At 38.9% G+C, this 72,089-nt stretch overlaps 2 protein-coding genes across 6 annotated transcripts; one reads left to right on the forward strand and one right to left on the reverse strand.

Annotated features, from left to right (window-relative positions):
* The first annotated feature begins 17,795 nt into the window (after positions 1-17,795).
* Positions 17,796-43,137, forward strand: LOC106834623 (HLA class II histocompatibility antigen, DQ beta 1 chain). Of its 3 annotated transcripts, XM_070515143.1 has the most exons (6): positions 17,796-17,971; positions 19,387-19,656; positions 22,008-22,289; positions 22,806-22,916; positions 23,408-23,493; positions 42,346-43,137. In XM_070515143.1, the coding sequence occupies exons 1-6, from the start codon at positions 17,863-17,865 to the stop codon at positions 42,556-42,558; spliced, it is 1,071 nt and encodes a 356-aa protein (XP_070371244.1). In that variant the 5' UTR covers positions 17,796-17,862; the 3' UTR covers positions 42,559-43,137. The 3 variants fall into 3 exon arrangements, with proteins under 3 accessions (XP_070371244.1, XP_070371245.1, XP_070371246.1); XM_070515144.1 differs by lacking the exons at positions 23,408-23,493; positions 42,346-43,137 and adding an exon at positions 38,873-38,996; XM_070515145.1 differs by lacking the exons at positions 22,806-22,916; positions 23,408-23,493; positions 42,346-43,137 and adding an exon at positions 38,873-39,006.
* On the reverse strand, positions 28,094-43,836 carry LOC106826590 (HLA class II histocompatibility antigen, DQ alpha 2 chain-like). Of its 3 annotated transcripts, none has more exons than XM_070515147.1 (5): positions 43,664-43,836; positions 40,023-40,271; positions 39,287-39,568; positions 38,913-39,035; positions 28,094-38,301 (listed from the first exon to the last, which is right to left on the reverse strand). In XM_070515147.1, the coding sequence occupies exons 1-5, from the start codon at positions 43,743-43,745 to the stop codon at positions 38,258-38,260; spliced, it is 780 nt and encodes a 259-aa protein (XP_070371248.1). In that variant the 5' UTR covers positions 43,746-43,836; the 3' UTR covers positions 28,094-38,257. The 3 variants fall into 3 exon arrangements, with proteins under 3 accessions (XP_070371248.1, XP_070371247.1, XP_070371250.1); XM_070515146.1 differs by having other exon boundaries at positions 38,241-38,700; XM_070515149.1 differs by lacking the exon at positions 28,094-38,301 and having other exon boundaries at positions 38,881-39,035; positions 43,664-43,835.
* Between the last annotated feature and the right edge of the window lie 28,253 nt (positions 43,837-72,089).

The following is a 72,089-nucleotide window of genomic DNA, read 5'->3' on the forward strand; positions in this document are numbered from 1 at the left end:
AAAATAGATTTTAAAGTTGATCTTGTAACCTGCAATCTTGCTAAATTCACTGATTCTCAAGGGTTTTTTTTTAGGATTCCTTGGGAATTTCCTCATAGACAATTATGTCATCTGTAGTGACAGTTTCATTTCTTCCTTTCCGATCTTTAGGTCTATTATTTCCTTTTCTTGCCTTATTGAGCTGGCTAGACCTTCCAGTACTATGTTGAGTAGTAGTGGTGAGAGAAGACATCCTTGCTTTGTTCCATATCTTAGGGAAAGAACATTTACTTTTTCATCAAGTTTGATATTAGCTATAGATTTTTGTTTTTGATTTTGCAGGGGAAGATTCGCCCTAAGCTAACATCTGTTGCCAATCTTCCTCCTTTTTTCTTCCTCCCCGCCAGCAAAGCTCCAGTACAGTTGTGTATAGTTGCAAGTTCTTCTGGTTCTTCTATGTGAGCCACCACCACAGCATGGCTACCAACAGTTACTGGTGTGGTTCCCAGCACAGGAACCAAATCCAGGCTGCTGAAGCTGAGCGTGCCGAACTTTAAGTGCTAGGCCATCAGGGCTGGCTCTATAGGATTTTTTGTAGATGTTCTTTACCAGGTTAAGGAGTTCCCTGTATTCTTGTTTTCTGAGAGTATTTATTATGAATGTGTGTTTGATTTTGTGAAATGCTTTTTCTGTGTCAACTGATATAATCATTTGATTTTTTTGTTTTCTAGCCTGTCGTATGGTAGATTACAATTATTGTTAGGTGAATATTGAAACATCCTGGAATAAATCTCACTTAGTCATGGAGTATAATTCTTTTTACTCTATACTGCTAAATTCTATTTACTAATATTTTGTTAAGGATTTTTATGTTTATATTTCCGAGAGATACTGGTCTATAGTTTTCTTTTTTTTGTGCTTTCTTTCTTTGGTTTTGGTAATACAGGCCTCATAACATGAATTAGGAAGTGTTTCTTCCTCTTTTATTTTGTGGAGAGATTATGTAAAATTGGTGTTAATTCTTCTTTAAATGTTGGGTAGAATTCTTTAGTTGAACCATCTGGACTTGGAGATTTCTTCTTAAATTATTATTTTAATTTTGTTAATGATTACAGGATTACTCAAATTATCTATTTTATATTGGGTGAGTTGTGGTGGTTTATACTTTTTGAGGAATTGTTCCATTTTGTCTAAGGTGTCAAATTTATGTTTTGAATTAATCACAGTATTCCCTCATTATCCTTTTGATGTCAGCAGGGTCTATAGTGATATAACTTCTTTCATTCCCAATAAATATAATTTCTGTCTTTACTTTTTTTCTTTGCCAGTTTTGTTAAAGGTTTGTCAATCTTATGAATATTTCCAAGGAAGCAGTTTTTGTTTTGTTGATTTTCTTTACTTTTTATTTCCAATTTCATTGATTTCTGCTATTAGCTTTATTATTTCCTTTACTGTGCTTGCTTTGGATTTATTTTGCTCTTTTATCTAGACATGATTGTCTATTTCCTGAGAAAGGCATTTAGATTAAAGATTTGATACTTTTTTTTTTGGTCTAACAAGTATTTAGTGCTACAAACTTCCCTGCTGTGGCTGCATTCCACAAACTGTGATATATTGTGTTTTCCTTTGCAGTCAGATCAATCTGTTTTTTGATTTCTCTTGAGATTTCCTTTTTGATTCAGGGATTATGTAGAGATGTGTTGTTTAGTTTCTAAGTGTTTAGAGAGTTTACTGTTATTTTTCTGTTATTGATTTCTGGTTTGATTTCATTTTGGTCAAAGAACACACTCTGTATGATTTCAATTATCTGAAATGTTTTCAGGTCTGCTTCATAGCCCAGGATGGGGTCTGTCTTGGCTTTGTTCCTTGATCACTTGAAGACTGTGTCTGCTGCTGTTCTTGGGTGAAGTGTTCTGTGTTGATTAGATCCTGTTAGTTGGGGGGTAAAGTTCTTTCATATTTTCTGATTTTCCATCTCATGGTTATATGTCAGCTATTTAGAGACAGTCTTGAAGTCTCCAGCTAGAGCTGTGGATTTATCCATTTCTCCTGTCACTTCAATCAGTTTTATTTCACATATTTTGCAGCTCTATTGTCTGGGGGATGTGTATGTTTAGATGCGCCATGTCGTCTTGGTGGATTTACCCTTTTATCATTATGAAATATCTATCTCCGTTTTTGGTAATTTTCTTTACTTTGATGTCTAGTTTATATAGCCACTCCTGCTTTCTTTTGATTAAATTTTGCATGGTATATTTTGTTCCATCATTTTACTTTCAACCTACCTTTATCATTATATTTGAAGTGAGTTTCTTTTAGATATCGTATAAGTGGGTCATCCCTTTGTTATTCTGCTAATTTCTCTGTTTTTTAATTGGTGTATTTAGACCATTTGCAGTTAATGTAATTGTTGATATGTTAGAGCTTATATCTGCAGTTTATATTTTATTTTATATTGTTTCTTTCTCTCTCTGTCTCTCTTATTATTTTGGTTCCTCTGTTTTATTTTTCCCAACAGCTTGTGGATTACTTGAACATTCTTTAGAATTCCATTTTGATTCATCTATAGTGTTTTGGCTAGATGTCTGTGTATACATTTTTTAAGTGGTTGCTCTAGGCATTGCATTCATGTACTTAACATTGCAATTTACTGATGTCCACATTTTGCTGGTTTGAGTGACATGCAAAACCTTACTTCCCTTTACATCTCTCTACTTTTTCCTATTTACAATAGAATTGTCTTAAATATTTCCTCCACATACACTAAGAACTATATCGGACAGTTTTGCTTGAACTATTAAACATAATTTAGAAAACTCAACAGGAGAAAGAAAGCTTATTATACTTATCTATTTTTTTTACTCTTTGCATTTTTCTTTCTTCCTTTGAATATCCCATGATTCCTTTTTAATCATGTTATATAGGTTTAGATAACTTCCTTTTGTCATTCTTTGTGTTCAATCTGGTGGGGACACATTCTCTTCGTTTTCCTTCAACTGAGAATGTCTTGATTTTCTCCTCATTCCTGAAGGATATTTTCACTCAATATATATTTCTGCATTGACAATTCTTTCCTTTAATTACTTGAAAAATGTTGTGCCACTACATTCTGGCTTTGATGGTTTCTAATTAGAAACTGACTGTTGTTTGAATTGTTTTTCCCAGATATGTAAAGTGATTTTTTTGGTCTTGTTGCTTTCAATATGTTTTCTTCATCTTTAGCTTTCAGAACTTTGACTATGATATGACTTGACATGAATTTCTTTGTAGTTAACCTGTTTGGGGTTTGCTCAGCTTAGGGGACCTGTAAGTTTATGTCTTTTGCTAAATTGGGGCATTTTCAGTAATCATTTCTTTGCATACTTTTTAAGCCACATCGTCTTTTTCCTCTCTTTCCAGAACTTCAATGACATGAATATTACATTTTTTGTTATAATCCCACAGGTCCCTGAGATTTATTTAATTTTTTTTCCAGTACTCTTTTTCTCTGCTGTCCAGGTTGGGTATTTTCTACTGTTCTCTTTCTAGTTCATTGATTTTTTATCCAGTCTACTAATAAGCCCATCAAAGGCAATCTTCATTTCTGTTACAATGTTTTTGATCTCTAGTGTTTCTTTTTGGTTATTTATTAGAATTTCCATCTCTCTGGTTACATGGTCCATCTGTTCTTGCATACTGTCTACTTTATCCATTAGATCCTTTAATATCTTAATCATAGTTGTTTTAAATTCCTGGTCTTATAATTCCAACCTCCCTGTCACATTTGAGTCTGGTTGTTATACTTGTTCTGCCTCTTAAAACTCTGTCTTTTTGCTTTTAGCATATTATAATTTTTTCTTGGTAGCTGGACATACTGTTCTGGGTAAGAGGAATTGCTGTACATAGATCTTTAGTAATGTGGTGGTAAGGTGTGTGTGTGTGTGTGTGTGTGTGTGTGTGTAGGGGGGAAGCATTCTACACTCCTATGGTTAGGTCTTAGTCCTTTAACAACCTTCACATATGCTTCTCTGTTTTTTCCTTCCTTAGTTGGAACAGGACGGCTAGAGTGAGCTGGAGTTGGGTATGTCCTTTCCCCTGTTTAATTAGCTTCTGATAAAACCCCAGAAGATTAGGCTCTAGTTAAATGCCTTCTCCAGTGGGCAGGCCTTGTTAAGAAGAAAAGAATGCTCTTGTGTGTTTCAAAATGGTTCTTTTTCCCCTCCTCGTTTTGGAAGCATGAGGGGATTTTTCTCCATTATCCACTGTGAGAATCAGGTCAGGCTCCTGGAGGTGAAGCTCACAAAAGTATGGGGACCCAAATGATTGAGTCCCCCTTGAGTTTTAAACTCTCATACTTATCCAGGAGGAGTTGAAGCCATTTGTCAATTATAGTTCAGGTTTCCTTACCTCAGCACTGGCTCCCATGGGGGTTTGTGCTCTGTGCTCATGAGTCTCTGCTCTGGTAAGTTGTAATTCCCTGTATTTGCCTATTGGTCTCTCTTATTTATTTATTTATTTATTTATTTTTGTGTGTGTGTGTGTGTGTGTGTGTGTGTGAGGAAGATTGGCCCTGAGCTAACATCTGTGCCAATATTCCTATATTTTGCATGGGATGCCTGTCACACCATGGCTTGATGAATGGTGTTAGGTTCATGCCTGGGATCCAAACCTGTGAACCCCAGGCTACTGAAGTGGAGTATGAAAACTTAACTGCTATGCCACTTGGCTGACCCCGGTCTCTCCAATTTTGGGGGCTGTGGATTGCCCTCAGTATTTTTTCTGTGGCATTGGCTGAAGTAGAACAGCTATTCTCTAGGAGTTTTTTGTTTATCTAGGCTGCCCTTTTTCTGGTTCTTTAGCTAGAGAGATCAGGCCATTCCTAGAACTTTAAAAATCTGATCTCATTGGCATTTCTTGTTTGCCAGACTTTCCTGAACCTAATCTGGGAGATAGAAGGCAAAAATACCTATACTTAAAATATATTATTTGATATATATTAAAAACATGAAATATATATGTATTAAACATCTACTAAATATATTGAGATATATATTAAAAACTCTAGAATATATATCCTAGAGTTGTAAATTGTATTTAGTAGGAGAAATATGGAAAAATACATCCACTCCATTTTTTTGGAGTCAGAACTCTCATTACCATCATTTTCAAAAGATATTTTTCCTGAATATAGAATTCTAGGTTGACTAGTTTTTGTATTCAATACATAAAGATATTGCTCCATTGTCTTTTGGCTTGCATAGATTCTGATTTCTGAAGTCATCCTTTGCTTCATTCCTCTGGTAAAATGTGATAGATTTTTTCTTTACTATGGTTGCTTTTAATATTTTCTCTTTATCACTGTTTTTTTTCCTCCACCAATTTGCTTATGATGTGCTTTAGTTTTCTATATGTTTCTTATGCTTAAGTTTCATTGGACTTCTTTCTCTCTCCGCTGGATTATAAGCTACATGAAGGCAATGACCGAGTATTATCTCAAAAGTATTAATTGAGAAAAGTAAATGAATAAGTCTCAAAATATATACAAACCTGTTCATAAGTAAATAGACACAAATACACCTATGTATCTGGTATTTAGCAACATCCTTCCTATTATCTACCTATAAATCTTACCCAGATATCAGCTGGAGACTCAAACCTCTCAAACTTTAAAAAAAGATTTTTTAAACACCATAGCATCCCTTATGGAATCTCATAATCTTACTCAAGAATATTCTAAAAACTAAGATATTTTTACTTTCATGGCCAAGTTGGGACCAAAATTTTTAATTCTAACAAATTCATATGTGTTCTGTGTCTTGATAATTGTAGGAGGAAATGCTGTAAAATCTCTAATATCCTTTCTGTGTCATATGATTAGTCAAAGTTAATCATGGTGACCTCATCTGTGTCGTGAACTGGTTAAGGATTAGACAAGCCTTAAACAATTCTGGCCAATGATATGTGTTGAGAGTTTTGCTCAAGACTTCTCATAAAGTAAAACCAGTCTCTCTCTACACAGTTATACAAATAAGGGAGTATGTTACCACAGAAATTGATGGAAGCCTACTTACACAAATATGGATCATAGTAGGAAACAGATTTTCACTTAGATAATTTAAAATAAAGATACTTTAATTATGGGAGCATTTATAGAAGTATAAACAGCATTAAGGTATGAGCAGATTAAGAGATTTTGAGGTTCCTGGAGACTAGAAACAGTGGGAAGCCTTGAAGAGGCAAAGGGAGCTGGCAGAAGCTATAGTTGTGGTGGGACCAGCCATGGCCAGAACACTTGTACCAAAGCAAGGAGGGAGTGGAGAAGGAACACCATGGCCTTGCTCTTTTTCAGTCTTGCAATATCCTAATGGTATCATTCACTGGCTGAACCCAACTAGAAACCAGCTGGAAAGTCTGACTAAGTAATGCAATCCGTAGCTCAGCCTTTGGAGCACAGAGCATGGCCAATAAGGACGGAGAATGGACCTGGTCAGGTAAACTAAAAGTAATCAGTACTCTCCTTATGACCACCAGAGGAACCAACTACAGTATGAAGCCAATTCTGTAGACAGAACAGAAAGTTAGGAATAATTGGATCCATGTTGACATGGATAAAGACTAAATCAACTGACCCTGTAGAGTGCCTTATTTCTGCACTTTCTATTATGAAATACAGCAAATGTCCTTACTGTATGAGCCAGTCTTGATGTTTTTATTACATGAATGCAAAGCATACTATCTAATATTAGAATAATTTACCTATTGCTTTGTGTATGTGATTGCAGAACACATTCCTTTTATTTTGAATTTCTTCCCTCCTCCACCCTGATCAACTAGAAATACAAGTCTGTTGCATGAAGCATCTTTTGCTGAAGTTTTCAGGCTTATATGGAAGGTTCACATGTCACAATGAAATGTAAAAAATAAAAATTGAAGGGGCCAGCCCAGTGGCACAGTGGTTAAGTTCAGTGTGCTCTGTTTCAGCGGCCTAGGATTCACAGGTTCGGATTCCAGCCATGGACCTAGACTACTTATGAAGCCAAGCTGTGACAGCATCCCACATACAAAATAGAGGAAGATGGGCACAGATATTATCTCAAGGGCCACTTTTCCTAAAGCAAAAATAGGAAGCTTGGCAACAGGTGTTAGCTCAGGGCCAATCTTCTTTATCAAAAAAAGAAAATTGAAATTTCACATTAGATGTTTTCGTCTAAAATAATTTTAGGTTTTTCACTGAATACTCCACTTGTTAGAGTATCTTGCTTTTTTCCAATTCACTGCTTTCTCTATCTCTCCCCTGCTCCCTCCTACTGTCTCCCTTTCACTGTCTGCCCCTTCCATTTCATCTTTCATTACTAGTTTGAAAAACAAGTCCTATACTATTATCCATGGAATGCATATCATGCTCCTCATGGGACATAGATGAACATAGGGGCATTTATGAGCAGCATTCTCTTTTCTTAGAAGGTAATTGTGATAGTAACTAATATCTTCACTACAACAAATACATATTATATGCAAGATAGTCTTACATAGTGAGAATTATTTGTAAATATTACAATAACTAGGAAACAAATTTTGTTTTACTGCATTGTAATGAGGAGATTGAAGCTTGAGGCGTTTATTTGCCCTAAAATACTAGTTGATGAAGCTTATATTTAACCATCATGTGACACCAAAGATTTTTTTTGTCTACACCATAAAGCATATGTTTTCTTTAAATATTTCCTTTGCTTATTTTCTCTGAACATACCCTAATTCACTGAAAGAATATGCAGTGGACATGGATTGTGTCAGTTTTTTCCAATATTCAATGGTTCAGAGCACCATTCTGGGTTCAATGTAAATGCTGAATATTGGATGAGAAGCGATATCTGAGAGAATCCAGATAAACTTTAGTCAGCTATCTCCAAGCCAGATAATAATGGATGGGGCTTGGTCATATATCCAGGATTATAAAATCTCATCCTGGCTTCATGTCCCTCTTCAAGTAAGATTATCAGAGGAGCTGAGAGTAATGATGGATGTAATACAACACCCAAATCAGTCTCTGGTCCTTCGGAATAGCTTAAGTTTTCCTATTTGAGGATATAGTATTATTCTCCTCAAAATAGTATTGCTGATGTTGTTGTTGTGTGTAAACCATGACGTTGGGTATGAGTTTAAGTAGTTTGAAAGATCTTTTATACAGCCATGCATTGCTTAATGATGGGGATGCATTCTGAGAAATGGGTCATTAGGAGATTTCATCATTGTGCAAACATCATAGAGTGTACTTGCCCAAACCTAGATGGTATACCCTAATACAGAACTGGTCTATATGGTACTAAACTTATGGGAGCATGGTGGAATATGCAGTTCGTCATTGACCAAAATGTCGCTATGCAGCTCATGACAATTTGGCTGAATATCAGGGCTCTCTTTACCGGTAAAAACTTACAGAAGAGGGAGATATTATAAAGATCTCATAGAGATACTTAAGGTTTTTCTGTAGATGAAGCAACATGGTGACTACAGATCTAGAAGCTGGGGTAATAGTATCTCTGGAAATGTCTCAGTTATCACTAGGAAAACAGAAGCAGAGATGAAAGGAAAACAAAGCCTGAGGTGAGCAGGGAAGAGTGACATGTGTATATGAGCTCTTTGTGGTTAAATCACCAGTGAGTGGTCCCTCTGAGGAGGGGCTTGAATGAGGAGACTGACAGGAATAAGGAATCTGAAGAAATGGATCAGGAGACAAAGCTCAGTGATACAACAAGACCACAGCAGGCAGCCTGGGTTTTAGTCTCATTCCTTTTCTCTTTTCACGGGCCATTTCCCTGAAGCTGGAGGAACCATGAAACTGGTGAGTTCTGGGCCTCTGTGCCAGGATCACCCACTTTCCCCATTTACCTCTAAATTTTCCAAAAATATCTTCTTTAACCTGATTTCCTGCTAAACTTTCTCTCATAATCCTGGTCCTTTCATCCTCCAACATTCCCCAAGTCCTTACCTGACATCTGCTATGGAGTTTACCTCATGACTCCTTGCTTGGAGGAGGAACTGTCTAAGAATAATCCCTGGCTAGTGAGGAAGGAGTCTCCACAGTGCCTATTTCAACCTCTCCACAGACCAGTGTCTCTCTTTTCTGTGAAAATGGCTTAGCCTCAGTGATTCTGGGAAAAGAGACGTTGGGATTAGAAAGGCACAGGGTCCAGTGAGGAATTGCAATGAAGAAAGTATCCATTGATCAGAGGGGTAGGGGTGAGGGTGTGGACAGAGTCGAAACATGCAGCCATGATCTCCAAACTAGTCTTTGAGTGAGCAGGGTTCCTCAGCACTCCAAAGAGGTCGAATTCTACATACCTGTCAATCTCAGGTTGTTCCTTTCTTTTCCAGTAGAACTGCTCATCTGAATCAATATTGTGGGGCAACTGGCAGAAAGAGTGTGCCATAGTGCCTGTGTGGTTAGTTACTGATCAAAGATGGCAGAGCATGGAAAGAGGAGAGGATGGGTAGGAATAAATGAGAGTGGATCTGACAATGTGCATGCACACTAATCAGAATGGAACTCATGCTTGAAAGAGCCTAAATACAAAATGCCAATTTCGTTTCTCTTTCTCTTAGGTTCCCCAGGTGTCTGGGGTTTTCTTTGGAGGATCTTATATTTGAGAAGTCTGGTCCAGAAACAAGAACTGGAGAAAAACAGCTTGTAGGTGGAGGTTCCTGTTCACTCTCAAGCGTGTGTCTTATGGGTCAGTCAGCTAATTTGGATCAATCAGCAATTCATGAATGAATGGCCGATTCACAGCAACTGGCCCACACATCAATTTGCTGAATGATATAGTGACCAGATTTAGTAAATTTAGTAATTTACCAGAACTTTGATTGAGAAATAGTTTTATTGAATTTATTGATTATGTCAAGTGAACATTACAAAAATGTCAACATTTCAGATAGAAATTTTTCAGTTTATGTTAGGATCAAGTCCTTTTAAAAGTTACATTTTGTTTTATAAACGTTAGCATTTCAAAGGCTCTTTTGCTAATATCTCTGAAGGATCAATTTGTAAAATTTAACAAATTCAACCCAAACATATTTGTTATAATTATTTAAAATGTTTATTGCAATTCATATTAAAAGCATTTTAAACAACTTCTGAAATTGTCTGTGAAGTGTAATTGACCAGTTTTCATTTTGTGTTTGCAAATGCATTTGTTATGAAGCTTCACAGAAACTAGGGGCTGTTTGTTGGCAGAGAGATGGAGTGGACTCTGTACATGGCACATTATATGTGGCAGGGGCTCCAGAGAGCAAGAGAATGGGGGTCTTGGGAGAGTAAGGGGGCCCCAGAAACACAGAGGTCTATGATTCACAGCCCTCTAATACTCTTCCATACCATCAAATATGAATCGAGACAAATTTTTAGAAATAGAAAAGAGAAATGAGTTTGGGGCATATTAATAACTTTGGAAAATTGGTTCTTCTGTAAACTGGTTTTTGGTGGATTAGTTTATCAAATTAATCAAGATTCCTTTGGATCACATAGAGTAATCTACAGACCCTCTGAAAAGTCCCCTCCATTCTCCTTCCAAGGTGGTTTTATGAATGAAAAAGCATGTCATGGCACTCCTCTGCTTGAATACCCTCTATTTTTTCTTGTCACATTGTGAAGAAAACCCAGGCGATTTTAATGATGCTGTCATCAAACCTCACAAAGACTAGGACACCTAAATTCCACTCTAATCACACCAAGCCACACGCTGTGTGTGACCCCTCCCCACCCCAACCCCATTCTTGTTAATCCTCCCTGTGTGCACTCAGGAATCCAGACAGACTTTATTCAACTGTCTCCAAGCCAGATAATATCCTTCTTGTGGGAGGGGCTTGGCCACATATCCGGAATTGTAAAATCTTATCCTGGCTTCATATCCCTCTTCAAGTCTTCAAGTAAGATACTCAGAGGAGCTAAGAGTAATGGTGGATGTAGTATAACACCCCCCGCCCCCCCCCCCCCCCCCCAGTGCCTGGTCCCTCAGAATAGCTTAAGTTTTCCTATTTGAGGATATAAGATCATTCTCCCCAAAATATCATTGCTGTTGTTGCTGTTGTGTATAAACCATGACTTTGGGTATGATTTTAAATAGGCTGAAATATCTTTTATATAGCTGAATATCAGGGCCTCTCTTAGCTGGTAAGAACTTATAGAAGAAAGAGATATTATAAAGATCCCACAGAGAGACACTTAAGGCTTTTCTGAAGATGAAGCAACATGGTGACCACAGATCTAGATGATGGGGGAAGAATGGTCTCTGGAAATATCCCAGGAGTCACCAGGGAAACAGAAATAGAAATGAGAGGGAAAAAAAAAAAAGCCAGACGTGAGCAGGAAAAAGTGCATGTATAGATGAGCTCTTAGTGGTTAAATCACCAGTGAGTGGCCCCGCTGAGGGGATTGGATGAGGAGAAGGAGAGGAAGAAGGAAAAAGAAAAAAATGCATTAGGAGACAAAGCTCAATCATATAGCAAGTCCATAGCAGGCAGTCTGGGTTTTTGTCTTATTCCTCTTCTGTTTTTAAGGGCCATTCCCTGCAGCCGGAGGAACCAGAAAACTGGTGAGCTCTGGGCTCCTATGCCAGGATCACATACTCTTCCCATTTACCTCCAAATTTTCCAAATAGCTTGTGTCACCTGATTTTCTATCTTCCTGCCAAAGTTTTCCCTGGTCTGTTATCCTCAAACATCCTCCAAGTACTTACCTGACCTCCACTATAGAGTTTCCCTCATGACCCCTTGCTTGGAGGAGGCACTGTCCACAATGCCCATGTCAACCGCCATAGACCAGTGTCTCTCTTCTCTAAAAATGGGTTGGCAACAGAAGCTATAGGAAAAAAGAGGGTGTTCAGGATTAGAAAAGCACATGATCCTGTGGGGAGTTGCAATGAAGAAAGGGTCCATTGATGGGAGAGGGAGGGATGAAGTGGTGGGCAGAGATGGAACATGTAGTCATCATGTGCAAACTGGTCTTTGAGTGAGCAGTGTTCCTCAGCGCTCCAAAGAGGTTGAATTCTTCAAACCTGTAAATCTCAGGTTGCTCCTACCTGGTCTTCTTTTCCAGGTTCCATATAGAACTGCTCATCTGAATCAAAATTGTAAGGAAACTGGCAGAGACAGTGTGTCATACAGCCTATGAGGTTAGTTACTGATCAAAGATGGCAGAGCATGGAAAGAGGAGAGGATGGGTAGGAATAAAGGAGAGTGGATCTGACAATGTGCATGCACATTAATCAGAATGGAACCCATGCTTGAAAGAGCCTAAATACAAAATTCCAACTTCCTTTCTCTTTCACTGAGGTTCCCCAGGTATCTGGGGTTTTCTTTGGAGGATCTTATATTTGAGAAGTCTGGTCCAGAAACAATCACTAGCTTGTGGGTAGAAGTTCCTGTTCCCTCTCAAGTGTGTGTCCTATGGGTCAGTCAGCTAATTTGGATCAATCAGCAGTTCATGAATGAATGACTAATTCTCAGCAACTAGCCCATGCAGTTTGCTGAATGATATAGTGACTGGATTTAGTAAATCTGGTAATTTGCCAATACTTTGCTTGTGGAATAGCTTTATTGAATTTTTTCATTACTTGCCTAGTGAACATTACAAAAATGTCAACATTTCAGATAGAAATTTTTCAGTTTATGTTAGTATCAAATCCTTTTAAAAGTTACATTTTATTTTCTAAATTTTAGCATTTTAAAAGCTCTTCTGCTAATCTCTCTGAAGGATCAATTTGTAAAATTTAACAAATTCAACCAAAACATGTATATATGTATTTTTTAGTTTTGTCTTTTTTTTGCTGAGGAAGATTCACCATGAGCTAACATCGATTGCCAATCTTCCTGGATTTTTGCTTGTGGAAGATTAGCCCTGAACTAACACCTGTGCTAATCTTCCTCTATTTTGTATGTGGATCACTGCCACAGCATGGCTGACAAGTGGTGTAAGTCCACTCCTGGGATCCGAACCTGCTAACACCAGCCACTGAGGCAGAGCACACTGAACTTAATCACTACGCCACAGGGCCAGCTCCTAAAACATATTTTTTAACTATTTAAAACGTTTGTTCCAATTTATATTAAAAGCATTTTAAACAACTTCTGAAACTGTCTGTGAAGCATAACTGACCAGTTTTCATTTTGCCTGTATAAATGCATTTGTTATAAAGCTTCATGGAAACTAAGGCCTATTGGCCTAGTGGCATGGTGGTTAAGTTCACGTGCTCTCCTTCAGCAGCCTGGGGTTCGCAGGTTCATATCCCAGGAAAGGACCTACACACTGCTCATCAAAGCATGCTGTGGAGGCCTCCCACAGAAAAGAGAGGAACATTGGCATAGATGTTAGCTCAGGGCTGGTCTTCCTCACCAAAAAAAAAAGAAAGAAAGAAAAAAAGAAAAAGAAACGGAGTACTACTTGTTGGCAGAAAGATGGAGTGGAGTTACAGAGAGCAAGATGGTCCCAGAAACTCAGAAGTCTATGTTTCGTAGCCCTCTAATACACTTCCAAACCATCAAATGTGAATTGATACAAACTTTAGAAACAGAAAAAAAGAAATGAATTTGGGGTGCATTAATAATTTTGGCAAATTGGTTCCTCCATAAACTGGCTTTTGGTGGATTGGGTTCATCGAATAAATTGGGATTCTTTTTGGATCACAAAGTAATCTACAGACCCTCTGAAAAGTCCCCTCCACTCTGCTTCTAAGCTGAGTTTACGAAAAAAAAAAAGCATGTCATGGCACTCCTCTGCTTAAATTCCCTCTATTTTTACTTGTTATACTGTGAAGAAAATCCAGGCGACTTTTAATGATGCTGTCATCAAACCTCACAAGGACTGGGACACCTAAATCCCACCCTCTAATCACACCAAGCCACATGCTGTGAGTGACGTCCTCCCACCCCAGCCCTAGTCCTGCTAATCCTCCCTGTCTGCACTCAGGTAAATGCTTTTGCCTGGAATGAACATAGCCCTTTAACTGTCGAGCCCTCACCTCCTCTGAGAAGTGCACCTGGAAGGCCTGTCTTTCAACTCTGCCATGATCTCTACACCATCAACTCCCCAACCTCCTCATTTTGAAAAATTATTATTCATGAATTAATGCACAAATAGTAATCATCTTCTAGTCCTATGTCACCAACTCATTCCAGGAGAAGAGAAAATAACTGACCAATGGACACCACTATCAATTTATAGTCTTAGGAATGCCCTGAACCCTCAACACTGTTGAGTCTTGTCTTTAGTTAGCAGTATTTGACATTCCCTGTATTTGACTAGCTGGTACAGACTTTTGTTTCTTTTATTTTTCCTCCATGTATGTCTCCCCTCCAATGTGTGAACTCCTAAAAGACAGGATCCAAGCATTTTCATCTTTGAAACCCAGGACCCTATTTCTGTAGGTGTGTAAAAAATACTGTTATGTGGCAGTATCCAACGTCTGAGGTCTGTTGGGCTTTTGGGAAGGGAGACCAAGCTACAGTAAACAAACCACATGGAGGGGCCAGAGCTCAGACACAGGGGGACCCCTGATCATGAGGGTGAGGAAGGCAGGGCACTTGGACATGTGGCACAGGACAGGCTTTTAGACATTTGTCAGAAGCTACAATGAGGAGTGGTGAGTCCCTCTTCCTGTAAATTGAATCAAGATATGTGAAATATGATCCTGGACTCTCTACCAGAAAAGTCCATGTAGCTCACAAAGCTGCATTCACTTTCTTCTTCTTTCGTAAGTTTCTATTAAGACTCCGTATTTTGCACTCAAGTTTCCACACTTGTGAGCCCACTGAGAGGAGGACCAGGTTCTCAGATCTGAAATGATAGGTAAAATGGCAGTTCTGTGCAGGGGTAGTCGTGTTACTTCAGAGAGGGAAAATGCAGTGGATTCACAATCAAATACATCTAATATGCTCTCCCTGCTCTTTCTCTCCATAAAGATGAGGTAAGAGGTAGGAATTCAAAATCATAATGATTCCATCATCTGCATAGAGATGAGAAATAACAAGAAGACTTTTCTGTCTTTGCTAATGACATTAAAAATTGAACTCGCTACTATTGTATTAAAACCTAATGCATATGTTACCCACCACAGATTGCAGAGGACCTTTACAAATTATATCTGCATTCACGACAGTGGTCCTGTGAAGTATGTATTGTTTCTACAGATGAAGCAGAACTAAGTCTTTCAGAGCTTAAATGGCTTATCCATTGTAACTCTGCTACTAATTGGACTCCTTCTTAAGATTCTCTAAAACAAGATTTAAAGAGAGAACTTTGTGCAAGGAGAAAGAACCTACTCTATGTGTGTCATAGAAAATTCATATAACTGGTTACGTAAGGATTGATACAGGGGACATATGGAAGTAGCTTCACAAAGACTGAGAGAAATTTTGGGATAAATGCTTGATAAATTTTTATTAAATGGAAATAATATTTTGGGGGCAGCATTTCTATCTATATTACTGCTGGCATTAAGGAGGACCCAGAATCCTTCAGGATATACAATGTTTCCTGCTTCCTGAAGTGAACACAGAATAGGTCCTGGATGGCCCTTCTGGTGACAAGATGATTATTATGTTCACAGTTAACACCACTGATCAAGTATAGATCCTAAAGCATGCTGGCCAGGGCAGATGTTTTCTCCCTGAGTTTCAACAAGGAAGAAGTCCACAACTTTTATCCTCCACCCTGAGGGAACAGAGGATGTCCCCTGGGGAGAGTCTCCCTCCTGTAACCCTGACCCACATCAATGACGGTTTTCTATCCCTTTGTCTACCCACATGGGCACCCTGCCCTCATCCTAGGTGCCCTGTCTCCACAGAGGCCGGACAGGGTGACTCAGGTGAGGCACCTGGAATCAGGACGTTTGTCCGAGTTGCCTTCCTCTCAGACCAGGCCTGCAGTGGCTGCCCTGAGTAATGCAGCAGGGATGTGGGCAGTGCAGAGAGCTCTAGAAAATGTAGGGAGGCTGACTGGGTCAGAGGAAACAGCTGGCAGAACTCCAAACCAGAGCCTTTCAGATGAATTTTTAGCCAACTAGAAAAAGATTCTAGGTGATACCGTTGTTGCTAGTAGAAAAGATTGTGTGAAGAAGCTGTGAGGCTGGGAGATCCCCAGGTATGACGCAGTCTCCACTCCACAGCCGCAAAACAGAACTGAGGGACATTTCCCCCTTAGAACAGAAGGGAGGGCATGGGCCACAGGCCTCTCTGCTGCTCTGAGGGACCCTGGGGTAGCGCTGAGGGAACTGAGGCACCTTCAAGGTCCCTCTCTGACCATTCTTCCTGGCCCCCAACCCTATTCCAGGTCTGAGTTTGATGTTCCTCCTTTATGCTTCCACCCCACGGTGGAAACTCTCTTTATTCTGGAGTTATCCTGATCTTGATGCACCACTGCTGGTGGAAGCCCAGTGGCAAATATCCCAGTCTCAGGGGCTGTGGAACTAGGCACCTCATACAGAATATTGGAGTAACAAACTGCCTCCATGCGCCACTAATGGAAACTTGCTTTTGTTGCCTCTTCCCTATTTCTTTTTACCTGGCAAACTCCTTATATTCTGCTTTTACATCCTGTTGTCTGTTTTAAAAGGAAAACATAAAATACAGGGAAGAGAGAGAGGGAGGGAGAGAAGGAGAGAGGGCGATACTTATTGTCTTGTTTATTAATGTTTGCCAGGCACTGTTCTAACTGCTTTAAAGCCATTTAGTACTGCCCCCAGTCATGAACGAGAGGAGCCTGATAAACAATATATTTACTAAGAAAAATATATTGATACTTCTGCCATTTGGGGTTTGACGCTTAGGGCTCACACAGTAATCTGTAACTCTAAACATCTGCTCCCTTATTAACACTACTAGGGTCCAGGCAATGCTTCTGCACATCGTTTGCTCTCTGTCCTTGAAACTAAAGGTGACTGTGTCTCAATCCTGTGAAGGTTTGTAGATTGTGCCTTGCTGACATTAGATGACCCCGTTTCATGGTCAGGGAGGATTTAAGCAGCTGAAGAGCCTATAAGAAAAAAGCCAACAACTTCTCAAATACTTTCATTCAAAGAGCAGGAATGCAGTAGATTCTTGCATAATGTGGAATTACTTGCCAGCAGGGCTGGGTGTATATTTTTTTGCTTGTTTTCTTGCTTCATTTATTAACCTGATATTTCTAACAGTTGCACATGGCAGCTGAGAACATTTTGCAATATTAAAGAAGTCATAATACTCTTAAGTTTGTATATTTGAAGATCTAGATGTAAAAATGCTTGAAACATGATCCACATTTTACAAAGAGAAGCCTCAGGCAAAAAGAGGTTCAGTCATTTGTAGACTCTCATACAGCACATTAATGGCGGAACTGCAGCTGAAAATCATTTCCTTCTAAGAGCTCCGTTCCTCCCACCATAACTTAAGGCTCCTCCGAGTGTCTAAGATAATAGAAGTGAACATCCCTGTGACAATAATTTTCCCTTCCCTGAGATATGATCCCCACTTATTTTCCCCTACTAAAACTTCCAAGTATAAGAACTATAGGTTTCAACAAAATATCACAAAGATGTCAACTCTTGAATCATTTTTCTTTCGGTTCTTTAAACCCTCAAGGCATTCAATCTTCAGATCTATAACTGAGAGAAAATCTTCGCCTTAAATGTTCATCCAGTGCAATGTGATGAAGACACAGTGCCAGGCAGTGGACTGAGAACGTTCATAAAAAATGTCTGCCCAGAGACAGCTGAGGTCCTTCAGCTCCAGTGCTCATTGGTTCCTTTCCTAGGGCCTCTCCAATTCTATCCTTCATGGAAGCCTCACAGGTTTTTTATTCTCTGAAGTAGGTACATTAGAGCCACCAGGTGCGAGCTGTGTTGCCTACCATTACTTCTTCCTTTGTTCCCAATTATGTCTGGGAAGATGGCTCCGCAGATCCCCAGGGGCCTTTGGACAGCAGCTATGATGGCGATGCTGGTGGTGCTGAGCACCCCGGTGGCTGAGGGCAGAGACTCTCCACGTGAGTGCAGGGCAGCTGCTCTCCAGAGCCACCACCCTGGGGAACAGGCTCTGAATGAGCCTTGGGCTGGGGTGTGGGGGATTCTGTGATCTCAGAATACAGTCTTTCTATGGGGAAGAGAGGTATGTTACATTCTCATTTCCTCCTCCTAATGTCGAGGTGAGGACAATCCCCATCTCACAAGCTGAAGCTGGGAAGGAGACAAAGCCTGCATCTGCCACCAGCGCTAGGACAAAGTGAGCATGGGGTTATTTTTGAAGATATGAATTTCTCCAAAGAAGATGCAGCAGGATTTGTCATTTCAGAGTCTGGGACTCTGGGTTGGGAAAATGTAGGGCAGCAATGGTCTCCGTAGTCTCATATTTGAGGAAAGAACTCTACACTCCTGACTCTGAGTGGAGGGCTCGTGGAGGCAAACTCTGGGTATTTGAGTGAAGCTGACAGGGTGATCACAGTCAGGGAGTCTTCAAGTTTCACAGATTTATGGTCAAATAGTAACTTGAGTGGGATTCAGAGACTTGAGTTAAAGGTGGACTAAATTTAGCAGACAGTAGAATGTAAAGAAGGAAAGTAATACATATTGAGAAACCATTCATTTCAGACACAGATTAGAATCTTCATGTGAATTCTCAATCTTCCTAACACCCATGTGTAGGTATTATGACTCCCTTTTGTACAATTATACTTACCGTATAGATACTCTGTTAAGTAACCTGCCAGAGCTGGTAATTGGCACGGTTTAACTGGAGTCTAATTTATCTAATTTGAAAGCCTGCGCTCTTTCCATGAATCAAATGTTCTTTTCTAGGACACAGGAGGTATCCTCTCTTCTAACCACACAGGAGTCAGAGAGCCTCACACTGCGGTGGGATGGGGGTGGCAGAAACTCAGAGTAAACCCGGCATGGGTAAGGGAGGCCCTTTATCCAAGAACAAGAGAATCTACCTGTCAGGACTAGGACAAGCTTCATTCTTGACCTTTCCTGTCATTCTCTTGAACTCTTGTGATTACGCGGACACTTGTTTGTCTCTGAGGCCCCCAGGAGTTCTACGGAAAATAGGATTTCACGAGAGAACGTCCTGATTCCTCTAAGTACAGGGACTGGTGTAAAATAACCCTATTGCCCTCTTTACTCAGTTCACAGGTCCCGGGGCTTTCCTTTCCTTCTCTCATATGAAGGCAATTCTGGAAGCCCTCAGAGCGGGGCGGGAAGGCCTGCGGAAGAGCTGCCTGAGCATCCTGGGTTCAAAGCCGGAGGCGCGAGGCCGGGTGGGGTGGGAACCCAAGGTGACAGCCTGGTTTTAGGTTTATCCGATCCAACCGGCCGCGACCCAGAACGCCGGCCAGCAGAGCGGCTGCTGCGTTGGGCTGTGGGGCTGAGGCCGGACTGACGGCAGGGCTGTGATCCCCCGCAGAGGATTTCGTGTTCCAGCTTAAGGGCCAGTGCTACTTCACCAACGGGACGGAGCGGGTGCGGCTCGTGACCAGACTCATCTACAACCGGGAGGAGTTCGTGCGCTTCGACAGCGACGTGGGGGAGTTCCAGGCAGTGACCGAGCTGGGGCGGCACATTGCCAAGGACTGGAACGGACAGAAGGACGTCCTGGAGCAGAAGCGGGCCGAGCTGGACACGGTGTGCAGACACAACTACCAGGTGGAGGCCCTCACGACCTTACAGCGCCGAGGTGAGCGCCGGCTGCCCGCCCTCCGCGGGGCCACTCTCGGCGGCGGGCGAGTCTCGGAGCTGGGAGGGCGGTAGGGGGCCCACGGAGGGGACAGGGAGGGGGCGGGTCCCGCGGCGGAGGGGCGGGGACAGAGGGCAACTCGGGGACCGACGTCTGCAGCCCCCCTCCCCCCAGCATCACCATTCACTTCAGACATAGACATTTTGAAAGTTAATCATACTCATTTAATGAGCATCTATTTCTAGACAATTAGCTGACCAAACATGGTCTATATTTTGCCGTTTAATTTCACAACTACTTGTGTGTTAGGGATTAGCGTCACCACTTTAATAATATGCTAATAGTGGTACATAATAAACACTTTAAGTGATCAGTCCACAGTTACCCACCAGGTCCTGAAGTCTCCCCAAAATACGCAATAGTCATTATGTTCTTTATTACCTGTATATAGAGTCTAATGGGAGGAAAGCCTCGTTAAAGCCTATTATGACCAGAAGCAGCAATAGGAGACTCTTCTGGCGTATTTTCAATGTTGGTGGGGCGAAGTGATATTGTCAGGGGATTGAAAATTCACGGATTAATCCCTAGCCCGACTCTGGTGTTACCTATGCACGTTCATGTAACTTTTAGCTGATTTTACACTCTCTTGCCTTCTGACCCAGATTGGTAGTGCCACCAAGTACTTATATTTTTGCTATTTCAGTTGTTTTTCATAAAAATTATTCTAACATTCTTTTCTTGAATTTGTGCCCTCTATTTTTATTCCCAATCTGTTTAAGATGAACAGATTTTATAAATCCATATGGCTGACCATGATTTCAGTCTGACTCCAGAAATGAGAACCTGAACAAGAGTTAAAGTTTGGGCTGAAGACATGATTCCTTCCTGGTGATGGCTCACGAGTGCCATTTAACTGGGGTGCCAAGACTGCCCGCTGACCTCGGCAAGTCCCATGTTTACATTACATTCTCATTAACCCAGGCCCACCTCTGCAAGAATCTCAGAATATTTTCTACAGAGAACATACATGATGATAATGTCTGATTTCAGAACAAGAAAGTAATTCTTAATAACAAGGGGATGGAGTAGGGAAGCCAGCTAGTAATTAAACTCTAATGTTAAAAGAAAAGTATAAAAAAAAAAGAAAATGAGAGAACATAATATATTATCAAATAAATAAAACATAAATAAATAAATAAAACATAGTTTCTCACTAAGGGGATAAGGGAGATGCAGTGAAATGGCTGGACAGGTAAAGGAGAAGATGTGTGAAATAAGTAGGGAGAGGTGTGTGGTATTTAACCATGAGTAGCAATCTGAGAATATACAGGAATCGAGGCAGGAGCTATTTGTTTTCAAATTTCCCTTTCTTTTCCTTCAAAAATCACACACTTTTGAAATAATATTCATTTTTTTTTGTCTCTGTTACTAAATTACAAGTTCTGTAAGGGCAGGGACTATGATCTGTTGTTTATATTTGGATTCCCAGTGCTTGTCAAGTTTATGTTTGTTGAATGAATGAATAAGTGAATCAATGAATGAATAAAATATAAGTGGCAAATATGATGCAGAGATGGAAGTTCATGTATTTAATAATATACATTTTTTTTTGTGGGAATTCATCACAGAATGGCATTTGAGCAAAGGTTAGCCTAAAAGCTGAGAGGGATGCTTTGTTGATCTGCAACTGGTAAGAAGTGCTCTTGCTCTCAAAGTTTGTTAGTATTACAGGCTGAGAATTATGGGATATAGCCTTTTTGAGAAGCACTGCTTTGTAGGAAGGATGTGATGGTCACTGCTGTCCTACTTCATTGGACGTAGAAATGTCTATACATTCTTAATGCTCAGTCCATGTTACCTTTTGTGAGGCCATGACTAGTGTTGATGGACTCCCGGCCAGGAGAGAGTCAAAGCTGCTGTATTTTCTCTACTGTGAGGAGCACAGGGACTAACAGAAAACAGTGTCACTGCCCTAGCATGAGTCACTAGAGCTAATCCTGGTGATCAACTTCAATAGAAGTGAGGGAAAGGATGTCCTGGTTTATTATTTTTACTTTTATAAATTTTTTGAATAGTAGCCTCTGTAACAAAACAATTTATGATTTTAAAGTGGTTTATTTTTATCAATTAGTATCAACAGAATAACTACCATAGGATGATTACTGTTATCTCTTGAGACCCTGAAAGTAGACTAACTAATGCGTTTATTGAAGTTAATAAAGTGGCCATGCTCAAATCATAACCCAAGACTTGGAGTCCAGGGATCTCTACTCTGGTACCAAGGATGACTCTCCCCATGCGGAGACTTGCCGTGTGGTCTCACATCTCACTATGTCTTTTCCTCCCTTCAGTGGAACCCAGAGTGACCATCTCCCCATCCAGGACAGGGGTTCTAAACCACCACAACCTGCTGGTCTGCTCGGTGACAGATTTCTATCCGGGCCAGATCAAAGTTCGGTGGTTCCGGAATGACCAGGAGGAGAGAGCCGGTATTGTGTCAACCCCCCTTATTAGGAACGGAGACTGGACCTTCCAGATCCTTGTGATGCTGGAAATGACCCCCCAGCGAGGAGATGTCTACACCTGCCACGTGGAGCACCCCAGCCCCCAGAGCCCCATCACAGTGGAGTGGCGTAAGTAACAAAAATTTGTTTCCTTTCAATGTGGGCTCCACAAGACAGAAGGCAGAGCTTCCATTGGCCCCTCCCATCTCATCCCTTATCCTCGATGTCACTACAGAGCTGGAAATCACAATAGACTAGAGTGCCTCTTGTCCCATGGCAGGAGCATCAGAGGAATTCTGATCTTATTGTCTTTCTTGATAATAGAGAGATCACCCTACACATCATGGCCCCAGAAACCAGCCCTGATAGCTCTGAAGGATTGACTTTTATTATAGTTGGTGCCTGGGATCTTAGGGTCTAAGGTTATGAAGGTGTCCTGAGGAGCAGAGATCCTCCCACTCTCTCATCCACCCACTATGTCCAAGGATTTATTGGCAGGTCCCTTCCTCCCCTAGGAGTGGTCAGAATTGAGAACTGGGTTGCCCTGGCATCTCTACCTCCTGTATCTCAGACTGGACTTCAGGCTTCCCAAAGGGACCCTGTGAAGGGTGGGGCAGGCCCTGACACTCAGGCTCTGCTCCCCAGGGACACACTCTGAATCTGCCCAGAGCAAGATACTCTGTGGAATCGGGAGCTTCGTGCTGGGGCTGATCTTCCTTGGGCTGAGTCTCATCATCCATCACAGGAGCCAGAAGGGTAAGGCACTGTGGGGAAACAGAGAAGATGAGCTGAGACTGAGACCCTCTGCTCAGGGGTCCTCTGCCTCTAGCTGTTCAGGGAGACCTCCTCCTCTTGACCTGGAAAGGAAGGAGGCTGGTCTGGCAGTGGGAGGAGATGGAACAACCTGCGGGGAAACATTGGAACCTCATTTTACTGGTTGAAAGGTAGCCCGACCACAGAGGTGACTGGTAGAGTGTGTTCTAGGACTTCCTTCCAATTCATCGTCACACTGGCTCTTTTCTGAAAGCTTCCTCCATTAAGAGGGTCAGAGCATGGGCTTCCCTTCCTTCTAGTGACAGTTTCATTGATTTTGGGGGATTTTGGCTGAGGGCAGTTAAGGCCTTGTGCCCGATGGGTAGGAGGAAATAAATTTCCAATGAAGTTGTATATTTCATTTCCCTTTGGGGTATTTGAGGGACTGGATGTTTGTGTAATGAAACCTTTCTCTGTATAACTTCATTTCATAGGACCTCGTGGGTCTCCACCAGCAGGTACTATTTCTGCTCGGATTCACTGTGGGGTGTCGGGACAGGTGAAAGAGGGAAGAGCTGGGGTGAGTGTACTGGGCACAATGGTCTCAGTTCATGGCCTGTTCCCTGCCACAGGGATCAAGGTTAGGGGAGAAGTTTGTCTAGTTTCTGTAGGAAGCTCCCTAGGTTGCTCCCCAGCACTGGGCCATACCTTTAGTGATGTCTTTCTGTGAAACTTGGAGTCTGCTCTTCTGTAATGCCTGCCTGTCCTTTCTAAAATTCCCAGCTGCCTGTGCCAGCCTGTGCCCTTTTCAGATCAGAGTCCTATAGTGACTCTGACACAGTCTTCGGGTCACCTCCTGTAACCCCAGCCTTGAGGATCTGACTGTGACACTGCTTCCTGCACTGACCCCAGAGCCTCTGCCTGTGCAGTTGCTGCCAGCAGTGTCTACTCAGGTCCCAAGGGGTTTTTCTGTTTCCATTCTCCCCCCACAGACTGTATAAGAGAAGCACATTGAAACAAATGGACAAAGAGAGACACAGAGAAATTGGGAAAGATGCACAGATAGAAATATAACAGAGAAAGAGAGAAAGGTGCACAGATAGAGATATAACAGAAAGAGAAGAGAGAGATAAAGACCTCATTGAATATCTGGATCTAATCACTTCTGAAATCAACTTGTCTCACAGCTTACGGGAAACAACTTACCTGACTATAGAGCTTTTATCATAATTAAACGTGATTATGAGTTATCTGTACCCTGAGCTTTTTTTTTTTCGGTGAGGAAGGCTTGCCCTGAACTAATATATGTTGCTAATCTTCCTCTTCTTGCTTGAGGAAGCTTGTCCCTGAGCTAACATCTGTGCCAATATTCCTCTATTTTTTGTACATGGGATACCAACACAGAATGGCTTGATGAGCAGTGTGTAGGTCCACGCCCGGAATCTGAACCTGTGAACTCCAGGCTGCTGAAGTGGAGCACATGAACTTAACCACTACAGCACCAGGCTGGCCCCTGCCTGGGCTTTCTTAACTGGGTGGGGGCAGAAAACCACTGCAGAATAAAAGGAACATATTTTGTTCCTTGAAAGGAGACTAGAGGTGGGTGACAGGTAAGAGTGAGCAGAGGAGACAGAAAATCGATTCAATGTCACATCCTCCATGGCTCTTTAGTACTGATGTTCAATGCAATGGCCTTAGCATGTGCTGACCTCTCTTCCAGTTTGGTGAGTACGGTGAATGGAAGCATAGTGAAACTATCTGAGCACAGATATAATGGCCCCTGGTGTTGCAGAGAACTGAACTGATATTTCAGATATATCTTGGCCAGTCACATTGATCAATGTCAATTTTTACTTTTGAAAACGTATAACCAGCAATAAAAGTACTATTTTTGGTTCCAAATGATAGAAACCCAAGGCAAATTTACTTTGTTCATATTACAAGGAAGCCTGGGGTCAAGTTGATTTCAGAAGTGATTAGATCCAGATATTCAATGAGGTCTTTATCTCTCTCTTCTCTTTCTGTTATATCTCTATCTGTGCACCTTTCTCTCTTTCTCTGTTATATTTCTGTCTGTGCGTCTTTCCCTCTTTCTCTGTGTCTCTCTTTGTCCCTGTATATTTCTTTCAGGTGTGTCTCTCTGTTTTTGTGTCTGCATCTCTATCTCTGTCTCTCTTGTGTCTCTTGCTCTTTCATTGCATTTCTGCCTCTGTCTCTCTCTCATTTTTCTCTATCTGCACACTTGTCACTATTTATCTGCATCTCTTTCTCGCTCTGTTTCTTTTCACATCTCTCTATTTTCTGCATCTCTCTTTCTCATCCCCTCACATCTTACCTCATCCTCACATCTTACCTCATCTTTGTTTCTGTGTATGTGTGTGTGTGTGTGTGTGTCTGTCTGTTGTGTGTTTCTAGAGTGTCTACCAAAATTTTAACAATTTTAGGAAAGATTCTGATTGGTCAAGCCTGAGAAATATGCACACCTCTCTCAAAAACATCATGTACATGGAATTCAAATAGCCAGCCTTGTGTCCACCCCCTCCCCCTCATTGGTAGCAGAGATTGGACCTTCCGGATCTTAGTAATGCTGTAAATGATTCCCCAGGGTGGAGATGTCTACCCCTGCCATGTGGAGCACCCTGGCCTCCAGAGCCCCACCACAGTGGAGTGACATAAAGGGCAGTTTGTTTCTTCATAACATGGACCCCAGGAGATAAATGGCAGAACTCCCTCTGCTTCTAGGGTCCATTGTTGGGGGTGCTGACTCACACCCATCCTACTCCTTGTCTCCTGCACAGTCACCTGATGGCACTGCTGAGCATGAATTCTCAGAAGATAGAGCTCCCCTTGCCTGTGGATATAGTGATCTATTGATTCCTGACGACATTCTCTTCCCAGGTGTTAGGATGATCACTACACACTGTGGCTCCTTTGACATGGGCCCAGTGTTCAAGCTGGTCCTCATCCCAGGTTCTGGGTTTTGTCATTAAGACAGGTGGCTAGGAGCTTATCTCTGAGGTTATGGGGGGCCATGCCACTGAGGAGCAGGCATCTCCTCCCTGCTCCCTCACCCACCCATAGGGCTTGATGCACCAATGGCAGGTCCTTCCCTTTCCTGGATGAGGTCAGAATGAGAACTAGGCTTCCTTGGGGCCTTCCTCTCCCATACTCTAGGCTATAACACAGGTCATCCGACATGAGCACTTATGAATGTGTGGACAAACACTGACACTAAGGATTCTGCTCCACAAGGTCATAGTCTGAATCTTCCTAGAACAAGATGCTGAGTGGTCACAGGTTCTTTGCTGGTTTTGTCATCTTCCTCGGGGTGGGCATTGTCAGTCACCACAGGAATCAAGAGGGAGTGATACTCTTGGGGAAGTAAGAAGGACTTGTGGTAGGTGTCCAGGGAGCCCTTGGTCTCTATATAGAGCTCTTTGCTGTTGACCCTGCAAAGACAAGAGACAGGGCTCGAGATTGAACCTGACTCGGAGTTTAGGCAGACATTGAGATCTGATTTCTCTAGTTGAAACTTAAGCCCTGTTATAATGATGAGTTGAAGAGTATATTCTAGGACATTCTTACAGTTCAACACTGTTACACTGGCCACATGCTATAAGATTCCTTCTTAATGAGAGGGTCACAGTCTTCTTCCCTTCCTTCCAGTGACAGTTGCATAGAAATAACTATTTTTCGCACCAGGATTTCATTAGGTAATCTTTAATTGATAATTTAATCAAAATAACAAGTACATCCTTTATCAACAAGTTTGCCAACAGAAGGAGCTGAGATTTAGTAGACACATACCTTGGAGAAAAGTGTATGAGGCTGCCAGAGAACAACCTACTAGTTGTGAGGATTTGGTCTTATCTTCAATCAAATGGCAGGATTTCCCTCTTGCTTATGGTTGACTAGTATTCCATTGTATATATAACACATCTTTATCCATTCCTCCCGTTGACAAATGTTTTACGTTGTTTCCATATCTTAGCTATTGTGAATAATACTGCAATGAACACAGGAGTGCAGGTATCTCTTTGATATCCTGTTTTTATTTCCTTTGGGTATATATCCACAAGTGGAATTGCTGGATCATATGGTAGTTGTAGTTTTAATTTTTGGGGGAATCTCCATACTGTTTTCCATAGTAGCTTTACCAAGTTGCACTCCTGTCAACAATGCACAAGAGGTCCCTTTTCTCCACATCCTCACCAGCACTTAGCTGTTGTCTTTTAGATAACAGTTTCTAACAGATGTGAGGTGATATCTCATTGTGTTTTTGATTTGCGTTTCCCTGATGATTAGCCATGTTGAGCATCTTTTCAGGTACCTGTTTGTATGTCTTCTTTGGAAAAATGTCTTTTCAGTTCCTCTGCCCATTTTTTAATGGATAGTTTAGGTTGTTTTTTCTTTAGTTTTATGAGTTCCTCATATATTTTGGATGTTAACTTTTTGTTAGATAGTTTGAATATTTCCTCCCATTCTGCAGGTTGCCTTTTCATTTTGTTGATTGTTTCCTTTGTTTTGAGGAAGTTTTTTAGTCTGATATAGTCCCACTTGTTTATTTTTGCTTTTGTTGCTTGTATTTTTGGTGCCATATCCAAAAAATTGTTGCCAAGAATAATGTCAAGGAGTTTCTTTCTGAAAGTTTTATGGTTTCAGATCTTACACTTAAAGTTTTAATCCAGTTAACTTTTGTGAATGGTCTAAGATAAGAATCCAATTTATTTTCTTGGTTTTTAATTTTGTTTTTTATTTTTATTTTTTCCAGTTTCATTGAGATGTAAGTGACATATATAACATTGTGTAATTTTAAGGTGTATGGCATAAAGATTTGATATGTGTATATATTGCAAAATCATGCCGCAATAAATTTAGGCAACATCCATCTCCTCATATAGTTACAAAAATATTTTTTTCCTTGTGAAGAGAACTTTTAAAATCTTCTCTCTTAGCAACTTTCAGATGTAGAACACGATATTGTTTACTATGGTCATCATGTTGTACGCATTACATCCCCAGTACTCATTTAGAACTGGAAGTTTGTACCTTTTGGCCATCTTCACCTAATCCCTCCCCGCCACCCGACAACCACAAATCTGATATCTTTCTTTATAAATTTATCTGTTTTTAGATTCTACATATATATAAGCACATATAGTGTTTGTCTTTCTCACTTAGCATAATTCCCTAAAGGTCCCTCCATGTTGTCACAAATGGCAGGATTTCCTTCTTTTTATGGCTGAATAGTATTCCGTTGTGTGTGTATATATAAATAGTGTGTGTATATATATATATATATATATTTTTTTTTTCTTTATCCTCTACATTTTCTTTATCCACTCATCCATTGGTAGACACTTTGGTTATTTCTATGTCTTGGCTGTTGTAAATAATGCTGCAGTGGACATAGGGGTGCAGATATCTCTTCAACAGTGGTTTTTTTCCTTCAGATATATACCAAGAAGCCGAATTGCTTGGTCATATGGTAGTTCTATTTTTAATTTTGTGAGGAACTTCCATGTGGCTACATGCATGTACATTTCCACCAACAGTACACAAGGGTTCCTTCTCCACATCCTCACCAGCATTTATCACGTCTTTTTGATGATAGCCACTCTAACAAGTTTGAGATGATATCTCATTGTGATTTTGATTTTCATTTCCCTGATAATTAATGAAATTGAGCAACTTTTCATATACCTGTTGGTCATTTGAATATCTCCTTTGGAAAAATGTTTATTCAGGTCCTTTCTCCATTTTTAATTAGATTATTTGCTTTTTTGCTATTAAGTTGTATGAGTTCTGTATATATTTTGGATATTAACCCCTTATCATATATGTGGTTTGCAAATATTTTCTCCCATTCCATAGTTTGCCTTTTCATTTTGTTGATAGTTTCTTTTGCTGTGCAGAAGTGTTTTAGTTTGATATAGTCCCACTTGTTTATTTTTTATTTTATTTATTTTTTTTTTTTGAGGAGGATTAACCCTGAGCTGACATATGCCCCCAATCCTCCTCTTTTTGATGAGGAAGATTGGCTCTGAGCTAACATCTGTGCCCATCTTCCTCTACTTTATATGTGGGACGCCTGCCACAGTATGGCTTGACAAGCAGTGCATAGGTCCACACCCGGGATCTGAACCCCGGGCCACTGAAGTGGAACTTTTGAACTTAACCACTGCGCCATCAGGCTGACCCCCCAACTTGTTTATTTTTTATTTTGCTGCTTGTGCTCTAGGTCTCATAACCAAAAAGTCATTGTCAGGGCCCATGTCAATAATCTTTTTCTTTATGTTTCCTTCTAGGAGTTTTATGTTTTCAGGTCTTACACTTAAGTCTTTAATCTATTTTGACTTAATTTTTGCATGTGGGTAAGATAAGGGTCTAGTTTCATTTTTTTTTTACATGTGAATATCTAATTTTCCCAGCACCTTTTATTGAAGAGACTGTCTTTTCTCCACTCAGTATTCAGGGCTCCTTTGTCAAATATTATTTAACAGTGTAAGTATGGGTTTATTTCTGGGCTCTCAGTTGTGTTCCATGTATCTGTATTTATGTCAGTATCATACTATTTTGATTACTATAGCTTTGTAACATAGTTTTGAAATCAGGAAATATGATGCCTCTAGCTTTGTTATTCTTTCCAGTATTGCTTTGGAATTATCGGAGTCTTCTGTGGTTCCATGCAAATTATAGGATTGTTTGTTCTATTTCTGTGAAAAATGCCATTGAAATTTTGTAGAGATTACATTGAATCTATAGATGGCTTTATGTGGTGTGGACATTTTAACAGTATTAATTATTAATTTTTCCAAACCATGAACACAGGATGTCTTTCCATTTATTTGTGTCTTCTTCAATTTCTTTCATCAATGTCTTTCAATTTTCAGTGCACAGATCTTTTACCCTCTTGGTTAAATTTGTTCCTAAGTATTTTATTGTTTTTCATACTATTGTGAATGGGATTGTTTTCTTTATTTCTTTTTCAGATAGTTCATTGTTAGTGTTTATAAATGCAACTGATCTATATGTTGATTTTGCATCCTGCAACTCTACTGAATTTGTTGATCAGTTCTAACAGTTTTTTGGTGGAGTCTTTAGGATTTTTCTATGACTAAGATCACATAATCTGCAAACAGACACAGTTTTACTTCTTCCTTTCTAATTTGGATACTTTTTCTTTCTTTCTCTTGCCTGATTGCTCTGGACAGGACTTCCAGTACTATATTGAATAGGACTGGTAAGAGTGGGCATCCTTGTCTTGTTCCTGATCTTAGAGGAAAAGCTTTCAACCTTTCATCATTGAGTTCGATGTTAGCTGTGGGCTTGTCATATACAGGCTTTGTTACTTTATTATGTTGAGGTATATTCCTTCTATCCAATTTGTTGAGAGTTTTTATCATGAAAGGATGTTATATTTTTTCAAATGCTTTTTCTGAATCTATTGAGATGATTATATGATTTTTATCTTTCAATGTATTTTGTGATGTATCACATTTATTGATTTGCATATGTTGAAACATCCTTACATCCCAGGGGTAAATCCCTCTTGATCATAGAGTATGATCCTCTTAATGGGCTGTTGAATTCAGTTTGCTAAATGTTTTTGAGAATTTTTGCGTCTATTTTGATCAGAGACATTGGCCTGTAGGTTCTTTTCTTGTAGTTTCCTTATCTGGTAAAACAGGCTTTTGGTAATACTGTTCTTGTAAAATGAGTTTGGGAGTGTTCTCTCCTCTTTAATTTTTTGGACTAGTTTGAGAAGGCTTGGTATTAATTATTCTTTAAATATTTGGTAGAATTCACCAGTGAAACAATCTGAGCTTTTCTTTGTTAGGAGGTTTTAGGTTACTGATTCAATCTCCTTACTTGTTATTGATCTGTGCAGATTTCCTATTTATTTAAGAGTCAGTGTTCATTAGTTGTATGTTTCCAGGAATTTATACATTTCTTCTTCTTCTTTTTTTTTCTGAGGAAGATTAACCCTGAGCTAACTACTGCGAATCCGCCTGTTTTTGCTGAGGAAGACTGGCCCTGAGCTAATATCCATGCCCATCCTCCTCTACTTTATACGTGGGACGCCTACCACAGCATGGCTTTTGCCAAGCTGTGCCATGTCCACACCCAGGATCCGAACCGGCAAACCCCGGGCAGACAAGAAGCAGAACGTGCGAACTTAACCGCAGCGCCACTGGGCTGGCCCCTATACATTTCTTCTAAGTTATCTAATTTGTTGGCATATAATTGTTTATAGTAGTCTCTTATGATACTTTGTATTTCTGTGATATCAGTTGTAATGTCTCCTCTTTCATTTATAATTTTATTAATTTGTCATCTTTTTTCTTTGTCTAGCTAAAGGTTTGTCAGTTTTATTTATCTATTTAAAAACCAAGTCTTAGTTTCACTGATCTTTTCTCTAGTCTCCTGGACTCTATTTCATTTATTTCTGCTGTAATTTTTATTATTCCTTCTGCTAACTTTGGGCTGAGTTTTTCTTTTTCTATTTCTTGGGGGGTAAGTTAGGAAGCTTTTTTGAGATCTTTCTTTTTTCTTAATGTAGGGATTTATGGCTATAAACTTCCCTCTTAGAACTGTGTTTGCTGTATTTCATAAGTTTTGGTATGTGGTGACATTTTCATTTGTCTCAATATCTTTTTTGATTTTGATTTCTTCTTTGACCCATTGGTTGTTTAGGAGTGTGTTGTTTAATTTCCACATATTTGTAGGAATTCCAGTTTTCCTCCTCTTTTTGATTTCTAGTTTCATTCTGTTGTGGTTGGAAAAGATATACTTGATATGATTTCAATCTTATATTTATTAGGATTTGTTTTGTGACCTAACATATGATCAATACTGGACAGTGTTTCGTTTGCACTTAAGAAGACTGCGTATTCTGCTACTGTTGGATGGAATGTTCTGTATATGTCTGTTAGGTCCATTTGGTCTAAAGTGTAGTTTGAGTCCATCATTTCCTTAATGATTTTCTGTTTGGATGATCTATCCATTGGTGAGAATAGGCTATTGAAGTCCCCTACTATTATTGTACTGTTGTCTACTTCTCCCTTCAGATCTGTTAGTATTTGCTTAACATATTTGGGTGCTTCTATGTTGGGTGCATCTATATTTATGATTGTTATATCCTCTTGATGAATTGACTCTTTATCATTATATAATGACTTTGTCTCTTTGATAGTTTTTGAGTTAAAGTCTGTTTTGTCTTTTGTAAGTATAGCTCCCCCTGCTCTCTTTTGGTTTCCATTCTCATGGAATACCTTTTCCATCCCTTCTCTTTAAGCCTCTGTGTGTCCTTAAAGCTGAAGTGAGTCTCTTGTAGGCATCATACAGTTAAGGCTTGCTTTTTTTAAAATCCATCCAGCCACTCTATGTCTTTTGATAGGAGAGTTTAATCTATTTACATTAAGAGTAATTGTTGATAAGTAAAGACTTACTAATGCCATCTTATTGTTTTCTGGCTGTTTCATAGTTCCCTTGTTCTTTACTTCCTCTCTTGCTGCTTTCTTTTGTGAACTGACGGATTTCTGTAGTGGTATGCTTTGATTCCCTTCATTTATCTTTTGTGTATCTACTGTAAGTTTTGCTTTGCTGTTACCTTGAGGCTTACATAAAATATTATATATAAAACAGTCTTTTACACTAACAATCTAACTTCAATCACATATGAAAACTCTCCCCTTTTCATTTCTCCCATTATGTTTTTGATGTAACAATTTACCTCTTTTTTGTATTGTGTATGTGTTAAAGAAGCATTATATATATAGTTACTTTCAATACTTTTTTCTTTAATCTTATACTAGGTTTGAGTGGTTAATATACCACCATGTTATTGTTATTAGAGTGTTCTGAATTTGACTATATACTTAATCTATACCAGTGTGTTGTATATTTTAATATGTTTTCATGTTACTACTTAGTGTCCTTTCATTTCAGCTTGAAGAACTCATTTCAGCATTTCTCGTAAAGCAGGTCTGGCGGTGATGAACTCCTTCAGCTTTTGTTTGTCTGGCAAAATCTCTCTCTCCTTTACTTGTGAAGGACAACTTTGTCACCTAGAGTATTTTTGGTTGGCAGTTTTTTTCTTTCAGCAGTTTTCAATACATCATCCCCCTGTCTCCTGACCTGTAAAGTTTATGTTGAGAAATCTTCTGATAGCCTTATCCGAATTCCTTTGTAAGTCACAAGATTGTTTATTCTTGCTGCTTTTAAAATTATTTCTTTGTCTTTGATTTTTTATACTGTTTTATTATAATGTGTTTTGGAGAAGATCTCTAAGTTGAGTTTGTTTTTTGACCTCTGAGCTTCATCAGCTTAGATATCCAAAACTCTCCCCAGATTTGGGAAGTTCTCAGCCATTGTTTCTTTAAATAATCTTTCAGCCCCCTTATATAATGGAGTCTTCTGGGACTGCATTAATTCAGAGTGTTACTTTTGATGGTACTCCATAGGTACCTAGACTTTCTTCACTGCTTTTCATTGTTTTTCCTTTGTTCTTCTCTGGATAGTTTCAAAATTTCTATCTTCTAATTCACAGATTCTTTCTTCTGCTTGACATCTTCTGTTGTTGATGCTCTCTATTGCATTCTTTTTTTCCTTCCATTTATTGTATTCTTCATCTCCAGAATTTCTGTTTGGTTCTTTTTTAATGATTTTTCTCTCTCTGTTAAACTTCTCATTTTGTTCATGTATTGTCTTCTTGATTTTGTTGAATTGTTTTTCTGTATTTTCTTGCAGCTCATTGAGCTTCCTTAAAACAGCTATTTTGAATTTGTTATTGTGTGAATCACAGATTCCCATGTCTTGGTGTCTTGCATTGCTGTCTTTGAATTTAAAGTAGCAGTTACCTATTCCAGTCTTTACTAACTGACTTAAGGAGAGAAATATCTTCCATCAGCCTCACTATGGATTCTGAGGCTTTCTCAGAACTTCTATGGATATGCCTGCACCGTACTTCTTGTTCCTCCTTGAGGAAGACTTCTTGAGCTTTTATGCTTTCTCTAGACCCTGCAATCCACCTGGCTGGGTGCTGACAGCTTCCCTTTTGCTTTTCCAAGGGTAGAGCTAAAGCTGAAATTTGTGTTCTCTCTTTGGCTTGCAGATTTGGGCCAGTTTCTGCACTATTCACTAGTAGTTTGCCAAATCTTGCTCTTGCTGCCATCATTAATGTGCACAGGGAACTGGCCACAGTGTGGGGGGTTGTCTGTGTACAATTTATGGAGTGTTGGGAGTGCCTATGCTCTATTTGGGAGACCATCTGGTGCGGGATCCCCTGTGGCTCAGGGGTGGGCTTCTTGATGGAGTCATGACCCAATTAGTAGGATCTGTGCCCCTTTAGTATTCTCCAAGAGTCCTATCTGCCACTCTCCCAGCATCTTCCCACCTCCAGTTATGCAATTCATGACTCAGTACCCTGGATGGGGGTGAGAGAATAATGGGCCTTTTTGGCCCATTTGGGGAGGCCAGGTGCTCACTCACACTCTCTTACTTTCTCCGTGGGAGAAATCACAGGTTGAGAAGGTCTCTCTTGGCACTGTGCTGTGCTGCCTTAGGGGAGAGGTGATACAGGTAAAGTCAAACAGTTCCTCTTACCCACTCTGATGCATCCAAACTCATATTTATTTACTCCAAAGGTATGCTGGAACTTCTCTTCTGGAAGTCTGGACTTCCACAGATACTCTCTTGTCTGTGGGTGTTTGTCTAAGACAGTGTTCTCCAGGGACTTCTGGACCCTGGCTCAGAGGGGTTAGAGCTGGTTCACAGGCCACTACAGGGTCCCTAGCTGGAACTGAGATCTGTAAGCCTGTTACCCAATGCACAGGTTGGTGAGACTCCTCCTGGGTCCCTTCGTGTATGGTGCTGGATCCTATAGCTTCCACAAAAGCACTTTGTCCATGGATAAATGCCACTTGTTAAGAGAGGGATATGAATGAGAGATGTCTTATTCAGCCATATTGCTGATATCACTCCCCAGGTTTGTTCCTATCTCCTGATTGGCAACCTCACTTTACTAAGTCATGTCCTTAACCAACTTCCAATAAAACCGTGTGTGGGTGGTAAACTTCACATCTTTTCCTTTCCATATCTGACAGTATTGTTATTCTTTCTTCATGCCTGCTTGCAATTTTGAAAAGGTATACGTTCATTGATAGAAAAGTTTTCCTTTGGAACTTCAAGGCCTTTCTTATTATCTTAATGATAGAAGTATCTGACAGTCTGACTTTTAGTCTGTTGTCAGTTTTTTTTTTTTTCTCCCACTGGGATATTTTATGATTTTCCTTTAACCCTGGAGGTTCTGAAATTTTTAAAATGATGTATTTAGTGGTGAGTCTTTTTTCATTAATTTTTCTAAATATCTGAAAGTCCCATTCTATGTAAAGAATTAGGCCTGTTATATCTGGAAAATTTTCCCTTATTATTTGTTTTGGTAATTCTCTCCTTCATTTCTCTGTTTCTCTCTCTAGCTCTGTTACTTAATGTTGGACTTCCTGGGTCTATTCTCTGTGTCTTCTCTTTTCTATCATATATTATATTTCTTTGTCTTCTTTTTTCATTTCAAGGAGATTTTCTTAATTTGATTTTCCAAGCTTTCTATTAAATTTTCCCTATTTTTAGTCCCCTAGTATTACTTTTATAGATACAATATCTTTTCACCAGGGATTCTAAGTAGAAAACTGTTTTCATTTATTAAGAAGAAATGATTGCTCTTATTTTTTAGAATTAAGTTTAACTCCATTATTTTAAAATTATACGAACACTTTATGAATGAATCCTGTAACAAAATGCAATGGTTATTAAATTTGCTTTCCTCAGTACTTCCGGGGGAAGAAGTCCAACGAGGGCAGCATTTCTATATTTCTAAGACACTGATCATAATGCTATTCAATATAACCCTTATATTACAATAACATACATACTTAACACAGACACACTCACACATACATACACACACCCACCACCTCCAAAATGCTGTATTCCTACCCGATGAATAATTGAAATTTACATAAAATTTATTTGAATTACCTTTATTGAAAACTCTTAGTACATTTGTGCGTTTTCAGGTGACCACTTTTTTTATACTAAAATTTTTATTTTATACATTTGGGATCATAATAGTTGATCTTTTGCCTTCTTTTTAAAATACACTTTATTTAAGAACAGTTTTAGGCTCACAGCAAAAGTGAGCAGAAGGTACAAAGACTTTCCATATCCCCCCTGCTGTCATCATGCAGAGCCTCCCCCATTATTAACGTTCCCCACTAGAGTGGTACATTAGTTACAATCGAAGGACCTACACTGACACATCATTATCACCCAAGGTCCATAGTTAACATTAGGGTGCACTCTTGGTGCCATGCATTCCGTGGCTTTGGACAAATTTATAATGACATGTATCCACCATTATAATTTCATACAGGGTAGTTTCACTGTCCTAAGAATCCTCTGTGATCTGTTACCTGCATTTTCATGATCATCTCTGGTTCAGATTCCCTGCATTTACTAATTCCTAGTCTGCATTTTAAGTTATTCTCTTACTTTTACGTCATAGAATCTTTTACGTCCTTGAATCTTTCCTACCTCTTCCCTGGGTAGACATGCATACAGATCTGTTGCATATAACGTACCTTGACTAAAAACTTGTGGGCCATATAGAGATGATATATCTTTCATTAGAGAGTAAAAAACAAAGTCATATGTTACAACTTCTTGCCCTAAGAGTTCTCTTAGCAACCCCTTCACCAATGATATGTCACTGACCACTATACTCTATCTATTTTCTCAGCCTAACTTAGTCTCAGCCTCTCTTATTCTAGAGTGGAAAAAAATTCTCCAATTAACATATGAAAAGAAATTCATCCATAGCTCCTTGTTTGAATCTCCTAAATCATTAAAGAGCTCAGAAAACCAAAAGTGATTTTTTTTATGGTATGGTTCATTTTTTTAAATAAATTAATTATGGATATAAATAGCAATGTTTTCTTATGTATTTGTATACTATCTACAAGGCACTGGCTATATAATGAGATTATTCAAATTCTGTCAATAGCTCTTCAAGGAAAGTATTGTCACTCCCACATTATGGATGATAAAATAGGGCTCAGAAATGTTAGATACTTTACCCAGTGTTGTAAAGTTTAAAATACTAGCTATAAACTACTGAGTCCTGGATTTGGATATAGGTTTCTTTGCACCCAATTATCTGTACCAATTATTGTGTTAATATTTTGTCTTTATTCCCCAATTACATTTTAAACTTACTGATGCAGATGGCATGGATGAGGACAGCCTCATACATTCCATAATACTATCTTAGATGCAGTGTATGGACATGGCATTTGCAGAGTGGAAAGACTGTGTGCCTAAAACAATTTCAAAGGGCAAAATGACTCCAAGTCAATTCACACATACTCTCAAGAGTGTGGTCATGGAGAGCCAAGAGAATGCCATCTGTTGATCCATTTCCTCTACAAGGTCTTCACTAGGAGACAGTGAATATAGAGGAGGATGCAGCACCCATAGCTGCTGCTACATTGTCTCAACAATGTTGTCCCTCCTGGGATTTCTCTCTCACAGGCTCATGCTTTCCTCAGTCAGGAGGGGTGAGGGGCAGGGGGCTGGGGAGATGGGGTGTTTTGCTGTTTTGCAGGGCACGCAGGGATGCACAGGGGATTCAGTGAGTCTGATTTAGGCTTATCACCTAGAAACATCCTCATGCCATATTCATTCTACTGTCCTCGACATGCCATGGTGGCACAGGAAAATCTATGTGGTTATTTAGCAGAGCATCATCTAGGAGGTGAGGTAAACTTTTGTCCTAGGGACCCTAAATATGTCTGTGGCTTTTATCCCCATCCCTTTTCCATTGTTACTAACTCTAAGTAAGGACAAGGTATTTGGTCCTTCTCAGATATCTACATTATTGTCTTATTCTAATGCTTTTCCAAAGGACTTCCATTTCTTTTCCTGCCTAGAGAATTCTTATCTCCTCAAGAGTGAGGAGGGGAGAACAAAGCTACTATTATCATTCATTCTTCAGAAATTTAAAATTTGGGGAACAAATTTTGATTTTAATACCCAAATTTTGACTTTTGGTACTTTTGAGGTTCAAAATTCCTTTCCCCTAAATTATTTCTCTGTCATAACTTTTAAAAACTACATTAAAATGAATATGGACTTATTTCTTGGTTCTTATGTTTCTGCTATAACAAATCAACACCAAGGCTATAGGGTATATGTTGATGCCTGAATTGGGAGTAGGGGGCAATGGCTGAGGGTGGGAACACAAGGAAGAGAGCATTACTCACCTCATGTATCAGAATATTATCGCTTTATATACTTGGTTGATCCTGTTTTACTGGGCATGAAATATGATCTGGAAAGTGAGATTAAATGGGCCTTAAGCATAAGTGGCTATGGTTCTAGTCAGCCTTGAGAAGAAAGACAGGAAATATTTTAATAAAAGGCCTCATAAAGGGAAATTTATTGCTTCCATGGAGATATTGGATCAGGGTCGCTAGGGGTTAGGTAACAGGGCAGAACATCCAAGGGATCTCACAGTAGGTAACAATTGAGAAAAGAAAAATAAAAATCAGGCAGTTAGACAGAGCATTCCGAAGGGTATGTGAGTTCTGAGGGGATACAGCATCTTAAGTCCCAGAGAAGAGGTGAGAGGAGGAACGTTGAAGAAGAGAAGGAGTATGATGAACTGGGCCAGAAATTAGCCCTAGGTCATCTAGCACATCCACACTTCTCTTGTAGATGGGCAATGTACCTGCAACAGGAGGACATGGGTCCTAGGGGCCTCCTGTGCCGTCATCATACCATTTCCCAATTCTACTTTTCAACCAAATTTGTGTCCACAACCTCCTCCCACTTTCCTTCCTCCTGTACTGTGTCTCCAGCTCCCAGCTCTGACAAATCTGAATCCTTCCCTTCCCTTCTAGGGTGTGACTCACAAAGGCCCTTGGTGTCTGGAGGCATCACCTGAGCGTAGGCCTCGGCTGATGAGGATGGAGCCCACCACGATGTCCACAAGGCCCATGGCCAACCCCAGGGTGAAGACCACAGTCTCTGTCAGCTCTGACACAGGGGTTGGAATCTCAGGTTCTGTGAAAGTGAAATTGTGGAGGTCAGAATACAGAGTATTCCTGTGCATGCGCATGGGCTGGAGTGGGCTGGGGTTTGGTTCTGCAAAGACTTAGCGCAATGAATTCAGGGAGGAGGATGATGTCTATAATTAGGAATCCTTGAAGCATGGAAAACAAGCTTTGGGCCATGAGATTTAGGAGCTAAAACATGGGATGGTCTGGACTTGACAGAGAAAAGAGGTTTCCAAAAGGGGTGGAACTCATACCTACCCCAATGTTTCAGAAGTGGTTCATCCAGGCCCCAGTGCTCCACCTTGCAATCATAAATATCGTCAGCATAAGGGAGGAAGGTGAGGTAACTCATCTTAAAGAAGGAATGATCATTCTTGGGGAGAAAACTGGTCTCAGAAACACCTTCTGTGACTGAGTGCCCATCCTTTAACCATGTGACATTGATCACAGGAGGAAAGATGTTGTCCACAAGACAGATGAGGGTGTTGGGCTGACCCAGCATCACGGGAGACTTGGGAAACACAGTCACCTCAGGAACCTCTATGGTGAGGAAAGAGCACTGATGTGAATTGCGAATAGCTTTGCCCTGGGATTTCACATGGCATCCTGGAGGAACCCTCCCACCATTCCCCCATCTGATAGTGGAAGTTCTTGTTTCCCTTCTGCTTGAGAAACAGTATATACTGCCTGTACTTTATCCCTGTGCCCTTCTCTCTGTGGGCATGCCTGTTAAGGTAGGAGGTCTATGGGACCCTTCTTTGAAGGATACAAGGATTGTGTTATGGGAGTAAGGATCCTTGTATTACACCAAAATATGTGATTTTTGAGATGGGAGAGGAGAAGCGTTCAGTAATTACTATGGGAAGATATGGGGACTCCTTGGAAAAGAGATTTTTATAGAATGGTGAATGGGTATCTATCCCTAGGGACGAAGGGAGCGAGGCCTGGTATGAAAAGATAGATTCAATTAAGAGACAGACTGGTGGACACGTACCACTGGTAGCAGCAGTAGAGTTGGAGAGTTTAATCAAGATATCCAAGTTGTATTTTGACGTAGCAATGTTTCGCAGTGCACCCTGTGGGTCAAAACTTGTAAATTTGCTAAACAGAGGCAGCCTCCAGACAGTCTCCTTCTTCTCCAGGTCCACATAGAACTCCTCGTCTCCATCAAATTCATGGGTGAACTGCCCAGAAGGACCATAAGACTGGTAGACATTTGTGCCGTAGGAGCCAAGGTGGTCAGCTGATGAGTGAGGGTGAGGAGAAGGGAGGTAGAAAATAGAGGGAGAGAAAATAACCTTATTACTTATTACGCCAAGTGACAGAAGATACTACTTTCAAATGTTATGGGTTCCGTCTTTGGTACAGTCTCTAGGCAAAATTCCCAGCACCTGATTCCTTCCCCCTCAGTGTTGGTAGTTGTCCAGTTAGAATCCAGTCTGTCTTTCCACTATAATACAGGCTCCCTGAGGGAAGAATTTCACAGGTCATGGTTACTGCTATTCCCTTCATGCCTAGCTCAGCACCTGGCACATCCAAGGCTTATGATAAAGATTGTAATGGAAAGAAAGAAGAATTTAATTACTTATTGTGGTATTTATCTTTCTTCCCCAGAGATTCAGTTATATCCCTCTGCTTCGTAAGTTTTATCTTTCACTTAATTCTTTAATTAGTTAATAACACATTCATTATGGTTCCTTTCTCCCCTTAGGATTGGCTCAGAGCAGAACATTTTCTATACAGGGATTTCTTCCTCATTGTTTTTCAACTAAGGAAAAGCACACAGGATTTATTTATTATTTTAGGGAAGTTCCCTCTAATTATTATAGGGTATAAGAAAGACTATGGCAATGACAGCAACAATATTACAAAATACACAATGCTTCTAAGGTCTCTGTTTTGTTAACAGTAGTGATCCTTAAAGGAGAGCACCTGATTCCTTCTAAAATAAAAAATGGAAGCTTTATCAGAATTCAGATTTCTGTTATTTCTTACCCCTCTTTCTTTTTCTTGAAGGAGGTTACTAAACTTTTCCTTTTTCTGACTCAACACTTATATTTGTGGAGGACTCAAGGTAAACTATGAGTCTTTTCCTCAAATGGACGATGTCCTTTATCAGAGGATGCCATAACAGAATTGCAGCCAGTACAGCATGACTCCACCAAAATGAGCCTAACTGTATAGTTTTTTCAAGACATATATGAGTCTTTTATCAATCCCTCTTCCTTTCCTTCCTTGTTTACTGAGCATCAACAAGGATTCAGACATCACAAGGAGGAGGGAGTAGAACACCAATCAGGCATGGTCTCTGCCCTCAAGGAGCTTATTGAATAGTGGGAGAGCAGGTGAGTAAAGGAGTGAATATGGTACACTGTGACGAGTTCTGTGATGGGGAAACTGGCAGCCTTATATTCCAACATCCTCTGCAACTACACCTCTATTATCCTTTCATGTTCCTTGGTCTTTGCAGGAGTTTGTTTTTCTCCCTGAAATGAAATTATCTTTTAGGATTTCCTGGACAAATTTAGTTCATTCGTGAAGTTTATGCTTTGTTACCAATCTTTTAGCTAAGTTCTCTCATTAAACATCTTTTTGACCACATTATGACCTCCAACCCTTCCATTCCAATGTCCTGCCCTCCAAGTTTATTTATTCTTCATCTTGCTCACTCTCGTCCCTTGTGAGTCATACCCAACATGATTCCCTCAGTTGATCGCTTAAAAGGCCCTCCAACAAAGCCCCCTTGTCCTTGCAATGAATCTTCTTGACTCTTTTTTCAAACGTGAATGTATGCAATTATTCTTTTCATCTGGTCCTTGTCCTGGGCTGCTGACTGTTGATGAAGAATATCACACCGTTGGGCCAACTGGAACCAATTCACTGTTATAGTTTCAGCCTCAGCTTGGGTCCACTGTCCAGCTCAGCAATGGTCCTTCTGCTTTCATGCACCATATTCTTTCCATCACTAATCTGTGCTGTCTAGGGGACAGACAGCATCTTTGAATCCTCAAAACTTATTTTGCTGTGTGCTCAAAAATGGGTATTGAATGTCAAATGCAATTCTCCAGAAGAACAGAGATTTTGGGGAAGCCTTGCAGACACAGTGTTAGAGAATAATATGACAGTCAGAATCAGTGGTCGAGCTGCAGGATGACTTGTGAGCCCTAAGCACTTTTGTGGGCCCCTTCTCCCATGAAAATGTTAAAAATCATATTTTATGACTGTATTGATATAAAGACAAATATAATTCAGGCTGGACTAAAATTAAAATATTTTCTTCTACTCTAAAAGTTCATTTTTTCTTTTAATTTTATAAGAAATTAAAACATGTTCATGGAGCCCTACAAGTATCACAGACCTTCAGCATGATGCTCGTGCTCCTAATGGATGAGTCAAGCTTGAGCACGGCACTATGGTCTGACACTGAAGAAAGGAAATTTGGAAGCGTTCTGGTGAAGCAGGTGAAATTTCCACTACTAAAGAAAATTAGAATGGGAGCAGCCATGATTAATAAAGTTGCTGAAAATTAAAGTAACTTCCATTTCACTTTCTCTTTTAACTATTTGGCTTTTCTACTTTGGTTTTTATAAACCCACTCTTCATGTTTATAAAACAATAGGGAAAAGAGCCAGGAATGGATCCTGGAAGGAAAGGAGGATAAAGGAATGTATGAAGAGAGGGTGGTAGGAGGTGATCGGCACAGGCAGAGGAGCCTAAGGGGCCAAATAATTACTCTGTGCTTGTCCAGTTTTCCTCTTACAGGTCTTCACTAGATAAAGTGGAAGATAGGCAATTTGGGCTGACGATTTGAGAATAATATAATTTAATTCACCAAGCTTTTCATCATAAAGTTCTCAATTTTAAAATAGAAATAAAGGTATTTCATACTTTGTTAAAGAAAAAAATGAGCTTCACCTGTAATAGTACTAATAAAAAAATAAGAAAAATTATTGACACTTATATGACTTCATTATTTAGAAAGTATTTCTACATACCTATTGTATTTGATTATTTGCGAGGTGACACATATGAGGTGACTGAGATTAAATGAAGACCATGTGGTAAAATGACTTGTCTAAGGGCAGTCAGCTGGGCTCATTTACACCCCCCCCCCCACCACCACTTGTGCCAGTTCCCCACCATGGAAATGTATGTAAATCTGAGACAAAGAAGAGGACACTCTTCTTTATATCTACATAGTATATATAATGTATGGAACTATTTACCATAAGATAAACTATAGGACAAATTTATAAAAAGCTTCAAAAGTTGATCAGAGAAATTTGGGAGCAATAGTTCATGAAATTTAGTAACAAAACATCCACTTGTGAAAACATCCCTAATCTTTGAGGCAATCGTGAATGAATGCTATAGAGCCCTCCGGGATATATTCACTGGTTCCAATATCAGAAGCCGAATAATGTCCTTGGTGAACTCTGCAATATACAGGTAGCAAAGAGAGTGGGTTGGGACTCTAGTTTTGTAAAGGAAGAAGGACCATAATTTTTAGATCTGCTTAACATTGAGAACACCTTTGAAGAGTCTCTGCTATTTCTGTGCCAATCTCTATCTTTTTTCTCTTCCAATTTCCTATTTCCCAAGTCCAGTCTCCATATCCCTCAACCACACACTCACCCACAATGTCTTCACCTCCACAGGGGCTCATCATGGTGATCAGGGTGAGGCTTCCCAGAATCAGAGCTCTGTTTAGGATCATTGTCTTCTCAAGGTGATCTCAGCAGTTGCTGTTCTGAGTTGTAGAGCACTGGCGAGGATCCAGCTGAGGAGGAACTCTAAAAACACCCAAACCAAACCCTGAAGGATCAGCTTCTGGCCAATCAGAAAAATCTCCTGTGATGACACCTTAGTTGCTAGTTGAAGACTTAGTACTAAGAGGCCTGGAAGGCATTGGGAAATCTCCTGGTTCTAATGTAGCCTTCACTCAGAGTGGAACTGAAGGAATTTTCTATGAAAGGAAAGAGGATGTTAAATCAGAATCTTCCCACGTGTGTGTATACCTGCTGATGGCCAGAGGGGTGGGAATTTCTGAGCAGCCTGATGGATAGATGAAGTCATTGCCAATATGGTGTCCTTCAGGATTTTCTGGCTTACAACCTCCAAGAATTCTCCTGAGTTGATCCCCCTCCCTGCCAGTCCACATCCCCTCCCCTTTCCCTGGCTTACATATCTGGGCTAGCTGTCTTTCTTTTTGCTTCCATACTGCATTGGAATCCTGTAAATTTTGAGTTGACTCACCTAACTAGGGGATCTCTGCTGGCAATAGCCAAGGGAATACCTTTGTCTTTTCTGCTTACATAAACCCAGATGAGTAAGTTCTTCTCATGCTCTCAAAAGCTCCAGTATTTGCACCCAGGGCAATAAAAGGAGCTATAATGTCATGAGTGCTGCCTACAGTGACTGCATGATCTTTCAGCTGAATTTTTCCCCTGCCTTGAGTATTCTTCATACTCTGTGTTTTGGTGCTGCCTATCTACGTTAAAAGGAAATTTGGAGACATTGATTACATTAAAGAAAATTTTGGCTGCCTCATTCTATGATTTTTTTTTAAATTTAAGAATTTCAAGTCAAATGTTGAAGTTGGAAGGACAGGAATTGCTGTGACTCAAAAAACTGGTTTTCTTCCCTTAACTTAGAGGATCTTTTTCTGTTCTTTATCCTGCCACATTAAAATTCCAGATATTTGTGAGAGACTAGAGGTTGAACGAAAGTCAAATGCAATCATTAGAGGTAGAATTATCTTTTTCAGAAGAATTAATCTTCTGTATGTTATGAAAGCCACAAATTAATGGAGGTTCCATTTAGAATCAGTCACCCTGTCCCTGTTAGATGGCCCTTAGGTTCTCAGCACTCTGTCTTAACTCGTGGTGACAGAGACTGTGAAGATGGGTGAGACAGAAAAACCTCTGGTATCTGGGAGCTGCCTGGTATTAGGCCTTGGTGATGTCAGGAGCTGACCTGGTACTCACAGATAGGTCTTGGTGTTTTCCTAATGAACATAAACAGTTTCATAGAACAGCAGTATCAGACAGCCATGTTGTGACCATGATGGATCAAGACAGAAAACAAGGCCACTCGGTAATCATGTCTGAACACAGACAAAGCATGAACACTTTTCAAACCAGAAAACTGGCTGAGCACACCTCTCTCTTGTATAATACGAATGACTCCTGCTTCTTTGCCAATTACAACTTTAGCCTCAGTATGGTCTTCCTTCCTTCTAGGTAAGATTTATTAAGATGTCCAATTATAGAATTATCCCACCCTACCACACACTTCCTAACAGAATCCAATTAAGGGCAAAGTCCCTCTTTCTTAAATCCTCCTCAAAATCACCTAACAAGCAAAAACGCTATAATATTTAATGGTTTTGTGTATTGGTTAGCTTATAGCCCCCAGTTATTCAATCAAACATTAATCTAGGTGTTGCTCTGAAGATATTTTGCAGATCTGATTACAGTCCACAATCAGTTAACCTCAAGAAAGGTTATCCTAGATAATCTGGGTGAGCCAGATACAATCAGTTGAAGTCTTTTTTTTTGGGCGGGGGGAAGATCAGCCCTGAGCTAACATCTGCTGCCAATCCTCCTCTTTTTGCTGAGGAAGACTGGCCCTGAGCTAACATTCGTGCCCATCTTCCTCTACTTTTTATATGTGGGATGCCCACCACAGCATGGCTTGATGAGCAGTGCCACGTCCACACCCGGGATCCAAACCAGCGGATCCCGGGCCGCCGAAGCGTAAAGTGCGAACTTAACCAATGTGCCACTGGGCCAGCCCAGTTGAAGTCTTAAGACCAGAGCTGAGGCTTCCCTGAGGGAGAAGAGATTCTACTGCAGCCTGCAGCTTCAGCCTGTGCTGAGAGTTCCAGCCTGCCTGTCCTGACAGTGACCTGCCCTCTGGATCTTGGACTTGCCTAGTCCACTCCCACAATTGTGTGAACTAATTCCTTGCAATCATTCTCTTAATAGACATCTCCTACTGGTTCTAATTCTTGGGTTCCAACCCCCTCTTACTGAGATGCCCCGTGATTCACCATGGGGAGTTTTCTCCCTCACTGCAATGAACAATCAAATCAACTTGTTTGTCAATGGGTGTGCTCCTGGTGGTCTTTGGCTAGAGGCATTGGCAACACCTAATTAGGTGGTTGTGAAGAAAATACATATACTGTGCTTGGAATGAAAACTTCCTAGGACTCTAAATATACTTGTCGTAGTTTAATATCATCCCCGTTTTATAAGGAGGACATTGAAGCTCAGAGAGTTGAAGGAATTTGCCCAGGGTCACTTAGCCGTAAATGGCAGAGCCAAAATGTGACAAAGGCAAGCCATGGGTCCTTGTGGGGGGAGGGTATCTCCTTGTCTTGCGGATTCATAATCCAGCACCCTAACATAAGTAGGATAGGTATTTGACACTATAGGTGGTCTTATCATTCTTTCTAGCCTTGCCATTATGAACCAAGGGGATTTTTGAAGGTCCTCTTGAGATGGGCTCCATTTACTATACTTTCTGGGCAGTAAATGATGTTGCTACACTTTTCCCCAAATCTAGACTTACCTGCCTTGTATCTTGCAGATATTACTCAAGATTTTGGCAAATGAATGAAAGCTTTCTTGATGATGCTCCAGATTTTCAGCTATTAATAGTTTAAAAAAATTCAGCTCAAATTAGGAATTTAAGGTGTTAAACATGCAGGATTAGAATTGTATCTTGAATGGGAAATTGAAGGTCCAGTCTCAGATCTCATATCCGGTGAGATGGAGGGAAAGTCAAAGCCACTCGTCAGGCCACGTTGAGGCGGCGTCCCACATCCCACAACTAGAAGGACCTACAACTAATATATATAATTGTTTACGGGGGGGATTGGGGAGATAAAGCAGAAAAAAGAAAAAGAGATTGGCAACAGTTGTTAGCCCAGGTGTCAATCTTTAGAAGAAAAAAAAAGCAGTATTGAATACTTATTTATTTGATTAAAAGTCCATCTTGTTTCTGCTTTGCTACTCTGAACTCTATTATTGTGAAGCACCTTTAACTACTGCAAGATGGTAGAGGACTTGGCCTTTATAGTAAAACCTTACCAATGCATAATAACTAGGATAATTCACTAGTAATTTTAGTTTATATTCAAATTATGATCTGAAGCCAGAAGCTTCCAGAACAAGGCTCATAATGTGATAGCCGGATGAAGCAGGAAGAGGAGAGACAGTCAGGTTAAAGACAGATAGCTCATCTCCTAACTGTACACAGTTATATATCTTAGTTGCAGGTCCTTCTAGTTGTGGGATGTGGGACGCCACTCACCTACTTGTCACCATTTTACTTTTTCCCTTTTGCAAGCGCAGCACAGCTTTCTCAAGGGAGATGCGAACTAACGTCTGTTAATTACAATATGCATAAGGTACTATGATTTGTTCTCTCAAAAAATCTTTCAGATTTTATAGATGAAAACACAGAAACTTTGAAAATTTAAGTAATCTTTTTTTAATCACCATCATGTTATTCTGATGCAAAGGCCTGTGGACTGATATTTGGTTACATGTCCTCTCAATGATGAAGTTAACGGAGCACATGAACCTTGCAAAGACGGTTCTGATTTTCTTTAAATATCATTCCTACCGATTCTTTGCCACCACCAACTCCATGTTATGATCTAGTTGCTTTAAATAAGTCTCTTAAATAAACTGCTTTATAAAAGTTTTCTACTTAAAAATATGTGAAGTTACCTCCATGTCCAGATCTACCCTCACCGTAGCTCAAGATAACTCTTCAGTTAAACTGAACAGGTTATTTGATGAGGACTTTGTGCCGAGGTTGTAGGAATAATAAACAAATGCTTATTGAGTTGAACTGAAGCTCTTAATTCGTCTGAATCAGGTTACAGACTGACTGCCTGGAGACAGATGATGTTCTTCATGTCCGGTGGTGATTGGTTCTCTTCCCAGGAACTCTCCAATCCTAATGTACTTATCATGAACTTTCATTGTACAGAAATCCTAAATAAGCACTAATCAGGAAAAAGAATAAAAAAGAATCTTAAATAAAAACTCTAAAAACAGTTTTTATTTTAAATTACATATTTTAAAATAAATGTCAACATATATATTTAAAACATCTTACCTGGAAAATTTTAAATTTTAATTTAACCAGAACTTTAAAAATACAAATAATAACACAAGTAGAATTCTAATGTTTCAATAACTGACAATACTAGAGAAAAGTAATCTATATCTAAGTAAAAATTGAGAATTTTGTAAAATACTTCAAACAAAAGAAATACCTTACAAATCATGTTAAAAATAATAAAAGTTTATTATAAATTATCTTTGATGGAGCATTTCTCTAAAAGTATTACATTACAAAAAAAATCTATGGCCATATCTGAACATGGGCAGTCTTGCCCCTGAGAGATGGCGGAGCTTGAGAAGGCTTAGAGTGCACACTGAACAGAGAGGCTGAGGAGGCAGGGGAATGCACCCACAGCCCATTTTCTCTCTTCCTCTGCCTGTGCACTTGAGAAAGTCAGGCATTGATTCTGACCTTTGAGATGTGGGGACATTGGTCGTTCTGTTGGCTCTGTCTAGGCTGCTAGTTCTCTTTCTCACCTGTTCTCTTCACCTTTGGAAAGATATTTTTGCAGATGCCTAATGACCCTCTTTAATGCAAAGCAGATTGAGTTGCATGCGCTCACGGTGCAGGAAAAACAATTTTCTACAAAGTGGAGGGCAGCTTCTTCTCTGGAATTCCATTTTTGTGAAATTCTTCCTGGGGGCTGTGAGATTATAAGAAAAGTAATTTTCTACCAATCCAGAATCAAGATAAGATTTAAAGGAGCTCAAAATAACACTAGAGCCGCTCTCAGCAGAAAGGACAGTCATGTCCAGTGTCTGCTGTGAGGGGAGAGGTTTGTGATCTGACACAGAGCAGACTCAGGAAATTTGAGTAGAGGAGGATGAGAAAGCCAGCTGCTTCAGGCTAATTTCTTATTCTCCTTATTCTGCCTTTCAGTTTACTGTGTTAATTATTTTGTAGCTTTTGAGTTGGAAATTTGCTTATTGTTATATGTATGTAAGACTATTACCCATTCTACACTCAACACTGCTTCAGTTAAATACCACAGTGTATGTCATGTTTTCATTTCATTTTCTGTAGAAATAAAAAAAATTATCTTCTGTTTTGCCTTTGAACCAAGAAATATTCTTCAGAAGCTCTTATATTTCTAGGCAGCAGGGCATTTAGGACCTTTTGTTTGTTATCATTTTCTAATTTCTACTGTGTACACAGCGAGTACTGTTTGTATTATTTCTACTTTATGGAATTTATAGTGTTTTTCTTTGTGACCTAATATATGGTCAGTTTTCATAAATATCTCAAGAACACTTGGAAAGAAGATATTTTCTCTATTACAGGTATATCAATTTGAAAATATATCTGTAAGCTCTGCATTACTGATTATGTTCTTTCAATTTTCTAGGTCCTTACTGTTGTTTCTACTTTATTGTCTTTGACTGACTGAGGTGTGTAACAATCTTCTCTTATTAAAATTAAATCTTCTGGGGCCACCCTGGTGGCATAATGGTTAAGTTTGCACACTCTGCTTTGGCAGCCCGGGGTTTGCCAGTTCAGATCCTGGGCATGGACCTACACACTGCTCACCAAACCAGGCTTGGCAGCATCCCATATAGAAGAACTAGAAGGACTTACCACTGGATGTACAACTAAGTACCGGGGCTTTGAGGAGAAAAAAAAAAGAGGAAGATTTAAAAAAAAAAAATTAAATCTTCTCTTACTTGTTTTTGAGTTGCTGTTGTACTATTTGACACATATAAATTAATAAATGTTATTTGTTCTTTGTGAATTATTGACTTTAATCATTGCAAAATGTCCATCTTAATCTTATTTAATATGTTCTGTTCTGAATGCTAACTGTGACCATAACCTGTAATTTCTTTTTATTTTTATTTGCCTGATACATTATCGCATATTATATTATTTTTACAAATCAACTTTATTGAGATATAAGTTACATATGTAAAAGCTACACATTTTATGGGCTGGCACAGTGGCATAGCAGTTAAGATCACATGCTCTGCTTCAGTGGCCTGTGGTTTGCTGGTTTGGATCCCAGATGCGGACCTACATATCTCTTACCAAGCCATGCTGTGATAGACATCCCACATATAAAATAGAGGAAGAAGGGCATGATGTTAGCTTAGGGCCAATCTTACTCAGAAAAAAAAAAAAGAGGAAGATTGGCAGCAGAGCTAACCCCCCTCAAAAAAAAAAGCTACACATTTTAAGTGTACAGTTCAATAGTATTTAGCAAATGCAGACACCTGTGTAAACACTTTCCTGATCAAGAGAGAATATTTCTATCTCCATGGAAAGTTATCTGCCCCTTTGTGCTCAATCTCCCCCTACCCCAAGGGAAATGACCTATGATCTGATTTATATCACTAGAGATTAGTTTTGTTGATATAGAGCTCTAGCGTATGTACCTTCTTGCGTCTGACTTTCATTTAAATAATGATTCCTTTACTGAGATGCAATTGATATAAAACATTATATTAGTTTCAGATATGAAACATAATGATTCAATATTGGTATATATTGCAAAATGATCACCACAGTAAGTCTAATTAACATCCATCACCACACACAGTTACACATTTTTTTCATGTGGTGGGAACTTTTAAGATTTACTTTGTTATCAGCTTTCAAATATACAACACAGTATTATTAGCTATAGTCACCAAGCTGTACATTACATTCCAGGACTTATTTATTTTAAACCTGAATGTAGCATAAGCATATTGTAATGTAAGTGCCTGACATTAAGCTTTTGATTGCCAAGGCTTCAGCTTCAAAGACAGCAATCTTGAATAAACTCATTGCCAGCTACATGACTAGATAAAGAGCCTGGCCACCCAACCCCTGAAGTTTCTTTTGTTTTAGAGATCTCTAGGTGACTTAGATAGTGACCTTTTGACTTATTTTTCCCTTCCTGCACTGTAATCCAAATCTTAAATTTACCAATAAAGAGTCAACCTGTGCAAATTTTGGCCTCCCATCCTTGACCTCAATAAAAGCAAGCCTGTGCTGTCTCTCTCTTTCTCTCTACCTGTGACCTTGCCATGTGGCCCCAGGCATGCTGTGTACACATATCTTGCAATCATAATAAGAACCACAGGGCCAGTCCAGCCACCACATTGGTTCTGAAAGGAGAAATGTCTGTGGGAGCTTGCCACAGGCCCAGGTGAGTGCCCCCAAGCATTTCTACCCTATAGTATCACATCCATAGAATGAGATCAACACAAAACACTGGAAGTTTGTACTTTGTGACCATCTCCACCCATTTCACCCAACCCAAAACCCACTTCAGGTAACCACCATTCTTCATATCTATGAGTTTGTTGTTGATATTTTTTAAAAATTCCACATGTAAGTGAGACCGTATAGTATTTGTCTTGCTCTGTCTGACCTAAGAGAGTATCACGCCCTTAAGGTCTATCCATGCTGTCGCTAATGGCAAGATTTCCTTCTTTTTATGGCTAATATTCCATTGCGTGTATATATATTTACATCACATTTTCTCTATCCATTCATCCATAGATGGGCACATAGGTTGCTTCCATGTCTTGGCTATTTTATTTTTATTTATTTACTTATTTTTAAAGATTGGCACCTGAGCTAACATCTGTTGTCAATCTTTTTTTTCCTTCTTCTTCTCCCCAAAGCCCCCCGATATGTAGTTGTGTATTTTCAGTTGTGGGTCCTTCTAGTTGTGGCGTGTGGGATGCCGCCTCAGCATGGCTTGATGAGTGCTGCCTGGACTGCGCCCAGGGTCTGAACCAGTGAAACCCTGGGCTGCTGAAGCGGATTGTGCAAACTTAACCACTTGGCCACAGGGTCGGCCCCTTTGCTATTTTAAATAATGCTGTGACGAACACGGAGGTGCAGAAATCTTTTCAAGCTAGTGTTTTCGTTTTCTTCACATAAATACCCAGGAAAGGAATCGTTGGATCATAAGGTAGTTTTATTTTTAGTTTTTGAGGTGACTCCATACCGTTTATCAGAGTGACTGTACCAATTTCTATTCGCTCCATCAGTGCAGTAGGGTTCTCTTTTCTCCACATCCTCGCCAACTGTTTGTTTCTTGTCTTTTTGATGACAGCCATTCTAACACGTGCGAGGTGATATCTCATTGTTGTTTTGATTTGCATTTCCCTGATGATTGATGATGTTGAGCACCTTTTCATGTACCTGTTGCCCATCTGTCTGTCTTCTTCAGAAAAATGTCTATTCAGATCCTCTGCCCAGTTTTTAATCATATTGTTTGTTTTTTCACTATTGAGTTGTATAAGTTCTTTATATATTTTAGATAATAACCCCTGATCAGATACATGATTTGGAAATAGTTTCTCCCATTCAGTAGGTAGCCTTTTCTTTTTGATGATGGTTTCCTGTGCTGTGCAGAAGCTTTTTAGTATGATTTAGTCACAGGTGTTTATTTTTGCTTTTGTTGCCTTTGTTTTTTGGTGTCAAATCCAAAAAATCGTTACAAAGACTGATGTCAAGAAGCTTGCTATCTGTGTTTGCTTCCAGGAGTTTTATGGTTTCAGGTCTTATGTTCAAATCTGTAGTCCATTCTGAGTTAATTTTTGCATATGGTGTAAAATAGTGTTCCAGTTTCATTTTTTTTTGCATGTGGCTGCCCAGTTTTCCCAACACCATTTATTGAAGAGACTGTCCTTTCCTCATTGTATATTCTTGAATCCTTTGTCATAAATTAATTGACTCATATATGCATGCGTTTATTTCTGGCCTCTCTGTTTTGTTCTACTGTCTTATACATCTGTTTATATGCCAATACCATGCTATTTTGGTTACTATAGCTTTCGAATATAGCTTGAAATCAGGAAACATGATGCCTCCAGCTTTGTTCTTCTTTCTCAAGATTGCTTTAGCTATTAGGGGTCTTACGTGGTTTGATACAAATTTTACAATTGTTTGTTCTATTTTTGTGAAAAATGCCTTTGAAATTTTACTAGAGATTGCATTGTATCTGTAGATTGCTTTGAGTAGTATGGACATTTTAACAATATTAATTCTTCCAATCCATTAACATGGAATATCTTTCCATTTATTTCTATCTTCAATTTCTCTCACTAGTGTCTTATACTTTTCAGTGTACTCGTCTTTCACCTCCTTCGTTAAATTATTTGAAATTTTTTATTATTTTTGATGCAATTATAAATGAGATTATTTTCTTAATTTCTTTTTCTGATAGGTTACTATTAGTGTGTAAGAATACAACAGATTTATAGCTAACATCTATTGCCAATCTTCCTTTTTTTTCCTTCTTCTTCTTCTTCACCCCAAAGCCCCCCAGTACATAGTTGTATATTCTGGTTGTGAGTGCCTCTGATTGTGTATGTGGGACGCCACCTCAGCATGGCCTGATGAGCAGTGCCATGTCTGCACCCAGGATCCGAACTGGTGAAACCCTGGGCCACTGAAGCAGCACACGCGAACTTAAATGCTCAGCCATGGGGCTGGCTCCACGACAGATTTTTGCATATTGATTTTGTATCCTGCAACTTTACTGAATTCATTTATTAGTTTTAACAGTTTTGGGGTGGAGTCTTTAGGATTTTCTATATATGATATCATGTCATGTGCAAATAGTGACAGTTTTACTTCTTCCTGTCCAATTCGAATGCCTTTTATTTCTTTTTCTTGCCTAATTGCTCTGTGTAGGATATCCAAAACTATGTTGAATAAAGTGGTGAGTGGGCATCCTTGTCTTATTCCTGATCTTAGAGGAAAATATTTCACCTTTTCACTATTGAGCATGATGTTAGCTGTAGGCTTGTCATATTTGGTCTTTATTATGTGGGTCCCTCTATACCCACTGGTTACGAGTTTTTATCATAAAAGGATGTTGAATTTTGTCAAATGTTTTTCTGAATCTATTGAGATGATCATGTAATTTTTATCCTTAATTTTATTAATGTGGTTTATCACATTAACCAATTTGCTGATGTTGAACCATCTTTACATTCTTAAAATAAATCCCAGTTGATCAATTGTATGATCCTTTTAATATATTGTTGAATTTTGTTCACTAGTATTTTGTTGAGGATTTTTGCATCTATGTTCATCAGAGATATTGGCCCATAATTTTATTTCTTGTGATGTCCTTGTTTGGTTTTGGTATCAGAGTAATGCTGGCCTCATAAAAAAGATTTGGAAGTGTCCCTTCCTCTTCTATTTTTTGAAAAAATTTTAGAAGAATTGGTATTAATTCTTCAAATGTTTGGTAGAATTCACTGGTGAAGCCATCTGGTCCTGGACTTTGTTTATTGGGAGATTTTTGATTACTGATTCAATCTCTTTACTAATAATCAGTCTGTTCAGATTTTCTATTTCTTCCTGATCCAGTTTTGGTAGATTTTATGTTTTTAGGAACTTACCAATTTCTTCTAGTTTGTCCAATTTGTTGGTATATAATTGTTTGTCATAGTCTCTTAAGATCCTTTGTATTTCTGCGATATCAGTGTAATATCTTCTCTTTCATTTCCAATTTTATTTATTTGAGTCCTCTCTTTTTCTTGGTAAGTCTAGCTAAAGTTTTGTCAATTTTATTTGTCTTTTCAAATAGCCAGCTCTTAGTTTCATTGATATTTTTTATTGTCTTTTTAGTCTCTATTTCATTGATTTCTGCTCTGATCTTTGTATTTTCTACTTTATACTAACTTTGACCTTTGTTTGTTCTTCTTTTTCTAGTTCCTTGAGATATAAATTTAGGTTGTTTATATTAGACTTTTCTCGTTTCTTGAGGTAGAATTTATTGCTATGAATGTCCCTCTTAGAACTGCTTTTCCCATGTCCCATAAATTTTGGTATGCTGTATTTCCATTTTCATTTGTCTCAAAGTATTTTTTTCAATTTCTCTTTTGATTTCTTCTTTGACCCACTGGTTATTCAGTAGCATGTTGTTTAATCTCCACATATTTCTGAATTTTGCAGTGTTCTTCCTGTAACTGATTTCTAGTTTCATATTGTTGTAGTTGGAAAAGATTTTTGATATAATTTCAATCTTCAATTTATTAAGACTTAGTTTGTGGTCCAAGATATGTTCTGTCTTGGAGAATGTTCCATGTGCACATGAGAAGATGTATCCTGTTCCTTTTGGTTGGAATGTTCTGTATTTATCCATTAAGTTTATCTGGTCTAACATGTTGTTTAAGGCCAATATTTCTATATTCTTTTTCTGTCTGGATAATCTATCCATTGATGAAGGTGGGGTATTAAAGTCCCCTACTATTACAGTATTTGTCTCTATTTCTCCCTTTAAGTAGTTAATATTTGCTTTGTATATTTACATGCTCCTATTGGGGGTGCATAAATATTTACAAATGTTATACCCTCTTGTTGAACTGAACTCTTTATCATTATATAGTCATGCATCACTTATCAATTGGCATATATTCTGAGAAATGTATCATTAGGCAATTTTGTCATTGTGCAAACATTATAGAGTATACTTACACAAACCTAGAAGACATAACCTACTACACACCTAGGCTATATGGTATAGCCTGTTGCTCCTAGACTACAAGCCTGTACAGCATGTTACTGTACTGTATACTCTAGGCAATTGTAACACAATGGTAAATATTTGTGTATCTAGACATATCCAAACGTGGAAAAGGCACAGTAAAAATGTAGTATAAAAGATAAAAAATGGTACACCTGTGTAGGGCACTTACTGTGAATTGAGATTGCAGGACTGGAAGTTGCTCTAGGTGAGTCAGTGAATGAGCCAAGACTTAATATAAAGGCCTTGGACATTACTATACACTACTGTAGATTTTATAAACACTGTACACTTAGGCTACATTAAATTTATTAAAAAAATTACTTCCTTCAATAATAAGTTAACCTTAGCTTACTGTAATTTTCTTACTTCATAAACTTTTTAATTCTTTTTAACTTTTTGACTCTTTTGTAATAACACAACTTAAAACATAAACATATTGTACAGTTGTACAAAAATGTTTTCTTCATATTCTTATTCTAGAATATTTTTCTATTTTTAAAATTTTTCATTTTTTTAACTTTTTAAATTTTTTTGTGGAAAACTAAGACACAAACATTCTCTTAGGCCTACACAATGTCAGAGTTATCAATGTCACTGTCTTCCACCTCCACATCTTGTCCCACTGATAGGTCTTCAGGGACAATAACATGTATGGAGCTGTCATCTCCTTGATAATTCCTTCTTCTGGAATGCCGCTTGAAGGAGTTGCCTGAGGTTCTTCTTGAGAAGGTGTCACTATTTTCAGAAATATATCCACGGTGATTTGCTTGGTTAATTTCTTTTTTTCATCATAGATTTGCTTGCAAGCAGATAATGCACCATGAAAATTCCTCTCACTTAATGAAAACCCATGATGGTATGATGGCTATGATGTCACTAGACAATAGAAAATTTTTAGCTCCATTATAATCTGATGGGACAATAGTTGTATATGCAGTCCATCATTGGCCAAAATGTTGTTATGTGGCACATGACTCTGAATGATCTTCTTTGTCTCTCTTTATAGTCTTTGTCTTACAGTTTATTTTGTCTAAGTATAGCTAACCCAGCTTTCTTTTGGTTTCCATTAGCATGGAATATCTTTTTCCATCTTTTCACTTATAATGTGTCTCCTTACACACGAAGTGAGTCTCTTGTAGGGAGCATATAGATGGGTCATGTCATTTTATCCATTCAGCCACTCAATATCTTTTGATTAGAGAATTTAGTCCATTTACATTTAAAGTTATTATTGATAGGCATCTACTTATTGTCATTTTGATAATTGTTTTATTGCTATTTTGTAGTTCCTCTGCTTCTTTCTTCTTGTCTTGTTCTCTTCCTTTGTGAGTTCATGATTTTCTGTAGTGGTATGCTTATATTCCTGTCTCATTATCTGTTGTGTGTCTACTATAGGATTTTGCTTGTTTCCATGAGGCTTACATAAAACAACTTGTATTTATGTCTCTTTTAAGTTGATAAGTTAAGTTCTACATTTTTGCCCCCCAATGTTTTATGTTTTTGATATCTCAATTTACATCTTTTTATCTTATGTATCCATTAAAAAAATCATTGTAGTTACAGTTATTTTTACCGCTTTTTAAAATATTAATTCTAGATTTATAAGTGAACAACTCATCACCTTTGCAACATTAGAGTATTTTGAATTTTGCTATATATTATCTTTATCAGTGATATTTGTATTTTCATATATTTTCCTATTGCTAATTACCACCCTTTCATTTCAGCTTAAAGAAATCTCATTAACATTTCTTGTAAAGCCAGTCTAGTGATAATGAACTCCTTTAGCTTTTGCCTGTCTGAAAAACACTTTTCTCTCCTTGAGTTCTGAAAGACTTTGCAAGATAGTATTCTTGTTTTGTAGTTTCTTTCAGCACTTTTAATATATTGTGCCACTTCCTCTGGCCTGCAAAGTTTCTGCTGAAAGATCTACTGATTGTCTTCTGGGTGTTCTCTTATACGTAACAAGTTGTTTTTCTCTTGCTGTCACACAAAGTAAGATTTATTAATAGCAAATAATGAGACCACAGGGAATCATTTCCAAACTGTGGCCCCTCACCAAGGGAAAACAGGTACCTTTATTGCAAATGGGAAATGAACATTCAAAAGGGAGATTTCATCATCACATGTAGAGGTGGGTCTTCATTTGAGCAGGTGCAGTTTGAAAACGTGCTTTCACCTACAACACATATTATTGTAATAAGGCCTAAGCTCCTCCTGGGGTGGAGCTCTTAACATAAAACGAAGCAAATGTTCTTTTTTCTCAGGATTGCTTTGGCTTTTCAGGGGCTTTTGTTCTTCCATGTAAATTTTAGGATTCTTTGTTCTATTTCTGTGAAGAATGTCATTGGGATTCTGATTGGGATTGCAAAGAACAAAGCTGGAGGCATCACAATCCTGACTTCAAAATATACTACAAAGCTATAGTAATCAAAACATCATGTTACTGGCACAAAAACAGACAAACAGATCAATGGAAGAGAACTGAGAGCACAAAAATAAACCCATATGTCCATGGACAGCTGATCTTTGACAAAGGAGCCAAGAATATACAATGGAGAAAGGAAATTCTCTTAAATAAATGGTGTTGGAAAAACTGGACAGCCACATGCAAAAGAATGTAAGACCTGAAACCACAACTCCTAGAAGAAAATATAGGCAGTACACTCTTTGACATTGGTCTTAGCTGCATCTTTTCAAATACCATGTCTACTCAGGCAAGGGAAACAAAAGAAAAAGTTAACAAATGGGACTACATCAGACTCAAAACCTTCTGCAAGGCAAAGGAAACCAGGAACAAAATGAAAAGACAACCGACTGACTGGGAGAAAATATTTGCAAATCATTTATCCAACAAGGGGTTGATCTCCAAAATGTTTAAAAAACTCATGCAACTCAACAACAACATAAAACAAACAACCCGATGAAAAAATGGGCAGTGGACATGAACAGACATTTTTCCAAAGAAGATATAAAGATGGCCAACAGACACATGAAATGATGTTCAACATCACTAATTATTAGGGAAATGCAAATCAAAATTCCAGTGAGATATCACCTTACACCAGTCTGAATGACTATAATTACCAAGACAAAAAACAAATGTTGGCGAGGATGTGGAGAAAAGGGAACCCTCACACTTTGCTGGAATGCAAACTGGTGCAGCCACTATGGAAAACAGTGTGGAGATTTCTCAAAAAATCAAAAATAGAAATACCATATGATCCAGCTATCCCACTACTGGATATGTATCCAAAGAACTTGAAATCAGTGATCCAAAGAGATTTATGCACCTCTATGTTCATTGAAGCATTATTCACAATAGCCAATATGTGGAAGCAACCTAAGTGCCCTTCTATGGATGAATAGATAAAGATGTGGTATATATATATATGATGGAATACTACTCAGCCATAAAAAGACACAATCATCCCATTTGCAACAACATAGATGGATCCTGAGCGTATGAGTTAAGTGAAATAAGTGAGACAGAAAAAGACAAATATTGCATGATTTCACCCATATGTGGAAGATAACAAATGCATGCATAAAGAGAACAGATTATTGGTTACTAGAGTGGACAGGGGTTGAGGGATGGGCAAAAGGGGTAAAGGTGAACATATGTATGGTGATGAACAAAAATTAGGCTACTGGAAGTAAGCACAATGAAGTCTGTTCAGAAATTGATAAATAACAATGTACACCTGAAATTACACAATGTTATAAACCATTATGATCTCAATAAAATTTTGGGGAAAAAAGGCGATAAATCAATAAAAAGAAGGAAAACAATTTAAACACTGGAGGAAAAATGAAGCAAAGGTGACTCTTGGGTACTTCTCAGCCTGTCTGCATAGGCATAGCTCTTGCAGTGGGGTTTGCACCAGTTCTGGATGGTTGGTAATTGCATCTCTCAACATAACTAAAAGAGAAACAGTTAGAAACCTCCTTTGAGTTACACGGGGGAATTAGTCAATGACAGATAGACAATTCAATTAATGAAACAAAATAGAGAGTCTAGAAATAGACGTGAAAAATATTTTCCCTTACATTTCTAATCTATTTTTTAGAGCAGAATTTTGAAAAAAGTATCTTTCCTCAAGGCTCAGAAATTAGACTGACTTGTCTAGTAGGCTATTGAGATGAGATTTACACCCAAACATAATAACAAGTCCAGGATCTCTTTTGAATGCTAGAACTCTGTTGAACACACTGCCTTTTACAGGGAGGACCCCTTCCCATGGAGAGACTTGCTAAATTGCCTTGTAATTCTCACTTACTTTTTCTCCGACTGCTATTCCAGTCTGCATCAGCCATTACCCCTGCTAACACAGAGTCCACAAAGCCCTACAACCTGCTAATCTGCTCCTCCTGAAAGGTTTCTATACTATCTAGTCTAAAGACAGACTGTGCTGGAATGAAAAGAAGCCAAGAGCAATTTGGAGCACAGCTCTGACTAGGATAGTTACTGGATCCAGCTGATGCAAAGAAAGGTGTATATTTTCCGTGAAGAACAACCCACTCTGTAGATAAGTATCTCTGTCCCTGGGTCATGGAGTGACAGGCCTCCCCTTACAAATTGATGAGGTATAGGAAGATAAAGAACAACTCCAGCATCATTTATTAGGTGTTCTATGAACTCTTCTTTTTCACATCCGTTGCTTCCTATATGGTTCCTGATGGCAGTGCTGAGTTGGGATTTATTCAAGTGTGGAGCTTCCCTTGTCCCAGGACAAGAATATTTTTGAATTCTGGCTGCATTCCCTTTCAAGATATGGAAATCACTTCATTTACAATTAAAATACGCTATTTTTTTTCTTTCAGGTAGGGGGGAAGTGGCCTCTTGGATAATGAATGGACATGCCAAAGGTGCAGTTGGATCGTTCCTTCCTCTGGATAGGATCATAGAGTGAACTAGTTTCACCTGGCACTTCTCTGTCTCCTCTACACCTCAGTTTGAGTCCAATATTTCATGTAAAGACACCAGGGTATAGTGAACAAACATCGACACTCAGGGCTTGATTCCAATGGAAGTAGACTCAATGCTCTCAGAGTGAGATGTCAGGGTTTTTATTCTGAGGCCAAAATTTCCTAAGTTAGAAAGATAGGAACCCCAAACGGAAGTAAAAAAGTCCAGTGCTGGATATGAGAGTCTTTGTCTAAGGAAGTTTTCCCAACCATGTAGAGGAAGAAAATGCGGGGTGGGTGAGGAAAAAAATCTAAAAGTTGGTTAAAATTTTGGGACTTGATTTTCCTAGACAAGAGATAACATTAAAGCAGAGGAGGATGGTAAATTATTTTTCTTAGAGAGTGAACTCTCATTTTCTTCCCCTGGATCATTGATGCCACATTAGCCTCTTAATTGGAGCTTTTCCAGAGGCTTAGAGAATTTGCTCATGCCCTTCCAGTGACTGGGTTATTGACTTTAGTGTTATATTAGCCAGGGTCTGGTAGGACATGAGTTGATAAGCAAATCCCACTTTCAAGGGAAGCAGCACTTTTCCTTTTCCTCTTTTTTCTTCTCTTCCTGAACAATTCAGTCCTAAATCCTTTAGGGGTTGGGAATAGAACACAGTGGTCATCTGTACTGAAATGAGAGAAGCCATGTTGTCCAGAGAGAGTTATCAGAGCCCAGATAATTTGAAGAGAGCATCTGTGAAGGTAGGTGGCCTAGCTTATGGAGTTACAGCCCAAGTGAGATGAGAATGACACCTACTCAGAAGGCTAGCCTGGTTTGGGGTAGTGGACCTTGAGCATTTTAAAGATGGCATCTGGGCTTCTACATGGATGAATGGTCTGCTGTGGGTGTCAGAGCCTGAGCACAGTAAAGAGGGCATCTACATGGGGCGGTGGCTCAGTTTTAGTGTGAGGAGAGCATCTGTGCAGGTAAAAGGGCTGGGGAGGAGATAAAAAATTGGTTATATGATAGGGAGTTGTCCAAGAAAGTAAAAAAATTAAGGATAATAGAATCCAGATTTTTCATTGTCAGTGAAAGAAGGTACAAATATAAGAAGGGAAGAAACTAAATTGAATACTGTCATGTTGGATTGGAATCAGAGGAATAAGTCAGATCTTAGGATATTTTTAATATATATATACACACACACATATATATACACACGTATGTATATATACACATTTGTGTATATATGTAAATATATGTACAAGCTATATCTATATGAAAATGTATGTCTGTGTGTGTACTCCAAACCTATGTTTTCTGAGAAAGTTTGGAAGTAGCAACATCCCGATAACAATGAGCACACTCCGTATCCAAATCTTGCCTTCCAAACACCATTCCTAAGTGAAAGAACTCAGTGTTCCTTGAAGAAATGACTGATTCCAGGGATGGAGCACAAAAAACACAAGGCAGGTCTCCAATGTCTTTTGTGACAGAAATTAAGAGAGTTCTCAAAGCATGATAAGAATGTGTCAAAAAGACACAGAAGCCAGCTTGAAAAGGTTTTTATCAGCTAAATTTTGGAAATTAAAATAATAATAGCAATGGATTATAACCCATTGAATGAAATAGGAAAACATGTATCTGTATACACATAAATAAATAAATTATTGAATAAATTAAATGTTTTATAAGAAATGGTATATTTACTCAGTTTTAAAGAAACTTGTCACAAAATAATCAGAATTACAGAGACAAATAATATGCTAACAGTGAAGAGGACTGGAAGACACCACTTTTATCAAACAACCAAAATGGGCATCATTAATCAAAGTAAAAAGCAAGTGCCCTCTGATAGGATGTGTTAAAAGAACACAGCGTCTTTTCTCTGATATTCCTGCCAAAGATGCATGACCTGAATCTATTCATGAAGAAACATCAAACTAAAACTGAGAGACCAGCTACAAAATAGCTGGCCTATTATCTTCAAGTGTGTCAAGATATGAACATCAAGAGAGGAATGAAGATCTATACCAGGTAATGATTTCGTGTGGGCATTCCTTCCTGGCACTTTTGAGGAAGTTTATGTTTTTCCAAATTTTGAATCCCCCAAAAGTCAGTTGAGAAATGGGAGAGTGGGAGAGAATTAACAATCAATATAGAAATGTTACTGGTTTGAAGGAATACACCATGTCAAGTTCAAGGCAAGAGCAGAAAACACAGACACAGTGAGTCAAAGGTTAAGGTCAACATTTCCAGGAAGGGGATCAGGAGCTTATAAGAGAGAAAGTCATGACTGAATCAGTCAGCCTTGGTAGTAGCTGTTGCATGTAATATGTGTGTGTCTATGTCCCTGTCTGCTGCTAATGGTGAGTCATTCTTACAAGTAAAAGAAATAATAATAAGTTTATATGCATAGTATACTTTATACAGACCCTATGAATGGTGTTCCAAGAAATAATAAGGTTTAGAAGTGAAATAAGCCCTTAAATTGACAATTTTGTCACATAATTCTGTGTAGTGTTGTTAATGTTGCTTAAGAGATCCACATGTTGTTATTCAAATACTACCCAGCAGTGTTGTGTGGCCTCGTCCTTGTCAAGTGTTGCAATATCCACTATAGGGTGCAGCTGTTTGTAAGGCAGACAAAATATATTCATCATTAAAAAAGGAAGTGAGCTTATATATGTCACCATGAGCTTTAAAGTGTCAAATGAAGATGTTTTTGGATGTTTCTTAATTTTACCAGCATCGTCACAAAATGAAAGAAATGTTTCTATGCCTGCAGAATTTGTCATGAAAGAAAGAGAAAAATTATCAGATGGGGCAGTTAAAATTTCAATTTAAGAATGCTAACTTTTAAATATTCGAAATTTATGGTATTATTTTTCCATTTAAAAGGGTTTTTATTTGGCATATATATAATCCATTTATATCCATTTGTATCCATTATAATCCAAAAAGTGTTCCCTTTTTAATGGTTTCTATTATCAACTGTTTATATCAGATACACTGTTATTAAAATATAGAATGTTGTTATAATGTATTGTTTTATAATAATAAACCATACATTTATTGCTATGTTTACTTTTCTATAGAAAACCTCTGAAAAGTTAGAATATCTCTGTCACAGAAAAATGATTCATGATTTATTATTATTTTAAAACACTGAATGAAGAAGTATAAAAATACATAAAACTTATGATTTTAGAAATTCCTGAAAATTCCCAAGAACTCTAATATCTTCTTCCCAAAATTTGAAGATTGATATCTGTTAGGAGCTTGGAAAAGCCAGTTCCATGTTAAAGAAGACTGAAGTGACATGACAACAAAATGCCACAGATATATGATGAGGAAGAGAGCACTTCTCGTTTATTTCTGGCAAGAAAGGGAACATAAGGGTATGCTTTTCTATCACTTACACTTTTTTTGCATTTTCTTCTTAATTCTCTTTTCTATGCCATCCTAGGCCTCAACCAATTGGTATCGTCCCTCCTTCCTTTCCCAGCATAGCATACAATATGTTCTTTTCTTATGTACGGCCAATTAGTTGCTCTGAGTTTATGGGACAAATTAGGGAGAGGATTTGTTCTTTTTTAGCTTTTAGGAGGCAAACCTTGTGATCAGGCTGCCTGTGTCCACTACCTCAGCCTGAGGTCAGGATCCTGCTTCTTCCTTTCCTGTCCTGTGGTTCTGCCGACTCTGCATCTGCAATAACACTAGAAACTTCACCTGTTTCCTGAAGTGTTCACTCAGATCATGAAGCCTGCAAGTCAGGGGTCTTTCCTCCCTACTGATTGTAGCTACACATCATATCCATTTTTATGGCTTAAGAGCAGTGGTTCTCAGCCCTGCCTGGACAAAAGGATCACCTGGGGAGATTTTAAAATATGCTTGAGCTCTACTTTTAGATATTCTCATTTAATTGGTTAGGAAGAAGGGCATGGCATCAGGTGATTTTTAAGGACATCTCTGAGACCACTGCCATGGAGCAGGGTTTCTGCAAATTTATTGCACATCCGTATCATCTAGAGATATTGTTAAAATGCAGATTATGATTTAACAGATCTGGGGTGGGTCCTGAGATTTTGGCATTTCTATCAAACTGACAAAGTCTGCAGATTGCACTTGGCATGGCAAGGCTCTAGAGCAGGCTTTCTCAGCCTTGGCAATATTAACACTTGGGGCAGGATAATTCTTCATTGATGGGGGGCTGTCTTGTGCACTGTAGGATGTTTAGCAGCATCCCTGGCCTCTACCCTCTAGATGCCAGTGAAAACCAAAAATGCTCCAGGCATTGCCAAATATCTTCTTGGTGGCGGGTTGGGTGGGGATTTGCCCTTGACAGAGAACCACTGCTCTACAACACCAGTCCTCCATGTTGGCTACATCCTGGCATCACCTAGGTAGCATTAAAGATACTGATGTTTGGTTTTCTCTCCAATGGATCCTGAATTAATGGATCTAGGGTGTATCTGGGCATCACATACTGAATCTCCTTTAGATAGTGGGAGCTCCACGGTGCTCTTATATTTCAATTTCCTTAAAGAGGAGATTCATGGAAGGATATATCGGTGGTGGCTTGCAGGAGATGATATTTCTAGTTTGCATAGTAGTACTTGATATTCAAGGCATATTAGGCTTCATTTATCCAACCTTCACTGCCTGAAAGCCATGCTTTACTACTTCAAGCTCCCCCTCATAATTTGTAATGTAGATTCTCCTGTGTCAATTAATGGAAGAAATAATCACAAGATGCAGTCTCTGGTCAGTAATATAGAAGTCTGGATTGCCCTAATTTGAAGCATCTGTCTTCAATATCCATGGGTGTGTCAGGTTGGACTATATTAAGAGATGCCTCCCATTTTACAACACCTGGGGCATGGCTGGAGTTCAGGAGGTGAATTCTGACCCTTTATCAGGAGAATGACGGTGGTCGGGCATGAGGGAGGATGCTAGTCATCTATGGAAGTTCAAAATAAAATATTAGTAGCCCATGAAATTAATGCCTCTGATTTTTTGAGATGTTCTCAGTGAACTACAATCACTTTTGCAATACAATCTGGATACCTTAACACAGACACTGTGCTTCAGGACCTGTAAATCTTATTTTTGTTAAGTAGGCAAAGTCTGGACAAGAGGCATATGCAAACCTAGAACCCACATTCAGTTAATCATGCTGATCAAGTACACAGCATTCCATCCCCTACTTCTGCCTAACATGGCCTTCTCCTTTCTGCTTCTAGGAAATCATGTGAACTGTGAGTCATGAGCTTTTAGGACATGACAGGGTAGTGAACAGCCCAATTAGCAATGATCCAGTGTCCTTACTGCCTAAATCACATTAAAAAGATGATGTTGCCATTACCACTTCTACAATATACAAAGTTGTTTTCTCATTCCCCATCCCATGGATTAATATAATGAATATAGTGAGCATTTGTTTTCTTTAGAGTCATCCAGACCTTTGGGGCTGAAAAGGATTCTTGGTCCTTCAAATAACTGAGTACAAACTGTCATAAGTCTGAAGGACTATGGTGGTGGAGTTTGAGAGACTGATGAGACAAAATTTTATAGGTGACAGCCTGAGCCTCTGATGTGGAGAGAGTGGCTATGTTTGTCAGGGTCCCACATCCAGGATACAAGCGTACTGAGGCAATCACAGACTTTTAAGAGGGCTTTTATCCAGCCTTGTATTTCTCAAATACCTTGACATATACCACTGACATTACTGGCTGGCTGTGAGGTGACAAGGAATTGTAAGTGTATAATCAAAACTAAGGCAAAATCACCACTCAAATGTCCAGGTCACTTCCATGATAAACGAGGACACCACGAAAGCCCACCTGCCTTTGTTTTGTTCGTGGGGTGTGTAGGGCCCGAGGTTAATCTGTGCTTGCGTGCCCCTTCCAACTACTGACTTTAGGAAATATCCCATCCCCCTAAACTACAGAGATACTTGAGAAATTATTATTTCCATAAGAAAAGGAAACGTGTGCTTAGAAAAGCAAACACTTTTGAAAATTAAACAGCATGGTTGAGAAGAGAGTATCATAAACCAAGTAAGTTCAGTAAAAGAGAAAAGTGTTCTTTGTTAGTCTTGCCTGTTTATCATTCCTACTTTTAGAATCACATTGTTAATTTTAGAATTTCACGTGGCATTTGGTTTATATCTCTTCAGTTTTTATGTTACATTAAATACATTAGCAAAGTTCTGTTATATTCTTTGTTTCTTATATCTTATGTTTTATTGGTATTGTGAAGAGAGACACTTTTTCTATACACAGTAGCTCTGTTCCTGTGAGTTTTCTTGACAGCTTAGTTTTCTAGAGGCAAGTGGTGCTGCCCTCAGGTGATCTTCATTGGCTGGAGAGGACGTATTCAATGCCAAATTGCTGTTCCACTTAAACTGGAAGGCAAATGCTGTTTGTCAGTGAATTCTAGTTTAGTTTATGCTATCGGTGTGGGTAGGAATGTGGGAGTTGAGTTGAGCAAGGCAGGGCTGCAAAGCCACTCTAGATATCCTCCCCTCCCCCTCCATGCCCCCTCGATGTCCTGAACCTGTCTCTAGGATTTAGCTCTTTACACCAAAACTATAATTATTAATATTGTCATCAAAGTTAAGGGGATAAATCATTTCCATATAAGAAGAACAAAATAATACAAAAAAAGAAATAGAACACTTTTGAAAATTGGCAATATAGAGGAGAAGAAAGCTCATTATTTTAAAAAATTGCTTGACACAGTGGCAGTCTTGTATATAAAAGCACTTTGCATATTGACTTTTGGAAACACAATATCAATATTTAAAATTCCATGTAGATTTTGATTGAAACTGCATTAAATCTATATATTATATTTCTCTCTGGAAACATTGTATTCTGCTCCATTTCTTCTTCTTTTGTGGTCTCTGAAAAGTTTTGTAATATTTTCTCTGATGATTCTTTATATTCCTTGTTAAATGTATGACTTAGTATTTTGTATTTTTTTTGTGCTCTTGTTAATGGATACTTTTTTCTTTTCCTATAACTAAATATTTTTTCTTAGAGTCTCTGATGGTTTAGTCTGCCAGAGACAAATGATGCTGCCTTCTAGATGGTTTTAATTTGCCTAAAGGGGAAGGTATCCAATGTCTTATTTTGGTTTCACTTAAACCCAGCTTCCGCAAAAGTTGTTTGTAACCAAAGCCTGGCTAGAGAGGACTGGAGTTTTGAAGATTGGGGGCTGGGCAAGGAAATGTAGATAGCACTTAGTACATGGGTGTGCCTTCCAGGGTGCTTTGCTTTTCTGCCTAGAAAAAATGTCCCATAGGCCAAGAGAAATGAAGGGCTCAGCAGTCATATGAGGGAACAGGTATTATCCTTATGATCTAGGTCACAATCAAGTGTTGGAACTTAAATCAAGGATGGGCTCAGACTCCCAGGTCTGCAGGGAAGTAACTACTATAAATATCAGCATCTTAAAATATTGCTACTTCTGGAAATGCAAAGGATACTTCATTTCTTCATATCCACTCAGTTCCTAGTGAGTTCCAGGATATGCCAGTTGGGGCTTGTGGTTTAGGCTCTGTTTATTATAAACTGCCAATAAACCCCAAATCAACTATGAGTTTGACCTACTGGTGTGACCTGACTCTTGCAATTTCAGAGTCAACCAACAAATTCTGGGATGTGTAAGTGGTAGAGAGGAAATTAGGATGGGGGAGGGGATAGACCCAGCTGTTTCTCCAGATGTCTGGGACCTGGTTAATTTCCTGAAGGTGGATAGAACCTAACGCACAAAGCGGCTGTTCCTCTCGTGTTCCTTCCCTCTGCCCCTTTCCACCCAGTATGAAGAAAGCCAGGCTTCTTTTGGCTTTTGGCTTGAGACTTTCTCCCCAGATGTATTGGATCCTTATCAGTCAAGGTGGTGAGAAAATGAAGACAGATTGTCAGGTTACCCTCCAGCCATCATGATAAAGATAATTAATAATAATGATAATAGTGCCTAATATTTATTGAGTGCTTACTATAGGCTGACAACTCTTCTAAGTGCTTTTACTATATTAACTGACTTAATCTTTATGATACCGTGAGGCAGGTCTATCATTATTACTTCCCTTCCCCATTTTACCGTGGGGGAAATTGTAGCATGGAGGAGTTGAGTCCTTGCCTTAGGCTACACCATTAATAAGAGGTGGTGCCAGAATTCAAACCCAGGCAGTCTAACCTCAGAGTGGTGTGCCAGAGGCACCATTCAGTTGTGCTACACCATGGCACCAGAGGCCATTTATGCCACATTTCCCCTCACAGACACTTATTAAACCACCCACTCAATTCTTCTAAAGAAGTGAAAAGTTCCATTTTCGCAGCCGACTAAGCTCTTCTCTGAGACAACTTATGAGTAGAAAAGGGGCTTCCTCATCTCTTTGTTTCTTATACCTGACATAGTATTTGGTTAATTCCTTCATACATTCACAAATGAACACTGCTGGTCAGATCCAGTATGATTTATCTTCAGGTTATTTAAAAAGATGATACGTTTTGGAAGCTTCATGATCAGCTGAAGAATCTGAAATTTTATTCAATCAGACTTGCTTAGAAATCTTATAGCCTCGAACACTTTGAGGCTAACAAAACTTCCCAGCTTTATCAAAAAACAAAAAGATGTTCCTGAGTTGAGATCATCGCTAAACAGGGTTGAAGTATCAGGGCTTGCACTCACTCTGAGAAGTTCCAATGCAAAAGTTGCTGTGCTTTCACTGCAGACTGGGCATTCCTTCTGCATGTTTCCTTTGCAGTGAAAAGAGTGTGAACCTCAGTAGTGTTCTTCTATCCCTGCTCATTTGACAACCACAGGGTTCATGGTTTCAGAATTTAAAGCTCATCAGATCTGGGGCACGTTCATGTCTTTTCTCTTTAATTGTGAGGTGAAATTAGGTATTATTTTAGTTCTGTGAGGTGAGCGGTTAAAAAAGGACACTCTGGAGGGAAATGAGAAGTAGAAATGACGAAAGATATGTAAAAGGATTGAAAAGTAGGCTTGAGAGCTCAACTAAGATTGGAAACTTTTTTTGTGGCTGTGATCCTAGGGGGACCATGAAGGCCTGTGGGACAAGAAGAAAGGCAGAGAATAGACACAGTGGGGACGGCATGGGCAGACGATTTCAGAAATTCTACACGATGCTCCATTTACAAATATTCCATATACAAATTTCACCGAACTAAGACGTTAATGGAATTTCTCTCCCCACTCTTGCCTGCCACCAGAACTTCCGGTATGTCTTCTTGACGGTTTCGTTTGCCAGAGACAAATGATGATGCCTTCCCTCTTTGGTCTTATTAGCTGGAAAGAAAACTATTTAGTGATATATCATGGTTCCATGCAAATGTGATTTATGCAAAGATTTATGTCATTGTCCTTCCTCTTCAACCACAACCCTGTTCTAATAGCCGCTTCCTATACCCAGGCAGCTCCTACCTTCCAATAAGCATCAATGTATTATTAATTTCTCTGAGGTTTTCAATGTAAATCTTAGATAGCAATATAGCCTTTGGATAGCCCTCCAACAATCATCACACAAGATGTGAAGAACATAAGAATGAACTATTTATAAGGATATCAAAGGAGTGTAGGTTAACACTCCCAATTGTGAAGGAAATATTCAATAAGAGTTATATTTTACAGAACACTTTTTGGGCATATGAATCCAATATTAGTAACTGCCTTGTAGAAGTTTCCCAAAAAGATAACAGGCCATTTGGAAACCCATGGCAATAAGAAGGATCTGAAATTGTTTGGCAACCAGCATTCTCTTCTGTTTCTATGAAATCAGCTTTTTAATTTTTTTAAAGATTCCTCATATAAGTGATGCCATATAGTATTTTTCTTTCTCTGTCTAGCTTTTTTCATTTAGCATTATGCCCTCTGATTCTATCCATGTTGTCAAAAATGGCAGAATTTCCTTCTTTTTTATGATTGAATAATATTCCATTGTATATATCCATATGCTACATTTTCTTTATCCATTTGTCTGTTGAAGGACATTTAGATTGTTTTCATATCTTGGCTACTGTGAATAGTACTGCAATGAACATGAGTGTGCAGATATCTCTTCGAGATGTTGATTTCAATTACTTCAGTTATGTGCCCAGGAGTGGGATTGCTGTATCATATGGTAGTTCAATTTTCAATCTTTTAAGGAACCTCCACACTGTTTTCCATAATGGCAGTATCATTTTTCATTCCCACAAATAGTATATAAGGGTTCCCTTTTCCTCACATTCTCACCAACTTTTATCTCTTGTCTTTTTGATAATAGCCATCCTAACAGGTATGAAATAATATCTCATTGTGGTTTTGATTTGCATTTCTCTGATGATTAGTGATATTGAACACCTTTTCATATACCTATTTGCCATTCATATGTCTTCTTTGGAAAAATGTCTGTTCAGGTCCTTTGCCCATTTTTAAATTAGATTGTTTACTTTTTACTATTGAGTTGTATAAGTTCTTTATATATTTTAGATATTAACCCCTTATCAGATATATGGTTTGTGAATATTTTATCCCATTCTAGAGGTTGAGCTTTCAAGTTATTGATTGTTTCCTTTGCTGAGCAGAAGCTCTTTAGTTTAATGTAGTCCCATATGCTTATTTCAGTTTTTGTTGCCTGTGCTTTTGATGTCTTCTTCAAGAAATCATCTCCAAGACCAATGTCGAGCTCTTTTTCCCTAAGTTTTCTTCTAGGCCATCTATGGTTTCAGGTCTTACATTTGAGTCTTTGATCCATTTCAAGTTAATTTTTGTGAGTTGTGTAAGACAGGGGACCAGTTCTATTCTTTTACATAGACATGTGGATGTCTAGTTTTCCCAACACCAGTTATTGAGGAGACTGTCCTTTCCCCATTGTGTGTTCTTGGCACTCTTGTCAAAAATAAGTTGACCGTATATGCATAGGTTTATGTCTGGCCTCTGTATTCTGCTCCACTGGTGTATGTGCCTGATTTTATGCCAGTACCAAATTGTTTTGATTACAGTGGCTTGGTAATATAGTTTGAGATTAGGAAATGTAATACCTTCAGCTTTGTTTTTTCTCAGCATTACTTTAGCTTTTTGGGATCTTTTGTGGTTCCATACAAATTTTAGGTTGCTTGTTCTATTTCTGTGAAAAAATATCATTGGAATTTTGATTGGGATTGCACTGAATCTGTAGATTGCTTTGAGTAGTAGGGACATTTTCACAATATTAATTCTTCCAATCCAAGAACATGATATATCTTTTCATTTATTTTTGTTTTTTAAAATCTCTTCCATTAACATCTTACAGTTTCTAGTGTACAGGTCTTTCAATTCCTCGGTTAGATTTATTCCTAAGTATTTTATTGTGTTTGATGCTATTGTAAATCAGATTGTTTTCTTAATTTCTCCTTCAGATAGTTCTTTGTTAGTGTATAGAAATGCAGCTGATTACCGTATGTTGATTTTGTATTCTGCAACTTTACTGAATTCATTTATTAAATCTAACAGGTTGTTTTTGGTGAAATCCTTAGAATTTTCTA

Source organism: Equus asinus, chromosome 8 (assembly GCF_041296235.1).
Source record: "Equus asinus isolate D_3611 breed Donkey chromosome 8, EquAss-T2T_v2, whole genome shotgun sequence".
Classification (NCBI taxonomy): Eukaryota; Metazoa; Chordata; class Mammalia; order Perissodactyla; family Equidae; genus Equus; species Equus asinus.

Excerpts from the sequence above, each read along its gene's own strand:
- LOC106834623 (XM_070515143.1), top strand. The coding sequence starts at position 17,863 with ATGTCTGGGAAGATGGCTCCGCAGATCCCCAGGGGCCTTTGGACAGCA. Across the intron at positions 17,972-19,386 it reads TGAGGGCAGAGACTCTCCAC|AGGATTTCGTGTTCCAGCTT; the intron begins GTGAGTGCAGGG and ends GATCCCCCGCAG. Across the intron at positions 19,657-22,007 it reads CACGACCTTACAGCGCCGAG|TGGAACCCAGAGTGACCATC; the intron begins GTGAGCGCCGGC and ends TCCTCCCTTCAG.
- LOC106826590 (XM_070515146.1), bottom strand. The coding sequence starts at position 43,745 with ATGATCCTAAACAGAGCTCTGATTCTGGGAAGCCTCACCCTGATCACC. Across the intron at positions 39,036-39,286 it reads ACCACTTCTGAAACATTGGG|AACCTGAGATTCCAACCCCT; the intron begins GTAGGTATGAGT and ends TCACTTTCACAG. Across the intron at positions 38,701-38,912 it reads CAGCCGAGGCCTACGCTCAG|GTACATTGCCCATCTACAAG; the intron begins GTGATGCCTCCA and ends CTCCTGTTGCAG.